At 47.6% G+C, this 64,052-nt stretch overlaps 3 protein-coding genes across 3 annotated transcripts; 2 read left to right on the top strand and 1 right to left on the bottom strand.

Moving 5' to 3' along the window:
- The first annotated feature begins 17,648 nt into the window (after positions 1-17,648).
- On the top strand, positions 17,649-35,819 carry PAK2 (p21 (RAC1) activated kinase 2). Its single transcript, XM_058031639.1, has 14 exons — positions 17,649-17,850; positions 22,915-23,015; positions 23,473-23,623; positions 24,189-24,220; positions 24,576-24,683; positions 25,941-26,073; positions 26,493-26,556; positions 27,009-27,057; positions 28,933-29,045; positions 29,201-29,318; positions 31,185-31,284; positions 33,766-33,962; positions 34,619-34,756; positions 35,664-35,819. The coding sequence occupies exons 1-14, from the start codon at positions 17,667-17,669 to the stop codon at positions 35,748-35,750; spliced, it is 1,575 nt and encodes a 524-aa protein (XP_057887622.1). The 5' UTR covers positions 17,649-17,666; the 3' UTR covers positions 35,751-35,819.
- A 7,752-nt stretch (positions 35,820-43,571) lies between these two features.
- LOC131087767 (aquaporin-12-like) lies at positions 43,572-46,469 on the top strand. The gene is given in 5 exon segments (XM_058031640.1): positions 43,572-43,625; positions 43,628-43,738; positions 43,740-44,502; positions 45,337-45,453; positions 46,288-46,469. Coding segments are annotated over 5 exon segments (1,227 nt in total).
- Positions 46,470-48,743: 2,274 nt separating this feature from the next.
- LOC131087284 (galactose-3-O-sulfotransferase 2-like) lies at positions 48,744-56,468 on the bottom strand. Its single transcript, XM_058030788.1, has 6 exons — positions 56,440-56,468; positions 52,222-52,332; positions 51,384-51,548; positions 51,098-51,209; positions 50,630-50,998; positions 48,744-49,646 (listed from the first exon to the last, which is right to left on the bottom strand). Exons 1-6 carry the CDS (start codon positions 56,466-56,468, stop codon positions 48,744-48,746), a joined length of 1,689 nt encoding a protein of 562 aa, XP_057886771.1.
- Positions 56,469-64,052: the final 7,584 nt, after the last annotated feature.

Below are 64,052 nucleotides of genomic sequence, written 5' to 3'. Positions count from 1 at the left end.
GACCCACAAGGTGTGAAGTGCAAATGGAGCTTAGTTCAAGCCTTATTTCACTGTTCAGGGTTTGTGAGAACTCAGAGCATAATTTTACCTAAAGCTGTTAAAGTTGTTTCCTTTAAAGGGCAAACACACATTTCAGTGTTTGTATTTTCACTGATGTAGTGGGCAGTGTCTGCCGCTGAGAGCTGGAAATGCAGGTTTTGGTCCTGGTTCTCTATCTGACTTGCTGGTTTTTTAAGTGGATCATTCTAAACGTTTTCTGAGCTTCTTTCTGTTTTCTCAGCTGGAAATGGGGATTAACCAGGCTTTGAAAATGTCTCACCTGGCAGGCAGGGATTTAAGTGTTAAGAAGATGATTTAAAACTGAGTTTCAGTTTTTCTGTTGAGATAAATTTTGATTAGATACCCTGTGAATTCATAGGAATTCCTCGTGCTCTCTAAAAGTTACAGTACATTGAAATGCTCCAAAAATTGGTGAGGCAGCTCTTTACCTTCAGGCAAAGCAAGTGGATTTTGAAATTCTCAGATGGACATATCTGATTTATATTTATGAATTTGAAAATGCTTTTAAAAATCTTCACTTCAGTCTCTAATAATGTATTTGTGCTTAAAATTGTTTGTATGAATACATTTTACTAGGGATATAGAATATTTTTAATACTCATGGAAGTACTGGGGGCTTTGTATAATTGATTGTTTCCCAAAAGATCTGAGCCCAGCACTGGTGTTGGTGTAGCCCAAAGCTGAGTGATATTTGCACCTTAGGTTGGGGCTGTTCTCTCAGCTAATTAGCAAAAGTTGTTTTATATCTTGAAAGGAATTATTTTGATAAGACAGGTTTAATTATTTTTAATCCTGTAGTTTGATTTAAGACAGAAAGAGCCAACATACTGGGGCAGTGGTGAGTGTGATTTAAGTGGTGCTCAGTGTTGTGAGAGGGATTTAACATCATGTGAGGGCAGCTGGCAGGTGTAGTAAGGAGTGGAAATACACTGAAAACTTTTTCCAGTTCAACTTCTACTTTTTTTTTTCCCCCCCTAAAGTTTTCTGCTTCCTGTTTTAGGTGCTGGACTTTTGACTCAGTGTGTACCCACTGTCAGCTTTCCCACAGCTTCTTTAATGAGTAAAATCAGAGTTATCTGATGGTGTGGGGTTTATTTTAGAAATGGGATGTTTTCTACTCTGCGTTGCATTAGTTTTTCATTTACAGTCATTTTAGAACTGCTTTAGCTAGCAGAGGTATCTCCTGGACAAAAGCAAGAAAAAACTGCTTCTGGAGGAGGATTTTTAAAGTCACCTTTGAATATTTAACCCATTTCCTTTTGAAGAGGTCTCCAGTAAAGTGAGAACCTGGAAGAATGACAGTATCTTTCCCCTAAGCCTGTCTGCAGCAAAAGGCTGTTTAAAGGGATCTGGGGATTTGGGCTCCAGGCAGGACCTGGCTGGGCAGATTTCTGTGGAAATAGCTCATTGGCAGGGGCTTCAGCTTGTGAGTTATCTGCTTTACCCTGAAAAATAACCAAAATAATAAAATAAACCCAAATAAAATCACCAAAATAATACAATAAAAGTATCTTAATGTTTGAAAGCGAGCAACTTCTAAAATTCAAAACCATTACTTAAAAGGTAAAATTGGTATTTTCTACTTGTATTAAATAAGCTGAATGCTTGGGATTTTACCAGGACATTAAATCCACCTGCTGGCATTAATGGAGACACAAATACGTGACCATGAATTTGTTACTTGGGGCCACCTGGGCAGGTGGCAGCAGGCACAGTTTGGGTTTTGCCCTCCTCTGGCCCCAAACCAGTTATTCCAGCCATCCCAAAGTCCCTCTGTGGGGATCCACATCAGGGAATTGACAGCTGGAAAAGGAATTCCTGATGTTAAACTGGGTTTGGGAATGTTGCTGAGTGATCTGACACTAATTCTCTGTAACAGCCTGGGAGTGTGTCTGGATTTCTGCTCCTCCTGCCTTTTTCAGGTGTTTGCTGAGCTTTTGGGAATGCTGCTTCAGATCAAACACACAAAAATGAGCAGGATCTCACAAAACACCACCATCGTTTTCTGTGGCATAGCAAATAGGTCCCTAATGTTGTTAAGTGATTTTTGGCTTTGAAACAGCCTTTTATTTCCAATGTGTGAAGTGCTAGCTGTCACTACTATAAAAATAAATTATGTGAAATCTTTGATTTGTCAGAGCTGGGGCATTATCACCAAGTGTGAAATATTTTCTGCTTTTACCCCTTCAGTGGAAAAAGCAAAGAGGAGAGTGAAGTTGGGGATTTTCAAAGCTCTTTAGCAGCAAGAACAGTTAATTTTCATCTGATGCCAACGTGCTAAGGTTCTTTGATACCAGTGCCCAAGCTTAGGAATTAATTCTTTGTGGTGAAGAGAGCCTTGACTGCTGCAGCCTGGAAGTTCAGGCAAGCATCTTCTGATTTTTGGGATGAAGCTGTTTTGCAGAAACCAAAGTATGTGTTAGCTGAGGGCTCATTGCTTTTTCTTTTCAGCCCTTTTGGGCCTATTTACAGGGATTTTATATTTTTATAGATATATTTTTAGAGGGAATTGGTGTTGAGATTTTTAGATGTAGATTATTTTCCCAGGTAGCTGCTGGAAATGAAAAATAAAAAATTCAGGATAGTTCAGTAGAGCTGGTTTGGGTGGTTTCTTCACAAGCAGGGCTCTGTGTTTTAATGTGTGGTTGTGATGCCTTTTATTTCCTTGTTCATTAATAATTATTCTATTGTAAAATATTTTACTTCTGAGAGGCATAATTCTCATTCTCCTTGGCTTGTTGTGTGCATGCTGGAAAGTCTTTTTGCAGCACAAGGAAATGTACTCAGTCTTGGTAAAACCTGGATGGAGTTTTGTTGTGGAAAGTTAAGAAGTTAAGATTTCTGGTCAACCTATACATCCACATCAATCTGACTGCAACTTGGAACATCTGATATAATAAAGTTTTAGTGTTTTAAAAGAATTAAATGAAGGGTTAGGGAATAAGCTGAAAGAATGAAGGATAAGTGAAAATACTGAGATGAAATGATTTTTAATTTGGTTTAATTTGTGGTAGTGATGACTGTTACTCCTGCAAAACAAAATTTTTATTAACACCGTCAGGATTTAAATGACTTTTTTTTTCATTCCCTCATTGCTGCTAAGAGATACTTGACAGACACATGGTTGGCACTGAGTTTTATCTTGTAACACTTTGGGCAGGGCTCCTTGGAGATCTCTCTTGCTCTGGGATTGAAGATCTTTGGCTGTAAATCTTTGGCAGCACCTTTGTGCCTGCTCGTGCTTGGCTGAGGGACTGATGGTGGATGCACTTCACTTCCTCAGCACTTCCAAAGCCCATGGACCAGAGTGAGATGCAGTTTCCTAAATTTAAACCCATCTGAACCGGAGAATTCTTTGTTTCCAGGATCTTGGTCAAGATTTGAAGTAGATGTGACTTTCATTCCACACACAAGTGACCATGTATCCTGCACTACTGAAGCAGCTTTTGCTGCCCAACTCTGAAGGTTTGGGCAAATAAAGTTATTTTGTCAAATAACTTGTCAATAATCCTCAGCACTTGGGGTCTTTATTTCCCTTTATCTTGGCCATGTTTTTAATTTCCTAAATGAGATGAGGATGCCGTCAGCGCTTTGTTTTGGTTTCTCACTCACCGCCTCTGCTCTCAAACCTGGCTGTGGAAACCCAGCATGGTTTGGGTTGGAAGGGACCTTACAGCCCACCCAGTCCCACCCCCTGCCAGGTGCAGGGACACTTCCCAGTGTCCCAGGGTGCTCCCAGCCCTGTCCAGCCTGGCCTGGGACATTTCCAGAGGGATGGGGCAGCCACAGCTGGTTGGCAGTGGATTATAGGCCATTCCCCAGTGGGACAGGCTGGTGGCAAGGGGCTGCTCAGACTGATGCTCTGTGGGTTTTATCTTTGCTGCCAAGTTTAATAGAGATCTTTATCTCTTGTTTTACTCTATTGAAATGGCTTACTGAAATTTGCTTCCTGTTTTCTTAACAATTGAAAGGACCTGAGAAGATTTTCCTTTAGATGACAAACTTTTGGAAAGCTGACCAGTTCTAAAGGTATGACCTTCTTCCCTAGTTACAATAAAATTTATGAGGAGAATAATTTTTTTTTAATTAAAAATATAAGCATGTGGATTTTCATCAACACAAAAAGTGTAAGCCTTCCATGTTCATTTGTTGCAGCAAAATTGTTTTATGCCCTTGTTTCTGTGTTCACCCCTGCTGGTGGCAGCTCCTGGTATTGTGAATTAAAAAGAGGAAGATTTGGAAGGCATCAAATTGTTGTGCTGGGTGATGTGAGTTGCCCCACATGGTGGCTGCAGTGTCATTGGGATGGTACCAACTTAGTGGGAGGACTCTGTTAAATGGATTTTTGGAGCTGGGACGTGGCCCAGGATTTGCTTGGGCTGCTGTTTGTATTCTTGTGGCTGAAGGAATGGATTATTGGTGCTGCCTCCCTCACCCTCCTGTGATCAGGGCTCAGTGTGTGTGTGATGTTTTTCCATAATTATCATCATGCATCCCTTGCAGTGGAATTAGACCCCTCAGATTAGTGCTGTCTCTGTTATTTCTATTAAAATAAACAGCTCTAATTTGGAATTGGGGTGGTGTCTGTGTGTGAGGACACCATGGACAGACACCTCAGTGTTGTCACCTCACTGAGTTTGTGTTCTGTGCCTGTCAGACATTGCTCTTGGAGATCTGTTTTATATTAATTCAGTCTCACTCTCACAGATACCTTCATCTGCTTTAGAATTGCACAGCTGTTATTGGGGCAAGATAATAAGGTGGAGCAAGGACTCAGAGCTGCATTCTTTTGGTGTGTAAATGCCTGGGCCTCATGAAAATGCATTTTCTGGAGCTTTACTCCTGCTCTGTCATATTTCACTCAAATCTTCTAATTCTGCCTATAGGAATGCCATTCATTGTTTAATGAACAGGCACAGTTACCTATGCTTATGTGTTAAACTCAGGATTTGTACAACAATATCAGTAGATTTTTTTCAAGTCTTTTGCAGCTTTCTAAGTGCAATATTATGTTTTGTCAACTGTTTCAATATTATTTTAACTTGACAGCTTCCTTTGGAAGCTCTTCAGATTCCCAGGGTGCTGGTTGTAGTTTTCACAGGCCTTCTGTCTATTCAGTTAATAACTGTGTTTTTCATTTTGTATTTTTATTTTTTAAAGATTATTTCATTCCTGAGCTGTAAAATTAGTTTTTGTGGCTGTGGTGCTGCTGCATCCTATATAAACAGCCATGGTTAGTAACTCCCTCAGTGTACTAATATTGGTGGGATGTATTAAATCACCTCGAAAATTCAATTTGTTTAACCACTCACAATTGGTGTTTAAAGCATTGTACATTTATTTAAATATCTATGTTTAGGGCATTTTTATAATACATTTGATTTTCGAATTGTACGTAGTGTATGGGATAGTCATATTATCACAAATGTTGGGGCTTTTCATATTTTTTCCCTACTAACTGACTCCTGTACTTGTCCTGTAGGCTTGGCAAAAATAAATTTCTACATCAGCATAAGAATTATTTAAATATTTTGAATTATTATATAGTTTCAGGCTTTTTCTGGCTATTTAATCTATTTTGATGTGTAGCATGTGTACAGTTTAGTTGGTTTGGATTTGTTTTCTTTGGCACTTCAGATAAAAACCTGTTTATGGGCAAGAAGATTGAGAGATGTAGTTTTACAAGGAATGACTTAAAAAAGAAAAATCAGAAAGTTAGTTTAAAAACTCATTCTGGCAGCCAGCATTTTCAGTGGAAATTGTTATTTCCAGTGTTCAGATGGTTGCTCTGGCTCCCTGAAAAGCATACAACAACATTATCCCAAATTTCAGGGAATTTGCTGCATTAAGCTGTAAGTGAATGTGTTGCTTTTATGTGTGCAAATAATTTTAAAGTAGAAAATCTGTAAGAGCACACAAGGAAAAGTCTGGTAGTGTCACAACAGGAGTGCTGGGGTGTGAACTGCAGTAAGTGATTTCCAGAACACCTCTGCCTTCCTCATTGCTTCCCTTTTTAAAGCAAAACATGATTACAGTATTTAGTTTTTCTATTGAGGAATCCAGGTCTAATGTTCAGAATTGTGTCTGAGCATTCAGGATAATTTGAATTTGTGGCTGTTGTGCTTTGTACTTTTTGTGCTGTTTATTTTGTCTTGAAATAATGGGGAAGGGGTTGCCTGGGCTGCAGAATTGGTTGTATACCTCATCTAGGTATTCCACTTCTCATGATAGACCTAAACATGCCAAGAAAAAACAAAATAAGGGGTTGTGTCCTTATATAAAATCTGTAAAACTTCAAACCTCAGCAGTGTAAGGAAGATGTGGCAGTCCTGAAACACTCAGGGCAAAAATGTGAGTGAGGTTTCACCACCAAGCTCTGAGAGTATTTTAGTAAGATCTGATTTCATCCTGAGCTGCTGTTGGCAGGGAGATATTGGGATGATCCTTCCTGTGTTGCATTCTCATTTAATGAGAAGATCCCACTGGGAATATCCAGCTCCAGAGTCCTCAGCAGAGGAGATGTGGACCTGTTCAAGTAAGTCCAGAGGAGACTGTGGAGATGCTCCAAGGGCTGGAGCTTCTCTGCCCTGGGCTGGGAGAGCAGAGAAGGCTTCAGGAAAGACCTTCCAGTGTCTAAAGGGGGGTTACAAAAAGGAGGGAGAGGCTTTTTACACAGTACAGTGAGGAGTGGTTTTAGGATAAAAGAGGAGAGATTTGAATGGGATAATATTGGGAAGAAGTTCTTCCTTCTTCCAAGGGTGCCCAGAGCAGCTGTGGCTGCCCCTGGATCCCTGGCAGTGCCCAAGGCCAGGCTGGACAGGGCTTGGAGCCACCTGGGACAGTGGAAGGTGTCCCTGGCCATCGTGGGGATGAAGTGAGCTGAGCTTTATGGTCCCTTCCACAAACAGCTGTCCCAGCTATCAGCAGTGAAATTCCTGGTGCAGAAGTGGGATGCTGCAGGAAACCCAAGTCCTGTAGAAGTTTCCATGTGTGAAGAAGCCAGTGTGGTCTGTTGTGACACAAATGGAATAAAGCTGTCCCAGGAGGAATGGTCTCTAATTTCTGTGTGGTGCTGCTGAATACACTGGAAATGAGCTATATCCACCAGAGCCATCTCTGGAAGGGGTTTGGTTTTGCCATGCTCAAGTGCTTTTGGTATTTTCAGCTCCTGCATTTGATCTCTTGAAGCCTTTGGCCTCTCTCTGCTGGATTTGTGTCCAGTGTGGGTTTGAGAAAGGAAGCACCTTGAGCTTGTGTCATGCAGGGGTTTCAGCAAACTGGTGAACCTTCCCCAGGGGCTGTGGCTAGCTGGTTGGCATCTGTGCTGGTGTCCCTTGGGATTGCCCCCTGTGGCATTTTGTGGCAGGTTGGCACTCCTGTAAGAAGAATCAAGGTTTGGCCTCAGGACTGCTGTGCCAAGCTGAAGTTCCCACTATCCTCTGGTTCCTGTGGTTGGAGCAGCCTTGGGCAGCCACTAGAGAGAAACAAAGAGCTCTATTCTGAGTGCCTGTGAAAAAGAGAGCTCTTCTGGAGGGAGATGTTTCATTTTCCCCTTTGTCTTCTCCCTTGTTACTCCTTTTTCCCTTAGCTGACATTTGACAGCTCTTCCAGTGTGATGGGGGAGTACCAGCTCCCGTAACCTTGGATTCTTTCTGGTTCTGCCGCCCTCATACACACTTCATGTTACCTCTGCTTTTTCCACTTCATGTTACCTCTGCTTTTTCCACTTGCCTCTAATCTGGATGAGAAAGCCATGGCCTTGTGTTACCATTGCCCAATAATATTTCTGGAGGTTAAAAGAAAAGCTTAAAAAGCACTTTCATTCTGTGTTGGCATTACTGGTGACCCTTCAGCACTTTGCCAGCAGTCTGAGGTTTTTAGAGCTCTGTTGCATGGTGAATCTCCAGGTTAAAGAGCTGGGAATGCTCTTATTAACACAAAAATGCACCAAACTGTACAGGTGCCTCATGTAGGGCAGCCTTTAGTCAAATAACTTTTGCTCTGGAATGTGTGGTCCCTCCCTGCCTGTAAATGTCAGCTTTAATTAAGAGAGAATCTCAACAATGAGATGCAAACTTTTTTTTTTTTTTTTAATTTTCATGTAAACTTTTCATACTTGCCCTTTTCCCTATTCTCCTTTGATCTTTAGAAAGCCTCAGCTATAAAAATAAAGACTAAGAAGTGTCTGCTAGGTGGTGAAATATGAGTAAGCACAAACACCCCGACTTGAGTCGTGGATTTGCATGCGCCGCCGGCTGCCTCGTCTGCCTTTAGTTGACTCAGGATTTTCAGCAGGCAGAAGAAGGATAATTTCCTTGTTCATTGCTGAACAGGCTGGTTCAAACACCTTGGAGCACGTGTTATCATGATGCATCTTTGCACAATGGTTCCTTGAAGGAAAACTCTGGCTGCGGGCTGGATAAAACAGAGCGTGGCCTGAATTTGGTGGGTAGGAGGCAGCTCCCCAGCCCTGGGGCACAGGCTGGGAATGGATCCCTTGGATCCCTCTGGTTTCATTCCTCCTCCACCAGGCTCCTCAGATCTCTGTATTCCTGCAAGGGCTGCCTCAGAGAAAGGTGAGATTGGTGTTTGTGTCCATCAGCACAGTCCCTCTGCCTTGTGTCTGTGTGCTGCTCTCATCAGCTGCCTTCCAAAGTGATTTTTCCTGCCACATTTAGGGGAAATCAGGGAAATCACTTCTGAGGGCCATCTGGTGCTGTCACCTGTGGTGTTTGAGGTCTTTCAGAGGCAGTAAAGCAGAGAAGAGGTTCCTGGTTTGCTGGTGGTGAAATGGCACCACAGTTCAGCAGAGCCACATTTGTTTCATGAAGCAGAAGTGATGACTCGGGTGGGCGTTGGGTGCTCTGCAGGGTTCAGGGGACAAGGTGAAGATGAATCACTGCTCACAGGTGGCCCCAGTTTTCAGTGACCCAAACATCATTAATTTGCTATTACTAATAGCTAATAACTTACTGGTTTTTACCAGGACTCTTGCACACCTGGGCCAACTCAGATTTTCCCTGTTTATTTTTTTTCAGCCGTGATCCTCCTCAAAAGACTGAGATCCCTTTTTGATTTCAAAAATGACATTTTTGCAGTCTGGTCACTCATTTTTGGTGCAGGACTTTGCATATCTGCTTTATGGAGTCAATAATTGCTTCAGGTTGTAATGGACTTCGGCAGTGGGTTTGAAGAATATTTTCCTTTAGGAAAGCTTAGGAACCCTTTCAAATACCCCATAATACACATTTGTCTTGTGTAACTCAGTTCATGATAAGCACATTTATTACAGTTTTGGCTATTCCTTTTTCTGTTCTAAAGATAATTTCCTCTCTGCTTTTTTTATTCCTTCCGCTCAACTATGATTTTTATCTTCTTTTTTCCCCTAAATCTCTTTATCACTTGGCAATTAACAGTTGTTTGTGCTGTGTTTTCCTTCTGTTTGTGTGACTCAGCAAAAATCCTAAGGAAATTAATGGGTTGGAAAAAGACAAATTGGAAAGAATTTAGCTGGGTATGTTCTGTGTGTCATCCAGTTGGATTTTGTCAGGCCAGGCTGAGGTTCTCCTGCACCCTTGTTAGGAGTGGGAATATTATGTGTTTCCTCTGTAGCAGTAAAGGGAAGAGGCAAGGAGGGACCTGATCTGATTATAAACTTCATATAGTTTATAATCAGGTTATACCATTGGTAGTTGGTTTGGTTACTGTGTTCCTTTGTAAATCTTAAAGATAAATTGGTTTGGCTCAGATATTTTTTATTTCTGGGCCTTTTTTCTGCCCAGAATGCAGTTCTCAATGATGCAGTTCTCTTAACTGCATCATTTGAAGAGTGAGTGTCTTGCTGAGGCAAGGAGGGACCTGACCTGTTTATAAACTTCATGGTAGTTGATTTGCTTGCTTTGTCCCTTTGTAAATCTTAATGACAAGTTGGTTTGGCTCAGATATTTTTTATTTCTGGGTTTTTTTCAGCTGTTCTCTTAGCTGCATCATTTGAAGAGTTAGTGTCTTGCCTGCTTGTGGTTGTAAATCTGAGCTTGGTCGGAGGGTTTTAGGTCAGCGTAGGTTCCTCTGCGCTCCCTATAAAGAAAACTAAATAAAAATAACTCGGTTTTCACGGATGTGTGGTTTGGCATTGACCAAATCCTCTTTTCTGAGACCCCCTAAAGCTGGAAGGAGAGGTTCCAGCACATGCCATGGAAGTGGGTACCTGCTTTTCCAGAGGGCTGGCTCTGAGCATCCGCGGCTGTTTCCAATAACCGTAGGTGGGACAGATGATCCCTCTGCCTCTTCCTGGCCACTCTCACAGTTACTCTTCTCCGTGCTTTTGCACGAGTCCTCTCTTGGCAGGCAGAAGATCTAGGATTATGTTTGCCAAGTCTGCAAGAAAGCAATTCTTTGTCTGCCTCTGCTGGGTTTTTTTTTTGCATGGTTTTCTCAGTTGAAATGATGAGATAAGTATTTTCAGTCTCTGAAGGTAGTCTCATTCTGTTCCAGAAAACTCCTTTTTGGAGCTGATTAAATAAATCTCGTGGATCCAAATGCTTCAAGTTGGAAAGCTAGACATCCCAAAAGACTTGTTTTGTTTTTCATGGAGAAGACAGTCCGAGATGTGCTGCTTTTGTGAATTTTTCTGCAGCAGTGAAATAATTTCAAGCTGCTGAGCTGCTGAACTAAGAGGCTGTTAGTGATGGGGCAGGAAGCTGTGGCTAGGTAGCACCATCTGAATAAAAACTTGTCAGAAAGCTGCTTTCTGCTAATCCCTGGGAGGAAGTGAGCTATAATCAGCACTAAGTGAGCTAATCACAGGAAATCTATTGCTCAACAGGAGCCTTTGAAAAAAAAGGAGGGGGGCAGGGAGAAAAGAAGAATACCCATGGAGATTTTTCATTTTGCCTTTGGACACCAAAATCTGTTTGATCTAAGAAAATCGAATACCTGATGAAGTAAGGATCCCTCCAGTCTCCACTTTAAAACTGCACCTCTTTTCCAGAATAATGAAGCATCAAGTCTCCTCTCTTCCAGTGTGGTGATTTTCAGGTATTAGGAGGCGGTGGTGTGGGTAGGCTGTGTTTAGACAAACTACCAAAACCACTGGAGGCCTGGGGGGGATGAGAATGAGTCTCTAGGCATTTTCAGCAAGGATTTTTATGATATAAAGCCAGAGTGGGACATGACTACCTTAAATCTGCTTTGCCACGCCAGTCTTCCCTTGGAGCATCACACACCAGCTCTTGTGTTGTTCTGTGCTCCTTTTCATGTGACGCCTTCTGCCCTGGAGATTTCTTTCCCGGACACCTCCTTTGCTCTTTTCCTCTGCTCTGGCTGTGGCTGTCCCTGATGCAGTGACAAGTGTGGCCAGTGGCCCCATGAGGCCCCCGGGGCAGTGGTGAAGGCTCTGCCTGGAGATCTGCAGTGGAACCCTGGTGTCCTCTGCAGGGACTGCACCCACCAGCAGCCCTTCCTTCATTTCTGTTCTCTTTTCTTCAGTTCCTTCTCTCAGGCCACAGGCAGTTTTGCTGTGTTGCCTTCAAAGCTGTGTGCATGGCCCAAGTGTTTCAGGTGTTGTCCCCAAAGTGTCCTGCAGCTGTAGTGGCACATTAAAAGCAAAGTGGTTGTTTCTTAATGCCTTACTAGCCTCAAACTTGTTACTCCTCCTTTTTGCCAAATGGACTTAAATGTGATGTTTGTGCTGCTCCTCCTGTGTTGTGCTGCCGATAGTGAATGAGCTGAGTAATATTTACCTGCAGTGAAGAGCTGAGTTCAGTTTGCAGCTCTCTGAGGCTCCTGTGACAGATTTATTTGATGTATTTCACTGATTCTGCTCAGAGGTCAGTGGCAGTGTGAAGCACAGTACTGTGTGCCAGCAGCAGGAATTTAGGGACATGTTATCACGCAGCTCTAATGTGGATCTGTTTTGTTTTGGTTTCTTTTTCCAAGCAGTAGCCTGGTGTAGTTCTGCATTGCATCCCAGGCAGTGAAATACAGGTGCAGCCTAGACTGCTCAAATACATTAGTTTGAACATTTTAAGAAGACAAATTCAGGTCATTGTGGTGTGAGAACTTCCTACACCGGCTGTTTGGTTTGGCACATGGTGCCATCTTCCTACCCCTGCTCAGGGCTTTGTAAAGCTCATGTGAGTGCACTGTAATCCAGATTTAAAACTGAATCTGCTCAAATACAACTGCTCCAGGGAAAATGTGAGTGTGCACTAATAGTAGAATGATTGATTTCTATTTTGTTTTATTTCCTTTCATCCTTTTATTCAATTTTCCTTTTATTTCCTTTCCTTGTCTGCAAGCCAAGTTGGAGAAGAAAAATGTTTGTTTTTTTCCAGAGTCAGGGGGGCTGAAGGGCAGCCCAGAGCTTCAGCTGGGATGGGAGTGCGTGTCAGGCTCCATCCCCATCACGAGGGAGCTGGGCTGGCACCAGAGCCGTGCTTAGGAAGTCCTTCAGGAAGCAGCCAGCTTTATGCTCACACAACGGGAACTGGGGGGGACAAACAACAAAAAAGGGCAAGTCAAAGCCAAAGCATTCATGACATGCTGCAGCAGTGTGTGTTTGTCAGCTTTGTGAGAGCACTGCCCAAGCCTCACTTCGGCTTTTACTCACTGGCAGGGTTACGTTTCTCTGGGTGTTTTCCCACCAGGGACAGGAGTGGCTGTCTCTCTCCTGTGACCTGTCCTTGACCTTGGGTTTTGGGGCCCTTTCCATCCCCAAAAGAGGAAAGACAGCGAGCAGCAGGATGTAGATTGTAAAAATGAAACTTGGAGCATGTGAACGTGGTGGGCAGGTCCCTGCAGGGGCTGGGAGGGGACCAGAGGTGGGTTCAGCCACACCAGGAGCTCCCTGTGCTTGTCTTGCCTCAGCCTCTCTGGGCAAGGGTGGGGAGGTTAATGGTGCTGAGTTAACTGTTGGACTCAATGATCTGATGGGAGAGAGGAGTTGCAGTTGTGAGGAACTTCTCCAGCTTCTCCAAGTGTTGGTGGTGAGGGATTCAGGACACCCAGACCCTTCTGGACCCTCTCTGCTGCCTCTGCAGAAGAGCACATTTGTTCTTTGGCTGTGTAGGATGGAGAGAGCACTTCATTTTCACTGCCCCAGTGCAGGGCAAGAAACTTTTGTCCAAAGGAGGAAGGAGTGTCCTGTACTGGGGATGAGGACTGATAATCAGAGCCCTGTGGTCACCAGCACTGGCACCTGTGACTGTGTTTGTGGGTTAAGCAGCAGAACTGTGGGGAGAAAAGCTTTTAGCTTTTTTTGTCTGTCATTTTGGGCTGCAGTTGTGTCCTGTGGTGGGACTGAACCTGTCTGAAGGCTGTAGTTAAGTGTTATTTGCAGCTTCTCAGCTTGTCTCTGTGGTTCAATCCATTGCTTTCTAGTTTTTGTACTAAATGTAGTGTGAGTAGTGGTTGTGGGGGAGCTGCTGATGTGCTTGAATACATTATTTTTACTGGCATTTCCTTCACTGGCAAAGATGAAAGTGAATCCCTCTTCCTTGTGTTACCTTTAGCATATTTTTGTAGGGCTGCTCAAATTCAGGTTAACTATTTGAGTAAACGTCTTTCAGCCAAGCTAAAAAACCCATCATTACTTGTGTTGTCTGATTGTGTCAGAGAAATATGAGCCTGACATCCCCTTTGCTGGGTTACAGATTCCTGGCAGGCACTGGAAAAAAATTCCCCATGTCTTTGCAATTCCCTGCAGATCAGCAGGGCAGGCAGTGGGTGATGGTGCAGGAGTGATTCTGTCTGGCTGCTGCTCTGAGCAGGCTCCTTCTCTTTTGGAGAGAGCAGAAACAAAGCTTTGGGGGTGTTTACACTCTTCTTTTAATTTTTTCCCATTTTTCAATCCCTGCTCCAGTCATTGTCTATAATGCCAAACCTCTGTAGCCATTTCCAAGAGCTTCCTGACACTGTGGAAACTTTCCTTGCATGATAAAGGCAGGATAAGGATAAAGGAGATGGGAACTGCTCTCCTCTTCAGCTGAGTGCAGAAGAAAGAGGGCTCTTTGGATTTGAACCTGGACAAAATGATTGATTTTTCACTTCCCATGATGACTGAAGAATCAGAACTGTGCTTCATGATGTTCTTGGCCTGAGTGGATCTGTTGTCATTTATTTAAATGATTAATTGAAAGCTTTGAAATGGACCTTTGTGCAAACTGTTTGAATTCAGCACTTAATTTTATTAATGATCTTTGAAATAGCCACTCAGAAATTCTACCATGTCTTGTTAAATAAATCACAGTTTAAATTGTTCCTTGCAGCTGAGGCTTTCCTAGACCACAGATTGAGTGAGCTGGAAGGGTTTTGGTGCTGGAGGCAGTCCTTGAGGTGGGAAGCTGATGCCTGAGCTCTTTGTGTCACTGCAGTTTGCTCTACCAGCCCCACAGGTTGTTTTTCTGCTTTCCCTGAGCTCCTGGGCTGTACTTTGGGCAAGGTCAAGGATCTCTGTGAGCACTTGGGCAGTCAGCAGCTGATCAGAGCTGCAGCTCTCAGGGTTCTGCTCAGATGCTCTACACCAGTTCCTTGGAGCGCTGATTTCCTCCTGTAATAAATTTGGATTTCCATATCCTTCCTTCCAACTTGTTATTTCTCTTGAGCACACAAGATACTAAGGAATAATTTGTTTTGGCTCAAGACTGAGTATGTGATGAGCTGCTTGTCACTGAAAAGGAAGGATTTTTACTAGAGTGAGAATTTGATTTTAAAATTACAACAGCAGAAGTGCAGTTGGTTGATTTTTTTGGCGTGTTTCTTTTTTGCTTTTTAAATTTGTAGTCTGAATATCGCATGGCAGTGTTGTTAGTTTAGTGACTGGCCTCTCTAAGGGAGTGTGTGGGGAACTGCTGTGGGTTTGGAGTGCCAAGTCTGTTCTTGTCCAGTTTCAGGTGCAGGTGAGTTGTTTATCCTTACATCCTGCTCTTGCCCTTATCAGACACCTCAGAAACACTGCTCAGATTAGGGAAATAATAGGGTTTGCTTTAGAAAAATACAAAAGGCCACTCTTGATGTTGTTTTCTTTGCCCGGTATACCATTTGGGCATACAAGTTATGTGATGCACTTATTTACCTGCTATGGTTTATTTGGCTGTCTGACTGCATTTGCTGCAAAGAAGACATTTTTTGTTTTACCTGTCCCCATTTGGATACCTAATGATCCTATATCCACCTTTTTTCTGAGTTTTGATTCACAGAAGGGACATAGATTATGGTTCCCTGTATTACCATCACTCCAAACTCAACTTGAATATATATCTATATATACAAATATATATATTAATATATATATTAATATATAAAAATACATATACGAATATATAAAAATACACATATGCATATATATGTATAGGAATATATACATATATATGAATATATCAGTTTGATTTGGTGGCTCTATTATATGTTAATAAAGCAAATTCCTTATTTGATTTATACATCTCAAATGGGTGGCATGTCCTTGCTGCAGTGTCTTGTAAGGGAAGCATTTGCAATTAAAATCCCTGTGGGTTGGCTGCTCAGGCCTGCTGTTGGATTGCAGGATACTTAATTTTTGTACCCCATATTATGCTGGAAAACAAGAAAATCTTGCAGATAGCTTGCAACACCTGAAATAGCAATCAGTAAGTTGATTTGGAAGAGTGGTGGTGTTACTGTTAGGTTGGATGTGCCACACACACGTGGTCAGGGTTTAAGAAGAAAAAGGTTTTTTATTCTGTGTGTTCTTTAGCTTATATACTCTTAATAAAGTGTGATCTTAAGTCATTAACTACATCACAATAACTTATTATATTCATTGGTGCAAAGCAATTTGCATCAATATAATTGGCAAAAGTTTGACAGAAATTTAATAAGACACCTGTACACATCTACTTAGGCACGTAGTCTAGCTTACAAAATTTTTCATGTATTTTTTCTAATCTGTTTCCATGCTGACAGCCTTGTCTTCTTCTTTGCTGTGGATACACTTGAAAATCATTAATTGTTATTTCTTGTATTAACTCAGCTTTGCTTGCAGGCCAGCTGTGCCTGGTTCACAGGTGCATCCCTGCAGCCACGTTCAGGTGGCAGGTCTGTTTGTAATCCATCAGCAGAGAAGGCTCCAAGGCAGGGCTCTGCAGGTGGGTGCTGCACAGCTTGGAGTGCTCTTCCTCCTGCCCTCCAAGCCATGGAGCAACCAGCACACGTCCAGTTTCTGCTGTTCTGCCAGAACATTGTGCTGCTTGTGCCTCTGATGATATATTACAGAAATTACATTCTTTCATGGTCATTTATGGGAATAATTATCGTTAATCTCCTTGAGCTTCACAACATAAACCAGAGTGCTGCTCCAGTCCAGGCTGCTGGCCTGACTTGTGTGTCTCTGTTGGGGTTTGGCAGCATTCAGGCAGCCTGTGAGATGGCAGGGAATGACAGCCCACGTTGTTGTAGCTGTGCTGCTGGGCAGGATGCAGGTGTTGTGCTGTTTGGAGCACAGTAACTGACAGGGGATGGCACTGCCTTGCTGTGGCTCTCCTCAATGGCACTGATCATGTGAGTCATGCCTTGAGATGTGATGGGGAAGCTGGTGGGCACCAGGAGGCCATTCATTTCCCAATGAAATTCCCATTTCCCTCTCCAACTGTTGTGAGAGGAGAAGGAAGTCAACACAAAGATGTGTTGGCTCCTGTCCCAAAGAGGTAGCTTGTCATTTGAGGGAACAGAGGAACTGAGGGTACATTTGTTACTGTTTGTTACCTGTCATTGAGAAGTATTTTCTGTACATCTTTCTTTGTGCTCTTTACTCTGTAGCACACAGGCTGCCTGTTTCCTGGTGATCAGAACAAAAATCCCTGAAATACTCCAAGGAGGGAGGAAATGTTAGCAGAGATCTTTCTGAATGGGGAATGTGTCACGTAGATGTTTTATTGTGCTGTGGTTGCAGCTCCAGCAGCTGTTTGTCCGTGTTCTCACTCATGTTTTTGTTGAGGATTCAGGGGATTGTGGTGATACTATGTGTTATTTTCTGCAAGTGGAGAAAGTTTGGCACCGAGTGGGGAAGCAAAGCAAGCCTCATTCAGAAGTGGGTCCTGTGGATCTCAGTGCTGAGCTCTTTAATGTAGGCTGTGTGACTTGGGTAGAGATGTTTTGAGTGCCACTTAATGTGGATGGATAGTGACCTGAATTATGACTTACAAACATAATCTGTTCCTTTGTCTGATAAATGACAAGAAGGGAAGGCTTTCAAATCTGTTTGGTACTAGAGGATGAAGCTTTTTGGACTAGAGCTACCCCCAAAGGATGCTGTACTTTGTGTGAACAGAACCAGATTTGGAGTTGTTCATTTGGTCTGGGTTACTTTTATCACTGGAAATGTTTGTGGCTCCATCCCAGAAATGCTGCTGCTGCTGCTGGCACAAATGAATGGGTGGCCCAGAAGTGGGAATGAGGAAGGGATTTGCTTCCTTTGGTGGAGGCGGCAGCGTCTGCGTTCCTCAGAGTTGAATTCACGCCTCCTTCCCCTGTGCCAGCAGAAGGAATGGTATATTCGTGTACTCCATGCTCTTTTCCTGTGTTCAAATCACATTTTTTTTCTCTTCCAGGGCTTCCCCTAGCTATTGAGAACCATGTCTGACAACGGAGAGCTGGAAGACAAGCCCCCTGCCCCTCCTGTCCGCATGAGCAGCGCTATCTTCAGTGCAGGGGGCAAAGACCAGTTACCAACCAACAACAGCTTTAAACCCCTGCCCTCTGTCCCAGAAGAGAGGAAACCCAGGCATAAAATCATCTCCATATTCTATAATGAAAAAGGTAAGATGCCTCCTTTTCCCACTCCTATTTTTATTCTTTACTCTCCTTGTAAGTTTTGGTGGTGCTTTAGATGTCAGAGTCCAGCCTGTCCAAGGGGATTGGAAGAACAGCCCTTGTTAGTAATGCATTTCCAAACAGCCCTAATCAATGTTTGGCATTCTTGGGGATCATGTTACTTAGATGCAGAATTCTGATTCAAGCTGAGCACCCAGCTGGTTTGGAAGTTAATTCATGTTGCTGGTCATTTATGTGGCACCTTGACATGGAAAAAAAGTCAGTAAAGAAATAGTGGTGAAGGTGCAGTTGCATGAAAGAAAACTCAGGGAAATTACATATTTTTGTCTGTGGAACTGCGCTGTTAGGATTGATTACTAGTGGAGATAAACCTGGATTGTTATAATAAAGATTATTTCTGAGAAAAAAAGTTGCTATAGTGAATACTAGACTGTATTTGTGCGTTATTTGTCCTCTTTTCTGTATGGGAAGTGCATGTAGAGGTCTTTATCCTGGCTCTCCAGAATGTGTGTCCGTGTACAATAAAACAGTGCATAGATAGAAACACTTCTAACTGAGATGATAAAACTGCACAGAGACTTAAGCCTGACCTAAATCTGCTAAGCATTTTATTAATCTGCTGGTTAACATGACTTTTAATATGCACCTTGGAGAGGACCCTGCTGCTCTTGATGCCTTGTGTGCTTTTGGCTCCCTGTGCCTCGCTGCTGGTGTGCTGGGCAGGACTGGTTCAGTCATGCTGACACAGGTTTGGTTGTTTGAAGAGATTCTGCTCCTCTGGTTGATTATTCTCTTGGCTGAGTGTTTTCCCCAGGGCTGGTTTTCACTCTCTCTCAGCTGTGTGAGCAGCTCTGCAGCCTGCCTCTCCCTGGAGATCAAACCCAGAGAGACAGGTTTCCCTCTGTTCCCAAGACCTGGCTTTCTGCTCTCAGCAGTAGAAGGTGTGTTTCCTTTTTTGGAGGATGGAAGGATTTGGCCAGTGTAGCTTCTGGAGGGAGAATATTTATTTCATTTATTGTGAAATAGCCTGTCTGTGGCTGTGGCAGTGGTGGTCTTTCTACTGACATGGGTGAGCCCCAAAGTACAAAGTCCGCAAGGAGAACATGAGAAGCTACCACAGGTTGGTGGCAGCACCCCAAGAGAGACTGCAGCCCTTGGGATGCTGAATTTGGGTGCTGAAGGTGGCAGGTCTGGGTCTTGTCAGGGCAGTGCAGTGCTCTGTGTCTGGAGCAGGTTCTGCCTTAGCCCTTCAGTCCTGCAGAAATGGGTGTTTGGCCATGTTCTTGTTGGTCCCACAAGGAAATACTGCAAGGAAATCTCATGAAAGGATCAAATCTGTCCATCTTCAGGCAAGATTAGGAGTTTAGGAGCTGGAATGGCACTTGTCTTTCTTTATGCTGTTGCATTGGTGGCTCATCAGAGCATTTGAGCCCTTTTACAGACAGGGATGAAGCAGAACATAATGAAGTAGAACATAAATCCCACGTTAAGGAAGGTTTTCCTTGCTCTGAATTAGTAACAAATGAATTATGAATGCAAGTGAGAGCTTTTTGTCATTCCATGGCACCTTTTTTCTCTTTTCATTTAGATGGTGGGTTTGTTCATTGCTGGAATGGGGAAGTGATTGAAGAATTATCTAAAGTTGTATTGGCTCATCTAAAGTTGCTTTGGAGTCCTTTGATGATTATTCAGACCACTCCAGATATTGACAAGTACCAAGTTTAGGCACATTAATTTGCATATTTATTTAGCATCTACCTTCTGATACTTTGTGTTGCAAACTGAAAGTTGGAGAAAAGATTTCTGCAGAGAAAACTACATTTTAGAGGAAATGAGTGTCAGTTTGTGTTTTCTGGATGTTAAAAAGTAATTCAGCTAATGTCCTCCTGAAAGAAAAGCAGGCTTTCCTGCATGGCAAGATATTAGGAAAAATGAAAATTGAATTACCCAAATTAGAGAAACTATCTGGAAGTTGTATCTTTTTAATTTGGAAGAAACTTGTCTATTGCATGACCTGCAGCAAGGCTAAGATAAATATCCAAAGAAGGATTTTGGCCCTCAAGTCTGCAAAACTGGCTGTTGAGTGTGAGCAGCACAGAAGTGGGCACAGTGTCTTTCTGGCACTCACACAATGGTCAGATGTTAGTTGTTTTGTTCATTAGCATGGCTGGGACACACCCTCCCCAGAAATGCCCATTTAAATCCTTCTTTTCTTTAAATTCAGCTGCTGGGAAGCCTTGCAGAAATATTAACTTTCTGCTCAGATTTAAAAAATACATTGGGACTGGATGCAAAATAATCTGTCAACCTGGGGTAGAAATTTTGTCATGGGAAAAATGTCTCCAGGCACTGTCAAAGTTTAACAAATCTCTCCAGAAATGTTCAGTTTTCCTTTTCAGAAAATGAAAAAATCCTTGCCATTATCCAGGAATGTTGTTTGGCTTTGTCTGCACATCTCTGTCCATATGATTTTGCAAGGTCCCTCCTGGCCAGCCTCATCTGCTCCTGGATCCTCTCTTGGGAGGTTCTTGTGCTTTGGGGGACTTGCAGATGAAGAGATTTAGCAATTACACAGTTTCTGTCCCAAGTCTGAGCTAGTTCTGTGCTGAAATAATCCTAAGGGTTTGAAGGGATTATTTAATCACCAGTCATGGAAGATTTTTTTTCCCCCCCTGGTTCCATTGTTTAGGATAAATGAAGTGATAGTCATCTTCTTACTAGAGCACTTTATTGCCATGAATTTTCTTGGCCCAACTTCTGAAGTGAAAGGAGCCTCTGTGTGGTTTTGGAAAGCTTTAAAATAGTCCCCTAAAACCAGAAATGATTGTCTTTGAGCAGAAAGCACTGAAGGAGGTGCTGAGGGCATCACCCAGATCCTGCACATCACGTGTTTGGGGGCACATTTCGGTGTGGTTTCAGCTGGAGCTCAGCAGCTCCAGGTGCACATCTGGAATCAGCTGCCTGCTGCCTCCAGCTGTTGGGAAACAGCTGTGCTTCTTGAATTCTGTATGGAATTTGGTTGGTGGGAAGCAAGGGCAGCCTGAGGAAGGTTTTGCCCTGGGAAGTACCGAGGCTGACACCTTGCTGAGTGCCTGTGGCTTCACTGGGGGAAGAGTCTGCTTGTATTTGGGGCACCTTCTTAATCAGACAGAGCCTTTTTCCAGCTCACCAAATCCTTCCAAAGGACCTGTGTGTGTCTGCAGGGCCAAGGGCCAAATTTGAAGCCTGTGGCTTCACTTGGGGAAGAGTCTGCTCGTATTTGGGGCACTTTCTTAATCAGACAGAGCCTTTTTCCAGCTCACCAAATCCTTCCAAAGGACCTGTGTGTCTGCACAGGGCCAAATTCTGGGTGCCATGACCAATAACAAAATGATCAAACACCCATTTCTGCAGGATTGAAGGGCTAAGGCAGAACTTCTGCACTGCACAGCGCCCAGACCCGCCACATTCAGCACCCTCAGTGGGCTGGAGTCTCTTTTGGGGTGCAGCCACCAACCTGTGGTAGCTTCTCATGTTCTGCTTACAGACTTTGCTCTTTGTGCCTCACCCTGTGCAGCTGGGAAGGAGCATTGCCCTGCACTGGAGGGATTCCTGTTTCCATCCCAGGGCTGGGAGGCAGCGTGGCCTCACCATGGCCTTGTTCTCAGAGCTGAGGATGTCCTGCCAGCACATGACTCACCGGGCTTGCCTCTGGCTGGGGCTGTTTGTTTGAAGTGCTGCTCTGCTGTTCCTGTGGGCAGAGCAATGGCTTTCAGTCTCCTTGCCTTGCCTACTCATGGGATCTGTGTATTTTTGGAAGGAGTGGGTTTATTTACCCAGCACATGCTGAAGGGTTTGAGCACCAGCTCCTGTTCACTGCATGTCAAGTGCTCCCAAACAGGAGCCTTCCTGAGAAATACAACTTTATATATATATATTTATATTTATATTATTCTTCTTTGCTTCCACATAAAAACCTGCAAGAAATAGATCAGAAATTGTGCTTCCCTTGCTTCTCACAGCAGTGAGTTTCTCCTGTGTGTTAATGAAACATCTGACAGCCTGTTTGCTTTTTGGCTCTGCCCTGTGCAGCCATATTAAAGATATCCTGTTTATAACAGCCGTGTCTTTCCACGGCATTGTTCAGCTCCAGCAGCCCACATGGCTTTTCATTCTGAGTATTGTCCTCACTCCCCGTGCTTCCCTTCCCAGCAGGAGGGGATTTCACATGGATTCCTGCCTCTGAGCAGCACCAGCTTTGCTTGCTGTCTAGTAACCAAGAGAGTGCTGCTTTACCTGCTTTTTCTATACTCAAACAACAGGACTTTTAAGGTGAATTTAGAAACAAAGCAGAAAAATTAAATTAAAATAAACCCCCCTCCCTCCTGAGCCACACCCTGAAAACTCCCAAAACAAACAAACAAAAATCCAAAGCCTGAGGTGTTAGAAAATATCTTATAAATTCAATTGACTCTAGGTTGGATTGTGCATGTGGTCCTTCTAATTATTTGTTCCTGCTTCTGGTACTTATTATGCTTCCCCCACCTTTAATTTAAATTAGGTAATTGCTCTGAGGCTATAAACTCTTATCTTCATCACAGGAAGTCTTAGTTTGCATTAATTACCTTGAATTGAAGTAGTGAGGCAACTGAGTTTTAAGTGTCTTTAGGGTGAACTTGAGGTTGAACTGAAGTTGTCTTTTCTGCTGTTCTTAATCTATATTAAAATGCCCTTTTTTGCATTGTAAACATTTAATATGTTTAGATTTCATGTGCTCAACTGAGCACTCAGGTGCTCTTAATCTCTTATTTTCTTACTGCCAGAGTATACATTATTTGAATGGAACAAGGAATTACAGAATCCTAGCACAGTTTGGGTTGGAAGGGAATGAAAACTCATCCAGTTCCACCGCTGTCATGGGCAGGGACACCTTCCACCATCTCAGGTGGCATCAAGCCCTGTCCAGTTTGGCCTTGGACACTTCCAGGGATCCACAGCTATGCCAGGGCCTCCTCATCCTCGCAGGGAAGAGTTTTTTCTAACATTGAGATCTTTGAATGTCTTTTTCAGGAAGCAAGAAGAAGGAAAAGGAAAGGCCAGAAATCTCCCCACCATCAGATTTTGAGCACACCATCCATGTTGGCTTTGATGCTGTCACTGGAGAGTTCACTGTGAGTATTCCTGCCTTGGAGCAGCTCAGGGAACACCATGGGTCAGTGCTGCAGTGAGGCCAAGGCAGAGCTTTAGAATAAAGTGCAATTTAGTCTTTGTTTTTACCAAGGAGCTGTTTTTCCTTTGTGCTTGCACAGCACACTGTGACCTGTTAGTGCTTCTGCAATGCCAGTGGCACCTGGGAGAGCCCTGCCTGACAAACCCTCTTCAGTTTGCTTTATTTACTGGGTAACACTGGATCTGCTGAGTGTTTCTGTGTTCCCACTCCTCACATCTGGCCCAGCATACCTGGAGGAATTGTGTCCTGTGATCTGTATTTCCACCTTTGGCTCCCCATCCTACTCATGTGCTTAAGGCTGTGCATGTTATGCTTTTATAGAGGGAAGAAATTGGTTTTGCTTTCAAAAAACCTTTAAAATACAAAAAAGGATGCCTTAAATCCCCTATATTTTTCAGGGAATGCCAGAACAATGGGCTAGGCTGCTGCAGACCTCAAATATCACCAAGCTAGAACAGAAGAAAAACCCCCAGGCGGTACTAGATGTGCTGAAATTCTACGACTCCAAAGACACAGCAAAACAGAAATATCTGAGTTTTTCTGCTCCAGGTGAGAGCCTAGTGTGCAAGACACTGGAGTTGGGAATTTGGAGCACTGTCTTCCTCTATGTCAGAGTGATAAATCAGGTTCAAGTGCTAAAATCAAGGTGCATTTCAATGAGGCACAGATATACGAAGATGGATTTAAAACTGACTGGAAACTGGCGTTGTCCAGTTAATTTCCTGTTTTAAGTGGAGAGGGGAAGAAAGGGAACTGCATCATTCAGAAGAGCAGCCAAAATGAGTTTGAATGGGCTGTGTTTATCAAGCTGGGGCTCTGGGACTGGGATGAACTGGTTTTGTGCTGGAGGCCTTGCTCCTCACAGCTGGCTCTGAACTTGATGTCACCAGCTGGTGACATCAGCAGTGCAGAATAATTTGTGACTCCTACATGGGGGGGCTGAGAGAAGGACTGTCCCATAAACAGGTGCAGTTTCACAACCTTTCTTCCAAATTCTTTCCAAAAGTAGCTTAGTAATAAAGCTTTGTAATATTCTTACCCTGTACTTGACAAAGTTCACTTTTTATTCTTCTTTTCTGATGATTTTATGTATTCTGCTATTTGTCCTGTTTAGAAAAAGATGGTTTCCCTTCAGGAGCACCAACGGTGAGTGTGTTTACTATTATTTGGATATTTTGTGGTGCATACAAGTTCAGGTTTTCTGTACTTGTAATATCCTGAATCTTGAAGTATTAAACTGTGTAAAGATTAAAAGTATAAAAATTAAGAATTTTTTTTGTGGAATAGAAACATAAATTTGGGTGGTCAGTCACATATTTTACTGCAGCAAGTGTTTGAGTCAGATAATAAAATGTAATAACTGAAGGGTAGACTGAGTGGTTTAAGTTATTTTCTTTTGACATAGGTAAGAATTATTTTAATGTGAAGAAAAAAAAGTAAAATATTTAATACTGTGGGAGAGAATTCATTTATCTTTTTTTAAACTTTGGTAAAAATGTAGACCAATGCCAAAGGTTCAGAACCATCAACAGCTGTGGCAGATGATGATGAGGATGATGAAGAGGCTCCTCCTCCTGTGATTGCTCCACGGCCAGACCACACAAAATCGGTGAGCAGCTGTAAAACTGACAGACTTGCATTTCTCAGCATTGCAGAACTTCTGCTTTTTAGGAAAGTGTTTTATTTGGGCAGTAAGGTGCTGTTAGTTTTTAAGGGAAAGTTCTGTTTTTTGAATTTGCTAAGAAAATACCTAATTTCTGAGTATCAGTTGGATTAGAAGTCCTGTAGTTAATAGAATCATAGGATCATTTAGGTTGGAAAAAACCTCTCAGATCATTGAAATTTGTCAATTTGTTTGTTAGCTTGTGTTGAAGACATCCAGTTATGCTTATCCTTCAACTCAAGATGTGAGGAGGAGGAGGAGGAGGATTCTTATTCCTAAATAAAACCTGTAGGCTATTTGTGTAACTTTCTGCAGCACAGTGATACAGGTGTAATGTATTTGCTTTCCTTTATTTGATTGGGTTGCAGCTTGGTAGCCCCTCCAGGTACACCACCTAAACCCCAACCAATGCAAATTTTATATTTGAAAGCTTATTTCACTCCCAAAGCCATCAGCACTACAGGAACAGTGAAATGCTAGAGAAGATGTTAATTAAGTTTTAGGGCAGCCCTCATCTGCACACCTTGGTAATGGTGTCCCAGGGGTCCCACTTAGTCCAGCTCCTTCTTTTGGCTGTGGGAGCTGTTCATTTTGCTGCCCACTTTTTCCAGGAGTGCAAATGTGAATTATGTTTATTTCTCTAGGGAATATTGCTTTATAATTTCCTACTCTTGGGATTTAGACATATAAAAGGTGAGAGATCCAGAGCTGGATATTTCTGGAGTAGCTGTGTATATCTGTGTACAGCTCAGGAGGAAGTTAAATAAAGCTCCAAGAAATTAAATCCCTTAAAAAAACCTTAAATTGGGGACAATTGGGAAATATTTGAGAATCTTATCCTTCTTTTCATCGCAATCAAGTATCTTTTTCCTTCAGATCTTAGTAGAAGTTGATCTCGCTATTAAATAGTGATTTCTGCTTTGTTAACTGGTATGGGTTATAAAGAATAAGCAGATAAAAATCTGAGGAACCCACTGTGGAATCTCCTGGCATCCTCTCTGTTCAGGAGATGCCTGGATCTCTTTGAGGGGTCAGTAATGTTGCCAGCATCTTGTTTTATGGAGCTTTAATGTGTCTCAGCTCTAATTTCTGCCTCCTCCCTGTTATAAAATGTTGCTTGGGGATCTTTGAGGGCTGTGGTGGGTTTCAGCTGCAGGTGAGTGGTGGCAGAGCAGCTGTTCAGGTCTCTGGTGTCCCTTGCAGATTTACACCCGCTCTGTCATCGACCCCATCCCTGCCCCGGCCGGTGACACCTGCGCCGACAGCGCCTCCAAAGCAGGGGACAAACAGAAAAAGAAAACCAAGATGTCAGATGAAGATATCATGGAAAAACTACGTAGGTGCCTTCATTTCAGATAAGCAGGGGAGCAGTGGGAGAGTTTTGGCCTCAGCCTTGCTTTGTGTGCAGTGCTTGGGTGGCTTTGTGTGCAGCAGCGCTGGCTTGGAGGGTTTGTAATGCTTGGAGCCCTGGGGGGTGGAAATTAGGGACAGAACAGGTTTGGGATTGTGTCATACATGCACATCACAGTGTCACAACAATCAAACCATAGTAACAAAATAGTTTCTGCTGTTGCTTGTTCCATAATCATCTTGGTGATGATTTTTCTCTGTATTAATGCTCCCCTGAAGCTTTGGCTGTTGATGCAGCAGCTTTGCTACTTGAGCTGAGCCACTCTTGTGTGTATCTTGGTCAGGCCAGCCCTGCTGTTGAGGGGCAATGAGATTGGACTGAATTTTAATTGTTTTTTTCTTCAGGCACTATTGTAAGCATAGGAGATCCCAAGAAAAAATACACCAGATATGAAAAAATCGGGCAGGGGTAAGTATTGACCCCAACTTTTATCCCCAGTGAGCCAGTGTTAGCAGCAGGGTGCTGTTCTCTGCCTCACACCACTGCCTGTGCAGGCAGAGATGTTGGCTGCATTCGGCAGTGATAAATCTCAGAATCCCACTCTGGTTAGGGTGGGAAGAGACCTTAGAGCCCATCCCTTAAAGTTCCACTCCCTGCCATGGGCAGGGACACCTTCCAGTATCCCAGGTTGCTCCAAACCCTGTCCAGCCTGGCCTTGGACACTTCCAGGGATGAGGCAGCTGTGACCTCTCTGGGCAGCAAAAGTAAAGTAAAGAAACAGTGAAGGCATCACTGGAAAAGTGGTGGAAATTTTGAATTGAAAACTGAAACAATTTTGTGTTTTTGACTTGGCTGTTCACGTGTGAGTTTGTTACACAGGGACATGCAACTTGCTGTAACATTTTTCTTTCTCTTCACAGGGCTTCAGGTACAGTTTTCACAGCTATTGATGTGGCAACAGGGCAGGAGGTAAGATTGACGTGTTCATTTTTTGTTTAAATGTTCTTCTGTAGGTGGCCAGAATGATTTGAGTGATTTCCTTCAGTGGCTCCCATTGTTGCTATCACCTCTCAGATCTGTTTGTCATAGTCAGTTTTAACAATGTGCCTTGTTCTATAGTAATCAGATGGTGAAAGCTAAAAACAGAGATTTGTCTTTCCAATGAAAAGCAGAGAGAGTGAGATGTTCCAGAAGTGAGTTTGTAAAATGGTTTATCCTTCAAGAATTGCATGCATTGTTGTGTTATGTTTTCAGAAATAAAATTTTGTTTAGTCTTTGCACACTTGGCTGTGGCTGTCTCTAGGGAAGCAGCTTGTCTCATGTGATGCCCTCAGAATGTCTTCTCCATATCCTGCTCTTTGCTTTTATCCCTTGGTTTCTCCAGTGGAATTGGTGGCATCAGGAATACTCTGCATGTTTGTCACCCACTGGCCATACCTTGGGAGACAGAGGGCTTTTGGGACTCAGAATTTAGGAATTATTTGGCTTTGTTTAACTTCAGATTTCCTTCATTTTCTTTCAGTGTTTTTATTTAAATTCTTTCCTAAATTTTCCTTTAAATATCCCCAAGCAGGCATTCTTTAGGTCACTGATAAGTAAATGTCCTTTCAGCAGTAACCACATTCAGCAGTCCTGCAGTGGAGGAATACATCTTGATGCAACATGAGCCTTGCCATCACCTCAGTGTCTCTTAATTTGCTCTCTACACACTGCAGTATTTCATGTCCTCTTACTGATTGTAGAGTGAATTTTGGGGTCCAGGGCCTTTCTTTGCCCTGCTCTGCACTTTTCCAGGCAGTTGATGGCTTGCAGCCTTCATGCAGTGCTCAGATTTCCTCTGCTTAATGCCTGAGGACAGAGTTAGGTTTGTTCAGTAAGAGGAACACTCCTCTTAGAGCTACACAGTGACAGGACAGGAGGGAACAGACAAAAATTGCCATAAGGGAAATTCTAGTTAGATATTAGAATTATTTCCCTCTCAGACAGAATGATTTGGCATGGCACAGGAGCTCAAGAGAGGTTGTGGAATATCTGCTATTGAGGTCTCCATTCCAAAATCCCACAAGACCCTGCTCCACCTCCTGTCATGGTTATTTTGTCACTCTGTGCTGCAGAATGATGAGAATTTCTTCCTTTAATGTCCTTGGCAATATAATAACAATCATTTTTGCAGGGTTATGTTGGTTCTTATGTTTGGTTTTGGAGTCAGCCCAGGTTGTCTTGCAGAACTCCAAACTGCCTCCTCAGAGTGTTGGAGTTAACAGAGCTGGGATGATTCTTCTCCATTGTAAACTCTCTAGTACTTGTCCTTGTTATTTATTTCCTGGACGAGGTGGGCCTTTATCTTCCCTTTTCTGTCTTGGGTAGTTCATTAATGGCTTTGAGAGGAATTTCCTCTGCCTCCCAGCATTCCTTATACCCAAACACCAGTTTGGTCAGAATAAAGAACAACAAATTGCTTCACCTTGCATTGGTGGGCTCAAATTTTCTCTTTGAGTGCTACAGGATTCTCTTCTGCTACAGGCCTGTTGATATGGAATTGAGTGAATATCCTTCTGTCTTCTGAATGCCCTTTGCTGTTTGGTCTGGCCTTTCTCACTGTTTGTGGATCCTTTCAGCTGCAAGAGGATGATGTTGGCCATGGGTGCAAGTTGTGTGCTGATCAAGCTGAATTCTTTTAAGTTATATGCTGATAAATTAACAACTTGCCAGCCACAAACTGTTCTAAATTCCTTTAATCCAGTTACAGGATTCCTTCTGCCTTTTCACTGTATTAAGTGTGACTGAAAGGTTTGAGTACAGAGGTTTGAGATTGCTGTTTTATTTTTATTTTGCCCTATTCAGGTGGCTATTAAACAGATCAATTTGCAGAAACAGCCCAAGAAGGAGCTGATAATTAATGAGATCTTGGTAATGAAGGAGCTAAAGAACCCCAACATAGTCAACTTCCTGGACAGGTAAATGCAGCCAGCTGGCTGATTCCTCATCCCAAGGGGGTTATCCCTGCTCAGACCTGCTCTTCCTCTACCTGAGGGTCTTGGAAGCAGATGAGGCTCTCTGTAGAGTGTCACCCTGATGGCACAGGGACATGCTTTTGGTTTTCTCTTTGTAGTTACCTCGTAGGGGATGAATTGTTTGTGGTGATGGAGTACCTGGCTGGAGGCTCTCTAACAGATGTGGTCACAGAGACATGTATGGATGAAGCACAGATTGCTGCTGTGTGCAGAGAGGTGAGTGTGAGGGGCTGGGTTTGAGGAATCAAGGTGCTCCCTATTCCCCTGATTTTTATGGCATGCCCAGGTTAGCACTAATTGCCACAATTGCTGCTGAAGTGAAGAACGTTGAGTAAAGAACGTTCATTCGTTACTGTTGAGTAAAGAATGAATGGTACCATGAGCAGAAATCAAAATTGCAGAAAATAACAAAATTAGGTTAACTCAGAAAACTGGGGCTTTTCAAGTTGTGAGACAAAAGAGCTACAGTGGTTTTTGAGAATGTTTGGTGATGGAGCAAATAAAGTCTGTGGGTTTGGTACCTGGGGTGCCTCGTCCTGCTGACAGTGTTAACAAAAAGATATGAATAATGTGGACTATTATTACCAGAATAATATGAATAAAGTTCAGGGAGGAGCAATAGAGAAGTTTAGCAGCTGGAAGGAATGGCTTTTTTAATTTGGACTAACAAAGAACATTCAGAGACACTAAGGAAAAATCTGCATATTCATGTGTGGGTAATGTAGAAAGGAGAAAAGAGAAAGAAAAATAAAAACTCCTGAAAGCTTTGAAGTGTTTTCCAGAAGGAAGAAGGGGAATGGTATCTGCTCACAGTTTGAAAGTGGATCTGCTGAAACAGGAGTATGTTGAACATACACTAAAATAAAGATGAACTGAGTGCAGACTATCCCTTTCTCACTTTAGTCATTCCCATAGTGTGTGGCATCTATAGTTCTGTGCCAGCTAAGCTTTATGGATTTCTCAGGAAAATAATGCTCCAGAAGACTGTAGAGGGAATAACTTGGTGGTTGCAGTAAGATTTCAAATGGAAGTGTTAAAAGCAGCTGATACCACATCTTATCAGTGGTTTCTGCCCTGAGCAAGTGCCAGTATCCAGCTCAGGCTTGATTTTATCATGGCAGGAGGAGAATTGTGTTATCTGCTGTGCAGGAGAAACTGGAGGCTTTTAAAAAGCCCGTCTGACTCCATCAGCATGACGAGAGGTTTTGTGACTCACCCCAAGGGAGGGGAGGGAAAGCAAACTTGCACAGTAACGTGTATGGACAGGGAATGGTTTCCAGAGAAACCAGAGCTGGAAGCAGAGAACCAAAAGAGTAACTATTTACTGTGACACTAATCAGCTTTTCTGAGGAAGAGATCAAATACTGAACTATTGTACTTCATCAAAACTCTGCTGCTCAGTGTTTTAGATACATTTAGTTTTGCAAATCAGTGTCACTTTGCTAAAGCAAACCAAGATTTTAAAAAAACTCAGTGGGGACATCTGTGCCAAGCTGCAAATGGCAAATATTCTGCTTAGATGGAAAGAGAAAAATCTGGCTTTTGTTCTTTCGCCTTTTATTCTCAAATAACAAAAGTAAATTTCATTATGGTTTTGGGCAGCAACTTAGTGTGAAAGGTTTTCATCTGAAAACAATGCAAACCAGTATTAGAGCCTTTCAGAATGAAGATGTTTTACAGCCTTCACTGTAGAAGCTGTGTGGATGTTGGACATGAAGCCTCACCAATTCCTCTTGGTGAGATGAGACCTCAGCCTGAAAAGCTCTCACTTAATCCTTTATGAATCTGTGGAATGTGCCAAAATTAACATCAGGGATTTCTGAGAGCATCCTGGGAGATGAGGAGTTTAAAGGATTCATTTGTTAAAATAGAGAAACTCCACTGTGAAATAATTTTTGAGCTCCTGAAATCCACAGTGTATTTTTTTAGCCCAAGAGCTTCCTCTGCTGGTTATTTTCAATAATACCTTTCTATTCTTGCACTCAGAGCTGGCTGAGGGTGTGAACTTGGCTTTGAATTTGTGCTCAAGTGCAGCAGTTCTGTTCCTGGATGCTGAGTGGTGTTTTGTTCTCTCCTATCCAGTGCTTGCAAGCGCTTGAGTTCCTCCATGCCAACCAGGTGATCCACAGGGACATAAAGAGTGACAATGTGCTCTTAGGAATGGATGGATCAGTTAAATTAAGTGAGTAGCCAACAATTGTTTCATGTTCTGTTTCCCTTTTCCAGGAATCTCTGCCTCAGAGTGTGTAAATTGGTAGAAGAAGAATTAGCAGGGAAATTTAAGGTGGTTTTTATTGACTATGAGTAATAGAAACCAATTCTGTTATAAAATATGTGTCAGACAGCAGGTGCTGATACTCTGAGGGCCCTCAGACTGGGGCTGTGAATGTGTTGGCCCAGAAGGATGATGAAGCAAACCTGTGGCCTCATGAATTCATTGGTAAATAGGAAGTAACTGGCACAGACAGTGAAGCAAAATGGGAATGATTGCAAGAGCAAAGTTGCAGCAAACTGCAGTGACTTTGTTAGGATGTCAGGAGTTGATATTAATGATTTGCCCCATTCATGAACAAGAAAATTGGGCATTATTGGTCATTTATTGCAATCTAGTCTAACCCTGTACCTTTTCTTGGACTGGAAGTGTAACACTTTTATGAATATAATAATGACAAAACAAACTGCTTGCTTTTCAGGTAATGGTTATGCATGCATGGGCTTGGACAGTAAATCCTTTCTGGTGTGTGTAAATAAAAATTATGTGGAAGCACTGGTAGCTGTCAGGACTGTTGAGAAAGAGGTGCATTATCTGCTTTTCTTGTATGTAGGAATGTACAAAGCATATAACAATCAAAGAGTTAAGGCAAAAAGATGTGAAGCAAAAAGTGTTTTCAGTAGGAATTTGAAGTGCCATGAAAATGTGTCTTAGCAATATTCTTATTCTAGATGGTTTGCAGTCTCATTTTATTTATGAAATGGAGTGTGAAGAAAGATTACCAGCAACCTGATTTGCATGCCAGCATTGTTGGATGCACTGCTTGCTTGCATAGGGAATTTTTATTTTAAGGATGTGATGTGTCTGTGCACAAGCTATGGATTCAGAGGCTGAAGAGAAGTGAACAGTTACAGCAGAGGATGTGGCTGAGAAGAGTTAGCTGGAGAAGGATCAAAATTGCAAAAGAGGTGTCAAAGCAAAGTGGCCAAAGGACAGAGTTAGTAGCTGAGTCAAAATCATCATGCCAGCACATTGGGGGAGGATGAGGAGGAAGGAGACACAGGAGGAGTCAGGAGTCAGCTGTAAAAATTCCCTGTATGAAGGGGAGGTGGTGTAATCAGTGCTGAACAAGCTATTCTGGGCTGTGTGGTTATGGTGCTTTAGCAGAAGTTTAGGGTGGGAGAAGCTGCACCTTCTTTTTGAACTCTTGCTCTTCTCTGAGGGAGTCTGGTGGCAGGACAGGTGTCACCACTGCAGCTACACATGCTGCTAGTGGGTGAAGCTGCTCCTGCCTTTCTTCTTCCTCTGTGCTGGTGGCTGGTGCTGCAGGCCTGGCTGGAAGGTCAGGAGAACACAATGCTGCTGCTTCCCTGGGCTGGTCACAGAAATGGGCCATGCTGGGAGGTGGCTGTGACACCTTGATAAGGCCAAAAAGTGTAGGAGGACCTTGGTGACTCCTATAGGGTTGGTTTTTGTTTAGTTTTGTTGTTTGGTTTTTTTTAAGGCATCATTTTGACTGTCAGGGTGGGTTAGTTCTGTGTTAAATGGTCTTGGCACAACTTGACACTTCCATGACTTGGCTCTTTCCTTAGCACTGCTTGGCATAACACTTCCAAAATCGCCCTGGAATTTAAATTTCTCTCTCTCTTCTCTCCCTCTCTCTTTCTCTCTCTTTCTTTTTCTAACTTAGTGTCAATGATAAGGTAATATCTGTCTCCTGCCTTAACTGTGTTCTTATTGATGCTTTACATGCCTGGGAAGTGGGAGTGCTGCAGCTGGATAAAGTAACATGATGGGACATGCATTGCTGCTGCACCTGAAGCTATAGGAATAGGTGACTTTTCTCCTTTTCTTGAGTGTGGTTGTTCTCTTTGGTAGTTACCTTGTGGAAAGGTTTGTTTGTCCAGGTTCCTGCTGCTGAGTGGGGTAGCACTGCACTTCCCTGGAGCCTTGTTTCCATGTCTGTCAGCTGTAGTACCTGTATAGATGGCCAAAGTGCTGTGAAATGTTGACCTCAGTAGCTGCACAAGTACAATCTGTTTAGCAGGGCAGAGGCCATGTAGTGTGGAAGGATTTCTTCTAATTCAGGCTGTGTAACACACCAGATGCAGAACACTCTGCCTGTGTTCTGCCTGATTGCTTATTTTGGCTGTTACCATTCTAGAACTCTTGACTGGGCAAAACACCATTCTTCTGCAGGGTATTTCTTGTTTCCAGAGGACAAAAGCCTTGTCTTCACTCCATGGAATTCTGCCCTGCTTAAGCACCTTCAGGTTTTGTATTTTCATTGCACGTTGGCTTTTTAAATATGGAGAATGTAGTGGGGGAGGAAAGAAGAAACCGCTCCCAAAACCCCTCTCAATGAAATGTATGTGTAGCAGTAGGAAAGTCTTGTAGAAAAACTTCTTGGTGTGCACCAGTTTGACCTGTTAAACTTGTGTTGTCCTGCAGCTGACTTTGGGTTCTGTGCCCAGATCACCCCTGAGCAGAGCAAGCGCAGCACCATGGTGGGGACTCCGTACTGGATGGCTCCCGAGGTGGTGACACGGAAAGCCTACGGCCCCAAAGTGGACATCTGGTCCCTGGGCATCATGGCTATTGAGATGGTGGAAGGAGAGCCCCCATACCTCAACGAGAACCCCCTGAGGGTAAGAAGCTCCTGGTCTTGCTGGAACTGGGTGTTCACCACTTGTTCGTTAATTGCATCTGCATTAAAAAGAAAATTAAATGAAAAAGCCAACAAGCTTCGGCAGTACGAGAAAATTCCTCCAAAGGAAGACAGCTCTCTTGAATTTGCAGTCAGCCTTACCCTGACTCCCCATCCCTGGAAGTGTCCAAGGCCAGGTTGGACAGGGCTTGGAATAACCTGGCATAGTGGAAGGTGTCCCTGCCCCAGGCAGGGAGTGGAGCAAGTTGGGCTTTAAGGTCCATTTCAACCTAAACCAGTCTGGGATTCTGTGATGATACTTAGAAGATTTGCCTGCCTGTAAATAAAACACAGGACTTTGACCTCAGGCCTCTGTGATAGTCTGGGGAAAGTAAACCCAAGATATTGTTGAAAGTGCTGCTGTGTCACAAACTGATGTTTTCTTTGCTAAGATTGCCAAAAGATCTTGAACATTATTTTGCTACTAGCAAGAAGAGGTCATGAGTGCCTACATTTGTGGCATTTTTTCATTTCTAATCTCTGAAGTTGAGGAGAAGTAGCTGCAGGGCCCTCTCATCTGAGGGCTTGCCACAAGGCAGGTCACTTTGGCATCTTTTAAAGCTTGGTTTTGCCTACATCTTATTCTTCATTTTACAGGCTTTATATTTGATAGCAACTAATGGCACACCAGAACTCCAGAACCCTGAGAAACTGTCCCCAATATTCCGGGATTTCCTGAACCGATGTTTGGAGATGGATGTGGAGAAAAGAGGATCAGCCAAAGAATTGCTACAGGTGAGGCTCTGCTGCTTCTCACAGTGAGGTCCAGAAGGCAGAGTCAGGTCAGCCTGTGATGAACCACACCCATAGACTGGCATCCTTTCTTCTTTTTTTTGTGTTTTCTCCTGGGAACTGTAGTGAGAGCAGTTGGCAGAAAAGATTTATAATATCCTCCAAAGTTATTCCATCATAATCTGTGATTTTACTCTGCCACTGCCAAAATGCCCAGGAGTTTAGGAACTCTTTTCAGAGGGTGGCCATTGATAGCATTTGCATTGCTTTTCATACTTCCACTTGCAAATGTGCCCCTCAGAGCTCCTGATGAAATAATCTGCTGGTTTGACATCAGTGTTCAAGCCTTGAAAAGAAAAGTTTCCTTTCTACCCGCTGGGTTCTGCCTTACGAACTGAGCACCTGGAGCAGTGACACCTTTTAGTTTTAATTTTAAATACTTTCTGTGCACTGGGAAAAGGCTGGTTTGTTACATGAGATCTGCTTGTAGGCAGCATTGTGTGAAGGGGTGAGGGAATTGCTGATGCCATTCGTGAGGAGATCAAGGAGTAGCTCTGAGGCAGATGGTGTTGAGGCCTTCCCAGTAAAGCCAGCTGCTGCTTCTTACCTTTCTCTGATTATTTCTTGTTTAGATCTTTGTTTTGCTCATTGCAAGTGTAGTTTCAATACTCACCTTTTCCAAAACCAGTGAGATATTCTAGGAGAAACTCCACTGGGCAAGGCAGTGGGATCCCAGCCAGCTTGGGATCGTGCTGTCCTTGTAACCATCAGGAGAAACACATGACACAATTGAACAGTTAAAATGCAGAGTCATTGCTGCCTAGCTCCATGGAAACATGAATCCTGCTGGAAATCAAACTTTTAAAAGTGTGTCTTTCACTGATTCCTCATGTTTCTGTCTTCCTGGCAGCATCCCTTCTTGAAACTGGCCAAACCTCTGTCCAGCTTGACGCCACTGATCCTGGCAGCCAAAGAAGCAATGAAGAGTAACCGCTAACATCCTGCCACAGCCTTCTTCCTTTTTTGTTGTTTGTATTTTACAAATCTTTATAATATATGAAATTGTTACACCTTGGGGGGGGAGGGAAGGGGTTTTTGTGGGGGTGGGAAACATCTGCAAAAGGGAAGAAAACTCTCATCCAGAAGACACCCAAGTACATTGTGGCGACTCTAGAGATCCCTGTCTGGGGTCCAGAAGGAATTGAGGGCTGAATTATTGGCCTTTGTGGGGTTTTTTTATTCTGAATTTTTGTTTCCCAGACAGCCCAGAAATACCACTTGCTGTGCCTGGGGCTTTAAGGGGTTTTAACGACTTCGCTGTAACAGCTCCCGTTGTACCCTCTGGGTACTTTCAATACTTGAATGACAGATTCAAGCTTTCAGAGAGCAGTACTAATTTTACCTGCTGATCTCTTTGACTCTCCTCTTCCTCCCCTCTACCTGCAATCCCTGTGGGAAGCTCCCAGTGACCAGATTCACAGCAGGTGTGGCGAATGTGAAGGTACATCTTGCCCCTCGTTTCTTTTTTGGATTAGCTGTCGCTGTACTGTAGAATCAGCAACTCGGTTACTTAAGGAATCACAATGTATGGAGATTCTTTTCACTTTTTATGATGAAAAAGGAGAGAGAGAGAGAGAGAGAGGGGGAAGAGAAGTATTCAGCTGTTTCTCATACCTGTGCTCTGTGGACATTTTTTTAAATCAAAAATGTGGCCTCTTTGTAGAACCTTAATGATCGGTCAAGTCTTTGGATGTGGGTTATGGATGTGTAGGTTGGGGTCAGATACTTTATTTATGATCAAATGATCAGTTCTAGTCAGGGCAAGAAAAAATTCCAGCTGTCTTCCTGTCTGCTCTTTTTTTCCCTGTTAGACTTGCTGGCCAGAAGCTTGAGGGATAACGTGCTTGGTGCAATGGGTGGTTCACAAACTTGTATCTGTGCTCTGACTTGGGCTTTGGAAGTTATGCTGGTGCCTTTGACTTTTTTTATTTTACATTTCCCTTCTTTGTATCAAATACATTTTTGTATATGTTGTAATTTCCCCCCTCCTCCCCCCGCCAAGCAAATAATGCATCAACCTATGGAATTGTCAGAGTTTAAAGTATTAGAGCTATTTTTTTCCAGTTTTGTATGTGCTCCATTTGTACTAATGAAACCAGAAGAACAAATAACCAGATCTGAGGACACTGATGATACAGGATTTTGGAAACATGATGTGAACAGATGATGATGAACACCTGGAGATGCCAAAGTTGTGAGATGAAGCAGTGCTGTCAGACCATCGTGGGGCCTGTTGGACTGGCTGGTGTCACTCTGATCTTGTCATTGAGGATTCTGTGCTAGCCAGGATGGCTGCAGCCAACCCTTCAACACAACAAAAAGTGCCTTCTTCTGAAGGACAGCGACAGCCTGAGCAGTTGAGTTCTTGGGGTGTTGCCAGGGTTGAGTTTAGCAGAGCCTGTGCCCCTTCTAATGCTACAGTCTATGCATTTCAACCTCCCCAAGTGTTTAAGGAAGAGCCAAGTAGTACCAATGTGCCAAATGAGTCTGTGAAAGAATAACCATGACTTTAGTGGGATTGTATTGCATTCCCAGTGGGGCAGGGCCTGGGACAGACAGAGCTACCGTTGGGTGTGGACAGAGGACCCTGAATAAAAATTTTTGCACACTGTTCCAAACATTGCTGGCAGGGGATAGAAATCATTTTCAGAGAATTTCAGTATCTCTATAGATAGAATGACATTTTGGGGACTGGTAGCCAAGGTATGACAAAACAAACTTCCAGGTGAGAGTGGCTGGGCAGGGTGGCAGAGGCAGTTTGGGGGGGATGGTGGAAAGGAGCAGGGCTGGGGTCTCACAGCACCTGGGGGTCCTGTGGGGCCTTGTTGGGCAGGTTCAGCTTGTGTTCTGCTCCTGTGTGGCAGTTAAAATCCATGTTGGGTTAATTATCTTAACTGTTCCTCACAGGGATAAATCTCTCTTGCTCTAAGTGTGAGAACAGTTATGGCTTCAAATTTTAAATTCAAGGAAGTGTCTCATGCCAGGTAAGGTAATCCAAGTGCATTTGCCTGGAAAAAAGTTTATTATGAGCCATGGGCACTGTAATCACCCTGTTTTGAGTGTGTCCTGGCTCCCTGGTCAAATGGAGCAGCGAGGAGGCTTGGCTGAGGAAAAAACCTGTTGTACCAGTGGTTCCCTCTTTGTCCATTGCTGGCAATGGACTTGGTGAAACTCCTTGTGCCAGAGTTAAAATGGGAGCTTTTCTTTCTTTCATCTTTTTTTTTTTTAATGGCACAATCTAGATAAATTTAGCTTTTTTAAATAGAAAACAAGAAATCATTAAGTAATTTTAACTTATTAGTTCACTTTTACTGGTGAATGAGAACGGTTTAAAACATATGTTGCAAAATTTGTCCAATTTAGCCTGCTTAGGAGACAATTTCTGAAGATTCAGCCATCCTGATGCACAAAACTTGGCCCAGTCCCAAGTTCCCAAACTGTGTGTGTGTGACCTAGGATGATGTTCAGCTCCAAGGCTGGAAGTGCCAGCATCTGCCTGGCCCCACGCAGCAGCTGTTGTGTGGTGAGGTTTCCATGGGGAGCAGAGGTGGGGCTGGCAGGAGAGGAGAAGGAGAAGGATTTTGTGCTGTGCTTTGTGTCTGGAGGGTCAGGCATCGCTTTTCTGAGGGTGCCTGCAGGGTGAGGAGCTCCAGGGTGTGGGTTTTCCCTGCTGGGAGCAGAGCAGAGTCCTGGGGTGGGTGCAGAGCTGAGAGCTCTGCCGTGGCACTGGGGGCCAGCCAGAGCTGGAGGAGATGATGGGGAGGGATGAGTTGCATCCAAATGTGGGGATTCCTGTGCATCCCTCTTGGGTGCCCACCCAAGATCTGAGTGGGGATCAGGTGTGCACACAATCCCTGGGAAGTGTCATTTGGGCAGCTTGTGGCTGAGGTGCAAGTGTGCAGGGAGTGTGAGATTCCTGGGGTGTTGTTATCATAGAACAAACCGGAGTTCTTAATAAAAATAACCATGGGAATGAGCACTTTGCCCTGCCTTAGGTGTTAATGAGATTAATTGGAGCCTTCCCCCCCGGCTCTCTGTGCAGGGAGATGCAAAGTTTTGGCTACAGCAGATGGGTCCCCTTGTCAGAGGGGCTGGGGAGGGAGCAAAAATGTGATTAAGGGTCTCTCCAGCTGGAATTGAGTCAATAAATCTCTCTGGTCTGTTTTTCCCTCTGTTCCTTATGCTGTTGATGGGAATGGAAGTAGGTGCAAGCTTTCTTTTTATTTTTTTAACTGTCTTCAGATGTTAATGTTGCCTTTTGTGTAATTTAATCCCATTATGTTATTTAATTGTTACTGCAATATTAACTACTGTATTTGTTGACTTTGTTTAATAACTGTTCTTTCAGGGCTAGAAATAAACCTTTAAAAAACCTTTGGGGTTTTTTCTCCCCTTTTCCCTGTCATGAGTTTATGCCTTTGATAACAAGAGTATCTGAAAGGGTTCACGTGTCAGTGTTTTACTGAGATTAACAGAATGTATTTGTAATTAAGCTCCTTATGAATGCTTTAATAATGGTGGATATAATTTTATGCTATACCAGCCTATTTCTTTAAAGTTTTATTACTCATCAGTGTCAGTACCAGCCTTGGGATCCCCACAAGCTTTCCTGGATGGCTGATGGGAGGAGAGCAGCTCCATAACACCCTTTTCACCCACTGTGGAAGAGATCCATGTGAAGGGAGCAGAGCAAGCACCAGCCTGGCCCGTCCCAGCTGCACATTCCCCCTCCTTGGCCAGTGCTGGCGTGGGACCGATGGGCTCAGTGACCTCTGGAGATGTGGTGGTGATTGAGGAGCTGCTCCCCAGAGCTCTGCTTTGTTGTACCATGGGCACCACGCACCATCCTGCGTATCATGGCACAGGATCCATGGGAATGGAGCTGTCCTGCTGGCTGCTGGGAAGGTTTGGGTTTGCTCCGTCGGCGCTGATCGGTGCTGGACCATGGGAGTGAGGGCACCGGGTGCCGACAGCTCTTCGAGGATTTGGGATGAGATCCACGGTGCCTCTTGGCCTCCAAGGCTGCAGAGAGGCACTTCTGTTTTCCACTGGACCTACAGAAAGGCTGTGGGATGTTGGCCTGCCAGTCCAGCCAAGGACAAGGAGGGATTTGCTTTGGGGTTGAGGCCGGGTCAGTTGGCTCCGGATGAAGTTCCTGCCTCAGTTGTGAATGGTGAGGACTTGGCACGTCCTGTGTTCCCTGTGTGCTGCTGGGAAATGGGCTCTTCCCCTTTCTTGCGTGTTGTACAAGCTTTGCTGCCACACTGCCAAAGGGAAATGAAGAAACCACTCATCTCCAGCAGCTGCTTCACCCACACATGAGAATGTTGGTTTGCTCAGAGCCTGTCTCTTCAGGGTTATAATTTGTTGTAGTATCTTTGTCTTCCTATATGATTCACTCTTTGTGCATTTAAACTGGTGTTCTTTAACCCTGCATTTAAGTGATTTGGCATTTAATTTCTGGGGGAAAAGTGGACAGGAGAAGGTGCTTAGTGGAACTCAGGACTGTTGGGATTTTGATACTTGAAGGAGAGTAGAGCTTTGGCTGATTTTGGCTTGCACAGCTGAAAGTTGCAAGTGTTTGGTAAATCCTCCTAAGTCTTGTGTGAATTTGCTCATCCCTTGCATTGAGCCTGAGACTAAACCCAAGAGCAACCCCATTTTTAGAGATCAGCTTATTCAAAATTGGGTTTTTAAAACACAGTTCTTGAAGGCAGTAAATTTGGGGGCAGCAGTTTTTCCCTTTCTGGGCTGCTGTTTGGCTGCAATGAGTTACTGCAGAGCTGAGCAAAACTGTTTGGACTGCACCAGGGTGGGTGAAAAGTGAGGATCCTCGTTAGCAGCGTTTTCATGGTGGTGCCTGAGGAGCATTGTTGGGTTTCAGTGCAGTTCCTGTGGTGGAGCACTGTGCTGCCCATAGATCCCTGCTCCCAGGGATTTGTACAGCTGCATTTTTCCCCCCTTTTTAAATATAACTTGTATTTTGCTCTCAAGATTATTTTAATAAAAACAGCTGTCCTCAGTCATGTGAGAAAACAGCATGCAAATTTGCTGAGCTCAGCCAAACTGGCTGTTGCTCTCCAGATGTGTGGAGGAAGCAGGTTCTCCAAGAGCTCTTTTCCCTGCTGTGAATCCAGCCTAAGGAAGGATTTCTTTTCCTTGAGGGAGGGAAATACCAGCAATGAGAACAATGACTTTGTGACTTCTCAACCTGCAGCCTGTTGGAGGGAGCAGGGCAGCACCAACACAGCTTGTCTTGCTTTTCCCAGCTGGTGTCTGCAGTGGGAATGTCCTCCAGCACATCATCACTTCAAATCACAGAATCATCAAGTCAAATCCATCAAGATTTCAAATCCCTGTTGACCTGAGTGTTAAAACAGCCCTTAGGGACCAGTGGTTGGGGTTTTCTAATGGGATTTTCCCAGTGGGAAGTTAGGAGTTGCTCATTCTCTTTCAGAATGCTCATGCTCATTCTACTTTGGAGCTGTGTTGAGTCAGTGCAGAGGAGGGGAGGCAGTGTCAAGGCATGGATGTGTCTCAATGCACAGGCTCCACGTCCTGGTGTTCCTGGAGGGCTCTGGACAGTGAATCCAGCTTGGTACAAGTGTGGATCAACTCTGGGGACACTGATGGGACTCAGGACAGCTCCTCAGAATGGTCTGGAGGGGAGATGTATCCACACCATGTGCAGGGCTGACCTTCCTCAGGACTGATGTCCTCTGGAATTCCTTGAGGTTTCTAGAGCCAAGGATGGCCCATATTTGTTATTTTTTCCTCTCAGTGAATGCTTATTCTAAGGATTCAGGTCCTTTCACAAAGCACAGTTAACTCTTGGATCCCCTGGAGCCCTTTTCCTGCCTGACCATGAAGGGAAACCTGCCCCAGGTTCCTGGTGCCTTGTCACAGCAGCTGGGAACATGTGGCTGCTCCTGGAAAGGTCTAATCCACCCCCTGCCCAGTGAAACTTCCCTTAAATAACCTCATAACTCTTTTTTCCTGTAGCTGTTGCCTCTTTGAGAGTGCAAACAGCGAGGGAGCCAGGGTGGGTCTGCTCAGCTCTTGTGACTGTTCGGTGTTTTTGGGGAGTGTTTATTTTGCTGAAATCTGCAAGTGCCAGCTTGTTCCTGTCCAGTGGCTAAACTTAAATATCTGCATTTTAAGCCCTGAAAGCATGTTTAGTTTAGAAGGACATTGATGTTCCAGCTACAGAAAAGGGTTTTTTTGGTGGGAATATTGGAATTTTTAGATAGTTTTGTTCCTAGAAGAGCAGCCCTGCAAAGCTGCATGGAGTCTGCTGTCAGCACTAACATAAATGAGGGAATGAGCCCCTGGCCTTGTTTAATCCCATAGTTATCCTTGGAATCAACAGCTCCCAGCTCCTCTCTCCAGCCTGGGTTAAATGTCCCACAACTGTGCCATGGGCAGAATTGCGAGGAATGGGTGGGAAATAGTTTTTAAACCTTGGAATGTTCATTTCCTAAGGCCCAACTCTTACCATGGTTGAGAAGAAGGGGAAATTTATTTCTGGGGGAAGGAAAAGATGTTGGAATTTCTTTCCCATTTTTACCAGTCTGTGTCCTGTGATCTGGTGGTTCTTTTCCAGGGACTGGATTCAGGCTGTGTTGCTGAGTCCTTGGGAGGTTTTGTTGCTAAACAGGAAACTTTACTGGTTTCTCTACTCCTGAGGAACCCAGGAGGAGGGAGGGGAGGTGGAAAGAATTGAGTTGGATTGTGATGTTGGGTATTTTATGGTTGGTTTTGCAGTAGCTTTGACCAGCACTTTGTTGCTGCCAGAGGTCAGTTTTCTTGAGGACAAAATTACTAATTTATGAGACTCCTAAAGAATATTTTATCTTCTGTTATTCAAGCTAAGTCATTTATTCATTTGCGGTGGAAGATGGGTGCTTTTCTTGCCATCTGGAGGGCGAATTTGGGTTAAAAGGGTTTTAAACTGGGAGAAGTTCTGAGGCAGGCTGGCCAAAAGGTTTGTGGGGGACGAGAGGAGGGCTTGGATGGTGGGTGGCTGGCAGCTGCTCCCTCTCCTTGCCCAGACCTCCCATGGTTCCCAAAGCCAGGGCTGTGAGCAGTGATACCTTCCCAAAACCTCTGCAGGGTGGGCACTGGGGCATGGAAAGGAGTGGGGAGGGATGAGAGGAGGAGGGTGGTGCAGGGGGATGTGCTGAGCTGGGGCCTTCACAAGCACCCCCACAATGTCCTGTTTCTTCTCTGCTGCCAAAGACTGTTGAGGGAGAGGCTCCAATGCACTTGAGGCATCTGCTCCTGCTTTTCATGGCTTGGGCTGCTCTGCTGGAGCCACCTTGAACTGTATGAAGAGCCTCATCCCTGCCCCAGTGTGCTTCAAACCTGGGTTTCCTGAAATTTGTTTTCTAAATGACTTGGAGGGAAATAAAATGGCCCAAATCAAAGTTGTTGGCTCTGTGTGTGTGTGACAGGGCAGTGAGAGGAGCTGGGTTACCTGCCAGCACTGCCTGCCCTGTAGGGATGGCAAATGTGGGCTTAGAGTGGTGACACTACTGCTGCAGCTCAGGGAAATGACCCAGAAGATGCATTGTGTGTTGTTTACCATGGAATCCCAGAATGGTTTGGGTTGGAAGGGGCCTTAACCCAATTTCTTTCCACCCCTTCCAGGGGCAGGGACACCTTCCACTATCCCAGGTGCTCCAAGCCCTGTCCAGCCTGGCCTTGGACACTCCCAGGGATGGGGCAGCCACAGGCATTGGAGCCAAGCAGAAAGCAAATGAAGTTTTTTGTTCCTTCTGGAAGAGCTGTCAGCTCTGGGGAGCTGCTGTGGCCTCTCAGGTGTGAATGCCAGGGCTGAGGGCTCAGTGCCTGCTGGAGATAACACCAGGATTTGCTGGGACAAACAGCTTGGTGGCTGCTCCAGCTGCTGTGAGCCCAGCAGCTCCCTGTGGCACTGGCATTGTCCCATGGGGGCCACACGTGTGGGCCTTCCCAGGCCTGTCGGGCTGTGCCACGTTTGCTTTTGCTTGGCTTTATAAAGAGGAGGTGCAGGAGCCTCCTCTGCTCCTTGCCAGACTCTGCCCCCAGCACAGCCTTTGCTATGGATGGCTTGAATGTCTCCATTGCTTTTTTCTTCCTGGCTTTTGGGCTGTGCCAGGTGCTCAGGTGGCTCTCCAAGAGGCTGCTGTCCCCTGGGACACATGGCTGCCTTGCCAGGGAATTTGCTGGCTCCTTCCAGCTATGCATGAGCTGCCTGGAGCTGAGGATGCTGATAGACATCGGCCCCTGGGGTGGTGGCTTTGGCCTGGACGTGGTCCTGACCCTCCTCTTCCTCCTCTCCGCTGTCCACGGCGCCTCTTTGGATGGAGCATCTGCCAACCCAACGGTGTCCCTGCAGGAGTTCCTGCTCCTGGAGTCCAGCCTGGCAGCCACGGGGGCCAAGCTGCTGGCCCAGGGTGTGGGTGCAGGGACGGGCTGGGCTCTCACCCGGCTCTACTGGTCCTGGGAGCTGACACAGCTGCACTTCATCCAGAACCTCATTGCTCCCGAGTGCAGCTCCTCCATCCACACCTCCCTGCCCCACGCTGCCTTCCTGGAGGGCTCCTGCTCCTTCCTGCTCCACCTCATCCTCCTCAAGCTGCGACAGAGCCACGCCCTGTACCGGGTCCCTGCGCTGGCAGCCACTGTCACTTTCCTGACCTACGCAGGTGAGCAGCGCTGGCGTTTCCTGTCCCCAGTCATTTGGAAAAATGCCTCATTTTGGGGGAAAACAGTCCCCTGTTTTTCATCTTCCAGGACTGGAGAGGTAGGGGTTAACAAGGTAATGACTATTAAGGTGTTTGTTTTCTGTTATTTTGGGGAGTGTTCATTTTGGGATGAAGATGGCGCTTTGGGCAATCTGGGCTGCTCTTGTATTAGTGGGGTTCCCATTCCAAGGAGGAATAATGAATCTGACTCCATGTTCTTAGAAGGCTAATTTATTATTTTATAATACTATATTATATTGAAGAATGCTATACTAAACTATACTAGAGAATACAGAAAGGATACTTACAGAAGGCTAAAAGATAATAATGAAAACTCGCGACTCTTTCCAGAGTCCTGACACAGCTTGGCCCCAGTTGGCCAATGAGTGAAAACAACTCACAGCAGAATCCAATGAAACAATCTCCAAACACATTCCAAAGGGGCAAAACACAGGAGAAGCAAATGAGATAAGAATTGTTTTCCTTTTCTCTGAGGCTTCTCAGCTACCCAGGAGAAGAATCCTGGGCAAGGGGATTTTTCAGAAAATGTGATGGTGACAGGCTGCAGGTGAATTTTGGCTCACAGCCGTAGCTCAAGACTGGGATCCTTTCCCTGGAACCTCCTCTCCTGCAATCCTCCAGTCTTTCACTGAGCTTTCCTGCTTCCCTCAAAGCTCAGGGCCACAAGGGTGGGATTTCCCCAGCCTGAGAAGGCAGGCAGGAAGGGTCTCAGCCCTTTGTCAGTGTTCCAGAGGATGCAGTGGGACTGTTGGCCGTGTTTCTCTTCCCACACAGCCGGACCGTACACGGGGGCCTTCTTCAACCCTGCCCTGGCCACAGCCGTCACCTTCCACTGCTCGGGGAGCAGCTTCTGGGCCTACATCCAGGTCTACTGGCTGGGGCCCCTCGCAGGTGAGAACTTCCCAGGGGCAGGAGCTGGCATGGGGACAAGGCAGAAATGCTCAGTGTAACGTGGACTGTTCAGGCAAAGGGCTGAAATTAGAGTTGCCAGTGGCAAGTGTCACTTTTCACCCAGCCTCGTTGACTCTGGGGTTATCCCTTTGCTATTCAATTTTTAAAATCCAACTTCTGCGTGGTACAAGGGCGGGAATCTCCTGAAGCCCAAGTCTGGGTGAGGTTTAGCAAAGGTGTTTTAGGGCAGTGCCAGGCTGAGCTGTGCTTTGAGGCTGTCCCCAGCTCCAGCATGGTCATGGGGAGCTGGATGGGTGCTGAGAGTGGAGCCGGGTTCAGGTTGGGCTCTGCTCCCAGATGGACAAGAGGAAATGGCCTCAAGCTGCCCCAGGGGAAGTTTAGGTTGAGTATTGAGAAAATTTCTTCCCTGAAGGGTGGTCAGGCACTGGCACCCTGCTGAAGGCAGTGGTGCAGACACTATCCTTGCAGAGATTCAAAAGCCTGGATGTGGCACTGGGGTCATGACCAACTGAGGGAATGGTTGGGCTTGATGGGCTCAGAGGACTTTTCCAACCTTAATGATTCTCTGCCAGAAAACCGGGGTGGTTTGTGGGTCGAAACAAGCATTGTTTGTTATGTTAAGGACAGAGTGGTAAATTCTCCTTAAAGCAGAACAGCGAGGGTCCCTCAGCTCTCGGTGGGGACTTCAGTGGTGCTCAGCTGCCTTTTGGCCATGGTGAAGATTGTGACAAGGACCCAAAGCCGCTGCTGAGCTGTGGGGAGGGTGGAGATGCTCCCCACAGTGCCTGGAAGGGGTCTGTGCTCTCATTGCAGGGATGCTCGCTGCTCTCCTGCTGTTCCAGGGCAACATCCCACGCCTCTTCCAGAGAAACCTCCTCTACAGCCAGAAAAGCAAATACAAGGTGCCCAAGGCAAAGGTGACAGTGCAGGCGGAGGGTGACAAACCACAGAAGAAGAGGAAAGGAGGGAAGAGCAACGCGGAGCCCCGTGCCTGAGCCCCTCCTGGCCCTTTTCCTGGGAAAGGTTTTCCCGATGTGGAGGATTTTGCAGCTCGTTCGGTCCTTAAAGCACCACAAAGGAATCCTGCAGGATGCCCCTGAGCTCCTTTGGGAATTGCTTTGAAAGCCTCCCTGGAGAGCCCGAAATGTTTCAAGCTCGCTCTGCTGGCTCAGAAGGAAAACACGGAACACTTTTGCATCAATTGCTGGTTGTCTTGTTCTGCCAGGAATCTTACAGAGAGCTGGGACCGTTCCATGGGCAGGCTTGAGCAACCCGGCTTACTGCACCGTGCAGGGCCTGCAATAACCCCAGTGGGTCTCTTGCGGCCCTAAAAACAAAGTATAAGCCAGTAACTACCTTGCACACTTGGGATGGGGAGGAAACAGGCTCTGATCTTTTGAGTTATTAATGGATACTGGTTAAAAATTGGTGGGGTTTGAGTCAAACTTGGCCTGAAGTCCTTGAGTTGCACAGGCTGAACCTGGCAAGTCTTGGAAAGGAATAAAAAATGCTCCCAAGGCAAGAGAGTTCACTGGCCACGGGAGAACCTGCTCCTCTGGGGATGTGCTTGGCTTGGGTTTTGGTGCTGTAAAGCATCAAGAAATGGTGTGCAAAGGAAAAAAAACAAACCAGAAGAGACCCAGGCAGCTGCTGTGCATCCCCGTGCTCTGCTCCATCTCTAGGTGAAATATTCCTAACTATAAAATTACAGTTTGTGGGGGAAAAAATTGCTGTGGTTGGCATTTGGGTGAGTGGTGTCATTCCTGGGAGACATCCCTGAAAATGGGAGTCACTGTGATGCCCAAACCACCTCTGCCCTGCCTGCTGCCTGCTCTGGAAAGGGGGAAACACCTGCTGGAAATGGGGATCCCTCCGGGCTGTGCTGGGGCCAGGGCACCCCATGGGAGCTGCACCCTGGGTGACAGCACAGGGACATTGGGATGCTCTGGCTGGCCCAGTATCTCTGCCCTGATCAGAGCTCCTGACAGGAATCACCTGCTCCCATTTCCTGAGGTGCAAACAGGGAATAAGCAAGTGGCACCCACTGAAAACCTGGAGTGGAGGTGTCAGATGCAGGTTTGGTACCCAGTGTCCAGCCCTGCTCCTCCCACCCCTCTGCTGTGCCCATGGGGAGACATCCCCAGGGTGCTGCTGGGCCTCTGGGCTGCCCATCCCAGGTGATTTCCTCTGGGATTGCCCTCTGGAGGTACCTGCAGGAACCCCAGACCTCTGACACCACATCCCAACAGGAGAAATGAGGGAAGGGACCAACACAGCCATGCACAGATGTGCCCCAGAGGTGAAACTTCACGGAGCAAAATCCCCAAACTGTGCCCTCTCCTTGTGCCATCTCCATCCAGTGCCTGGCTGGATGCTTGGCACTGCCCCAGGAAGGGCTCTGGGAGCACAGTCTGGCTTTTTTTCCTGGTTAAACTGAGCAGGAGACCTTTGGGTGGAAGCTGAAACCTTTTAGACTCTTTGTACCTGCCCCAGGGACACCCTGGGATGCTCAGATCCCCCTGGGCAATTTTTTCAGAACTTTTTTTTTTTTTTTTGGCTTTGTTTTTTGGTTTTTCCCCCCCACTTTTCAGGACATATTAGGACACACTCAAATGTTTGGGATGTGCTTCTGGGGCTTTTGGGGAGGTCATCTACTGAGCAGACTGATGTAATTAAGAGGAATTTAAGGAGTGACAGTGACTGTTGTTATCTTTAATTAAGAAGCTGCTTTTCCAGCATGGTAATACCAACGGAGCAGGGACGAGGTGCAGCTGCACAGACAGACAGACTCATTCCCATGCTGTAAATCAAACCTTTTGGGATTTTTTGGGAGAGTCAATCCTGCTGGGATTTTTTTGAGAGAATAAATCCTGCTGGGATTTTTTGGGAGAGTCAGTCTCACTGGGATCTTTTGCCCACAGCTCTGATTTACAGCTTGGCCCTGTTCTGTCGCACCCCACTGCGGGGCTGATGATTTGGGCTGCCCTCCTGGACCTGCTCCTCGCTGCTGGAGCTGGTGCTGTCCTGAGGCTCCAGCTGCTGTCTGAGGGGATTTCCCTGTGGAAAAGTCCTGTCCATCCCCCGAGACCCCCTCTGCGGCCTGTCCGGAGCTTGTGCCCAGCAGCGGGGCACGGACAGAGGGCGCGGGCAGGGCAGCCCCGGCCTGAGGGCCGAGCCCCGGCGTCCTCAGGAAATTGAGAAGGATGCCCGAGGGCCGAGCCTCGCTGTCCGGAGCAGATGGGGAAGGACGCCCCAGGATCCAGCAGGGCTCAGTTTCGGGCGGGCTCCGGCCGCTGCGGAGGATGGAGCTGGGGAGGCAGCGGGCCGGGGGCTCTCAGTTTCGGGTGGGCTCCGGCCGGTGAGGCAGCGGGCCGGGGGCTCTCGGGGGCCGGCGGCGGGGGGAACTGCTTCTTGTAGAGCAGGCTGCTGTACTGCAGCTCCGGCGTGACCAGCCGCCGGCAGGTCCGCTCCAGCTCCCGAGGCAAGCCCTGCTTGAGGTTATAGCCCAGGATCCGCGCCCCGCCGTGCTGCAGCGGCCGCAGGGAGCTGTCCTTGATGTCCTTGGGGCCCACGCTGCCCGTGCCCTGCAGGCAGGCCCGGGCCAGCTCCGCCTGCCGCTGCCGCAGCGCCCTCACCTCCCGCCGCAGCCGCTCCCGGCCGATGAGGCGGTCGAGCCTTTCCCAGAAGGTCCTGTTAAAGTGCGTGTAGATCTCCCAGTCCAGCCTGTTCCAGGCTTTCAGCTTCTCCACGACGGAGTCCGGGAGCGGGGACTTGGTGCTGCTGTCCCTGCTGTTGAGCGGGAAGGAGACTACGCTGTCCAGGTCCCAGCACAGCATCTCCTTCAGCAGCACCATGGACTCGTCAAAGTACTCGGAGATGAGCAGGAAGTCGAAGGACGCCTCGATGGCCTTCAGCATGAGCTGCACCCGCTCGGGGGACGCGTCCCCGTCGGGGTTGAAGCCGAAGTCGAAGGTCATGAGGTTCCTGGCGTAGTGGCGGTCGCCGCTGGCGGGGTCGTAGTAGTGCCAGGGCTGGCTGAGGAACTCCTCCAGGCTGCGGACGCGCGAGAAGGCCGAGGCGCCCTTGTAGTACACGAAGGAGGACTCCATCAGCTGCACGGGGTTCCTCAGGATGGAGAAGTAGATGGCGGAGTTGGGCACCACTTTCTGCACCTGCAGAGGAGGAGAAGGAGGGTTTGAAGGTGGGGCAGGGAGAGGGGACCCGCTCGCCCACAGTGCTGGTGAGCAGAGGCACCTGCTGGGGCTGGAGGTGGGGGATGCTGGGGAGGATTTCAGGGTGCAGCTCATCAAAAGAGCTGTGGGGATGTAGGGGATAGAATATAAGGAAATAAAGATAGTGTGGAAAGTAATCTTACCCCTAAGGAGTTGCAGCTGGGCCAGCTATCAAGGATTAGGAACAGGCCTGGCTTTAACAGGCCACAGCTGCAAGCAATGAGAAGAAGAGTGCTATAAAAGAGTGGGGTGGCTGGGTGAGAAGGGAACTGGAGTCAGTGGCTGCTTTGTGGAGAAGAAAGAGTGAGTGCTTGGAGGAGCAGCCCATGAGAAATACCAAGAAGGTATGAAACTTTTGAGATAAGGTGACAACAGTATGGAACCCCTGCCATAAGATGACAACATGGAGAGCTCCAGAAGAGTCACACGGGGAGAGCAGTGAGCAAAGCTCCCCACAGTGGGCTGCCACAGCTGTGTGGCCGGGCTGGGATGGAGATACTAGCCATCTCCTTCCCTTTGCCCATGTCCACCTGTCCTCAGGTGGCACCAGAGGGGTGAATGCTGGGCATGGCTGACCTGAGCTGATGCACTCTGGTTGTTCTCTTGCAGCTGGTCCCCTCTGGGCCTGTCCAGGGAGCAGGACATGTCCCAGGGCCCACCAGACAAGAAAGAGATGAGAGCTGCTGGCTGCTGCAAATGCTGTCTCCCACTTTGCCATGGCTGACAGCACCGGGCTTCAGCAAACCTGCTCACAGAATCTCTTGGGAGGTGCCAACAACATACCAGGTAACCGTGGGCCATCCTAACTCTCTTTAGCTCATCCCTGCAGAGTTTATGTGCTCGACAGGTGCCTCTCCTTGTGCCCCCTGAGCCCCTGTCCCCGTTCCCTGCCCGTGCCCCCAGGGTGGCAGCGTTGCCCGTACCTCTGGCTGCAGGAAGCGCATGTGGTGGCAGAGGATGTTGAAGCGCCGGGGGCTCAGAGGGGAGAAGCCCTGCACGAACTTGGCCAGGAAGTGGTGGGGGTAGTAGAGCTGGAAGCCCCCGCCCTTGGGGAAGGCGAAGGTGAGGTTGTGTGTCTCCCCAAAGCGGAACAGGATGTTCATGACCGTGCTGCTGGCGCTCTTGTGGACCTTCAGGAAAACAATGTCAGTCTTGGGCTTGCACGTCTTCCCTTGAGAGGTGACTCCTCTGGCCTGCCGGACTTCTCCAGCTGTTACCTCCTGGATCTTAAAGGCTTCTGTCCAGCCTGGGAGAAATCCTGTCTGCAGGGCTGTTTTGTAAGAATCCTCTGCCTGCAGAGGTTGAGCTGAGTTTGGGATGGGCTGTGTAAATGAGGTGCCCCACTCAGGGTGAAGAGAAGTCACAGCTTGAGGCTGAGTCTGGCTCTGTACCTCCACCTGCACCATTCCAGGTGGGGACATTCCCCTCTGCTCCTCTGTGCTCAGCCTGTTTGCAAAGATGATGAACTTGCTGGTGACAGCTTCTGCCAAATCTGCAGTGACCCTCCCGGGAGGGCCTGGAGAAGGACGTTCTCTGGCTGCATTTTCCAGGCCAGGAAGCTGGGGTTTCAGCTCTGTGGGTGACAGATGGGCTCTCACCTTCTCACTGCTCTCCCCAGGCTGCTGCATCCAGCTCTCCTCCTGGCTGCTGCCCGGAGGGGTCTCCTGTCTGGGGTACAGGTGCATCCTGAAAACATCCTCGGTCGAGGCAGGGGCTGGCTCAGTTTCCCCTTGCCCCTGAGGGGAGTCATCCTCCCACAGCAGGTCAGGGCTGAGCAGGGCAGAGCTGAGCTCATGGCCCGTGGTCTGCGGCAGGTCCCGCTCCAGCTCACACTGGCAGCTCCTGTGGTGGGGAGGACACAATGCTCAGCTGCAGGAGGTGGGAGGACAATGCAGAGGCAGCTTCTCTGCAGCCCAATGAACCTCCTGACTCCCTAAAGTCACCCCAAAACACATTCCCTCCTTTTCGTGGGGTGGGTGCCCTTGCGGATGGGCTTCACTGCTGCCCTCAGGGGTGGGGCGTGGGGGTGCAAGAACTTCGGGCTTGATCATCTTGGAGGTCCTTTACAACCTTAATGATTCCATGAAGAGGAGAAGGACAGGCCAGCAGCGATGTGGCAGTGTCTCTGTCTTGCTGGAGCATGACAGGACAGTGGAAGGGGCACACACAGCAGGAGAAGGCAAGGAGAGAGAAGAGCTGGTGGTCTGGAGAAGCTGGAGGAACGATTGCAGATAACCCCAGACTGGGAGGGCTGGGCTTAAGGGCTGTAGGGTTTTGTGGTGAGCCAGGACAAAGCCCAGAGCAGCCTTGTCTGACCCAGGGTGGGCTCAGCTCTGGCCAGGGCACAGGGGTGAGCTGTGAGACCCTCAGAGGGCCCTCTCTCACCTGGATTTTCCTCCCTGTCTAAGGAGGACCCTGCTGGGTGTTTTTCAGGAGGGCAGTTCTGAGCCCACCTCAGTGGCCAGCAGAAGGCTGGAGAAGGAGGTGCAGGTGCATAATTGTGCTCAGGACCTACCCAAGAGGCTGCAGCTTCTCCACAACCTGAAGTGTGACCAGGAGGAGGACGAGGAGGCTGAAGGAGATCCAGAGCCGACCTGCTTGGCACCTGTAGATTGCACTCAGCTTCCTGCAAGGAAACAGACATTTGAGCCCATTTGTGGGGAGGAAATGCCAAGACCAGGCAGGAGAGGTGCCTCGAGGCTTTTTTATTTTTATCTTTATTTAAGGTAGGTCCCGTTTTCAGGGGCGGAAATGATGCAGAGGCAGCGATAACTGGGGAACCTCCAAGGCTGTGCCCCAGCAGTGCAGCCTCATGGAAATTTCCAGATGGGCCACAGGCATTGTGCTGAAAAGCAAACAGTGATAACCACTGAGTCCCTTGGCTGCTCAGGGACGCCTTCCTGGAGCAGCCTGGGCTCCCCCCAGGCAGCAGGAACAGGGCACTGCCTCTGTGCTCCCTGCCCTGCCTGCCCAAGAAGGATCAGGATCTTGTCTTTATCAACAGGGACAATAAAACTCTTTTTTCCCTGCTCTCCCCACTCTCTGCTGTTGGACTGCCATCTGCACAGGCTCCAGCTGTTGCTGCAGATGTGGTGCCACCATGAGGGCCCCAGCAGTGCCTGGATTTTGGTCTGATTTTAGCCATGTCTACAACAGCAGTGTCATTTCTTCAGGCCATCAGAATTGTGCTGTTGTGTATGGTGACATTAAAGCCATGGAAATGCTGCCACAGGGCTCCTTCTCTTTGTGAGGCTTGCTGCAAACCCTGGTGGAGCTTGATTGTAGCTTTAATCTTCAGTGGAAGAATTGAGGGGCTGAATTTCCTGGAAAAAAAGGATTTATTTGTATTTTCCTCTTCACAGAAAGGTTGTCCAGTCCCAGGAGATGTGACACTTGGAATCATGGGTTAGTGGTGGCCTTGGCAGCGTTGGGGGAAAGATTGGACTCGATGATCTTTGAGGGCTTTTGCAACCTGAATGATGCCATTATTCTGCTGGGTTTTCCCCTGGGAGCTCATTGTGGCACAACAGGAGATGATTTGTCCTGAGGATCTGGTTAAACCCTCTGGGATTGGGCTCTGATGTGGGGGAAGTCCAGCCAGTCAGCCTCAGGTGGCTGCTCTCCCCTCTCAGGGAGGGAGAATCACAGGCAGCAGGGATCTAAATGGGAGGAATTAATGACAGCAGAAATGTGGGCAGAGCCTGCTTGGAAGCCACATTTCAGCCAACCTGGGTTTGTTGGCATTTCTGCCTTCCTGCAGTGGTCAGCTTTGGACCAGGACAGTGGGACTGCACAGAGCTGCTTGTCCTCACCTCCGTGGTGCATTACCTCCTGCTCTGGGCAGTGCTGTGACATTGGGAGCAGAGTTCTCTTGGTGAGGCAGCAGTGACACAAACTTGGGCTGTCCAAAGGGGTCACGTGCATCCCAGGGTACAGGTCAGAAATTCAGGTTTGCTACTCAGAATGGCTTTGTTCCAGGAAAATCATCAGCTGTCAGGATTAAGTAGTGGCTTGATAATGGCAGCACTGCTTGCAGTGGTTGGATACTCATGGACACAGTTCTGCCCTGCTCCCAAAAATGCCCCTTCACTGAGCTGAAAGTCCCAGCTGCTCCCAGGAGGATTTCAGTGTCTGAAGTACTCTGGGCTGAAAAGGCTGGGAGCTTTTAGGCCATGGCAGTGGTGCTGAGGATTCAGAAGGTGTCATCACTGCATGGGATTGATTACTGCCCATCACAGCATCCCCAATCCCCACAGCAACCTGGAGGTATCCATGCTCTTTGCCACTCCAGGAGCAGGCTGCCAAGCTCAGACGAGACAGGAGGTGGCACATGCACGTGTGGGTCACTGCCTGGCCATGCCAGTGGCACAAGGAGACCCTTGTGAGGTCAGAGATAAGCAGATGTGACAAATAACAGAGCAGGAAAATGCTTAAACAGAGCTTAAAATGCCAAGAGGTGTTAAAGAGGGAGGGTTGAAGCAGAGACCAGGGCTGGTGTGAGGAAAGGTTTGTTGAAATAACTCCATGTGGAAGATCAGAGACCACAGAGGGAGGAGATGCTCCACAATGAAGTGATGGTTGGAGACTCGATCCACCTTTCCCATCACTCCAGGCAAGGCTGATCATCATGTTGTCTGGCTGATCATGGTAAGACAAGCAGCAATGAGGGAATGAAGAGCTGCACCACTGTGATATTTAGTGATACACACAAACTCTCAGCAGAACCTGCAGGAGCACCCAGTAATGCAGGCAGAACAATGGAACACTTTCCCCCAGACAGGGCTGGGAGCAGCACCCTCTGCCACTCCCTTATCTGTATCTGGTGCAGGTATAACCCTGGCCTTGCTTCCACAGAGGTCCTAAACTTTCAACCTGTGAGAATCTGTGAAAGATCGAGGTCCTTTGGCTCTTTTTTGGTGGCTGGTGTGTTGGTGGAACACCCAGCTGAGAACACACAACACGTGCTGGGCTGACATGTGTTGGGGTGGCCAGGCTGGCACAAAACCACAGCCTTTCCTTCCTCCTCTGGGCTGGCTCTGTGAGATACAGGGACATCAAGGAGGGTGTGCTGAGAAAGTGGCAGTGCTCAAATTGCCAAGAAGTTGCACTGAAGGCAGCAAAACACCCATTAAATGGCACATGGTGCATGAGCAGCCCTTGTCTTGGAGGCTGGAGCAGGTTGGTAAGAAGTACCTGAACAGCAAACCTTCAAAAGGCTCAGCTGCCCTCTGTGCTGCACAGCTCTCCATTTACACTCTGGGATGGGATCAGGGATGTGGGGCAGAGTTAAACACCTGAGACCAGAGCACCAGGAAGGGCTCCAGGCTGCACTTGGAGCCCTGCAGGGCAGATTGGGCTGCAAGAGCCCAGCTCCTGCAGAGTCTTTGGAGATGCCTCCATCTGTGGGCAGGCTACGGCTGAAGAGCCCGCTCAGACCAGAGCCTGGGTGCTGTCACCTCCAGAAGTGACAAGCAGAGTGCAGAGCTGGATGCAGCACCCCAAAGAGCCCCCTCAGACCAGAGCCTGGGTGCTGTCACCTCCAGGAGTGACAAGCAGAGTGCAGAGCTGGATGCAACACCCCAAAGATGCCTTTGGCTGCAAGGTCCCAGTGGAAGAGCCAGAGCAGCTGGATCTCCCCATGCTGGCTCAAGGAATTGAATCTAAACCTGAACTGATGGTGAAATCTTTGTAAAGGATGCTGCTCCAGCTGTCTCAGTGCCAGACCCAGCAGGACAGAGGGTGCCACTTGTTCTCAGCAGGGCTGCAGATTTCCCCTCTGTTATTCTCCCCCCTTCTCCAAGCAAATCTTCCCTCCAACCCTGTCCCTTTCCCTGTCCAACCCAGAGACAAAAGCTCCAGCCAGGATGGGGCTGGCTGGAAGCTTCAGGGCCCTCAGGGTCTCAGCAAGCTGCAGGAGGTGCTGAGGCTGAGCTCACCAGGCAGGTGAGTGGCAGAAAAAGATTTTACTGTTTTGCTGTGCCCAGATATTCTCCAGGCAGTGAGCAAAGTTGCACAAGGAATTAATGTACACAGTATGTACACCAGCCACAGCCTGCTCCCTCTGACCAGTTACCGGAGCCAGTTTTTTGGCAGTAAATGAGAAATTGGGCAGAATGGTCAGCAGGATGCTCAGGTGGCACAGCAAGGGCACAATGGCACTGTCTGCATCAGTGCCCACCCTGCACTTGACAGCTGGGTTGGGAATAACCCTGAGCCCTCTCACCCTGCAGCTCTCCCCCAGCCAAAGGACTCTGCTGCAGAGTCAAGCCTTGCCCTTCCCTCATCCCTCCTGTCCAAACCAGAGCCTGTGCGAGGGAGCACCTCACCCTAGGGGCTGCCATGTGAAAAACTTGCCCAGAGACACCTTTCTGCTCCACATCTACTCCTCTGGTGATCCCTCACCTGGGATGCTGCAGGAGGGACCAGCATCACAGTGCCCTGCTAAGGTCTGTGCCATTCTCCTTTCTTTGTGGCAACAGCCTCACAAAAGATGCTGTTTTCCAGCTGCCTTTGGAGCATCACCAGAAGGGAAAATCCCCATCACCCCGGACTGCCCTGCAGTGATGAGGAGCAGAAACATCTCCCTGCCCATTCCATCACCACTTAAACTGTTTCCCAACACGAAAGGATCTGCAAGGACATCAGGACATCACCTCCAGGTAGGACAGAAAGAGAATTTTACTTAGGGAAATAGTATTTTACCTAAATAAATACATAAAAATCTTCCACTTACGTGATCAAATACCTCTTGAATTTCAGCATGGTGAGCTGGAGCCCTGGCTGGGAGCGGGTGGTTATCACCCGCCCGGGAGACTGGAAAGCAAACACCTGGAGCCTGCCTTGTGTGCTGTGGCCAGAGGCTCCTCCCCAGGGGGGGCACTGGGACACAGATCCTGTCAGACCTTCCCACCCGTGCCCTGTGCCTGCCCCAGGGAGTGCCCAGCCTCTGGCAGGGTGAGTGGCACCTTCACCCCTGCCACATCACACACAGCGTTGGGCGCGCTGTCCGCCCAGGCCAGTGTCCCTGCCTCACTCCTTGGTTTCACCCATGGCTGCTGGTGTTCCACTCTGACCCTCTCTTTTCCTTTCTCATGTCCTGATTTTGCTTCTTGACAAAGCTGAGGGCGGAGCTGGTTGTGACTGCTGAGCTCTTGGCAATCCTGATGTCTCCAGGTCGGTGCTGCTGAGGCTCTGTGGTGGCTGGGTCACCCCTGCGTGGCAGGGACCTTGTCCTCTCCAGTGCACCATGGCTCCACCATGCTGGGATGGGAGTGTGGCTGTCCCCAGCTCCCTCCTTTGCTGGCTTGGGTGGCACAGGGGCCAGTCTGAGCATGGCACATGGAAGACATTGATGTGAAGTGGTGTCTGGAGAGGTGACTGGGATGAGGGAAAGCAAAGTTGTCAACCCCCCGTGCTGGGACTGTGCTGTGCCAGGATGACCAGCTGGCTTCCAGGACCACTGGGAAAGTGGTCACTGGCTCTGCTTCTTGCTGGCTGGTGGGCAATGTAAGACAGCTCAAAGGAGGACAGGAGGCTGCCCTCCACCATGGAGGTCCTTTGGCCACATCCTTCCCCTTCAAGGCTCATCCCAGCATCCTGCACAGCATCAGCCTGTGACTGGGCCCAGGCAGCTTGGCAGGGACTGTGTGCTTCTCCTGTTTGGGCACAGACTCCCATGGTGGTGTGGACATGGAGAGGGTGGCTGGGATGTGGGACACGAGTGGCTCCAGCTGTGTCACACACTGTCTGCAGGTGCCCCATGTGCCTGCTGGCCCTGGAGGAGATGACCTGGCCATGTGGGCTTTCCCTTGACCTGTTCCTAAGGGCTCAAGAAGTGCATAAAGGGTGGGTAAGTCACTTCCAGGCTGGACCCTGGCTCTCTGGAGGGACAGAAGGGCTCCCTCCTCCCCTTTGCCAGCAGGGAGGCAGCTGCTCCCCTCACTCACCCTGGCACAGGCAGGCACTGCCTCTCCCTGTCCACCTCATCAAAACCACAAGCTTCCTGTGGGGCTCTTGTGTTCTCCACCCATCCTGGGCTCCAGCTCTGTGCCAGGGCTGCCAGCTTCCCTGGGAGCCTGGGGCTGCCTGAAAGCCATACAAGAGCTTGCAGGGATCAGATCCTCTCTGGTGCAGGGGCTGAGGGTCAGGTCCTCCCCTCTGCCTCCCTCTGCACAGCCATGCTCTGGGCACTCCAAGCTGGATAAGCCTGCTTGGGGTGGATGGCTGAGGGCTCTGTGAGCATCCTCCATGCAGGATCTCCAGGGAACATCCTATTGCTGCAGGGCAGGGAGCATCCAGAGGCTCAGCAGCATGAGGGTGTCCAGACAGGCTTGGTCTTGCTCCTCTTTGGTTGTTTCCTCTTGCTTGATGGTCACTGGTGGGATTTGCCACTGCTCAGCTCACTTGTTTCCATAAGGACAAACCTTTTAGTCCATGGTGACCTCATGAAATTCCAGATTCCACATGTAATCCTGCTCAAGATATGCCCTATTCCTGTCTCCAGCCTCTTCTTGGGCACAACTGGAGGCACCTGTGGAGGAAAAGCTCAAGAGGCAAAGCTGTCTGTTCCTGCAGGAATGTGGTGATGGAAATCATGATGTGTGGTCTCCAGTGCCTGTGTGCTTCCTGTGCCAGAGCTGCATCCCAGGCACCTCTGCAGCTCTCTGGGGATCCTTCTGCTGCCTCACATCTGCATCCTACAGAGCCTGTGCTGGACTGGCCTGGGCAGCACCAGTGTCCAAGGGCCTCTGTGGGGGTGTCATTCCTCTGAGGCTGCACCTGGTGGTCTCCTCTCTCCCACAGGTGCTGCAGTGGGGTCAGGACACTGCCAGGTAAATGCACCTCCTGCAGTTGTGTCTCTTGAGAAGAAAAGGTGCCCTGGAAGGAGGGACTGGGCACCTCCTCAGGTGCTGACCTCAGCAAAAGGCAGTTCAGAGACCCCAAAGGCTCCTGTCCCTTCCTGTCCCCTGTGTAAGATGATGAGCCAGGACATGGCCTCAGGACCCTCAGGACCTTGTCACTCTCAGGCAATGGCTTTCCTGCTTGGCCAGCCCATGGCCCAGAGGGACTGCTGGTGGGATTCTCCCAGGATTGCTGGATAAGCTGCACCTGGAGAGCAGCCATCCCTGGTGCATTTGTACCTGGGGTGGAGGTGAAGGGGAGCACATGGGAAGGTGCCTCTCTGGTGAAGAGGAAAGGAAAGCTGGGAATGTGATTGCCCCTCCAGTGAGGAAGAGAGCAGACCTGTGATTTCCAACCCTGGGCTGGACCAAATGCCAGAGCACTGGGTGGTGCAAAGGAGAGCCCTGGGGTTTGCAAGGGCTTGAGCCTGGCTGTAACCTCAGCCAGACATCTGCCTCCCTTCATCTTCCTCACCTTATTCCTTCTTCTGCTGGATGTGGAGCACTCCAGCATGAGAAGAACCCAGCAGAGAGCTGTGTGTGGGTTTCTGTTTGGGCTTGCTGAGGGCAGATTCTCTTTGCCACCAACAGCACTGAGCCCTGCTGAGCCCCGAGGTGTGAGCAGCCACCTGCAGGTGGGCAGCACGACAGGGCTCCTGGCAAGGGTGACAGCCAGCAAGGACCTTCCAGGCAGGAGCAGGGGAGCTTGGTTCTCCTGAGAAAGCTTCCTTGTTCTCCTGAGAGAGCTTGGATGGCAGGAAAGTGCTGCAGAGGTGAGGAACAGGAGAAAAGCCACTGTTGGTACCAGGGACAATTCCTTGGTTAAGGAGGAGTCTGACATCCTCCTGTGTGTTGGCAAAGGGAGGCAGCTGAGCCTGGAGGGTGCAGGCAGCCAGGGAGGAGCCTTTGTTAGCAGCAGAGTCTGGGATCCTGGGCAAGATGGAACTGCTGTAGGGCTTTGCCAACTGGAGCAATATTTGGGAATTTCCTCAGTCTGGAATGGGCTGCAGAGGTTTCCTTACTGGGAAGTGGAGAGTGATGGAGCTCCTGCTGGAGATGGCTCCTTGCTTTGAACATCTGCAAAATAAACAAAAACCTCAGGAAGAAGGAGTCCATGTTGCTTAAGTGAACCCATTAGCTGGAGAGGTACAGAAAAGTCATATCCAGGGTTAAAATTATCCTGGGAAGGTCCAAGATTTAGAGTGCTACTCATGAGCTCATGGCAGAGGGGCCTGGAAGATCCCTTAGCGGTGCTGTGATGGTGGGGCAGACTCCAAAGACGCCTGGCTGGTACAAGGGGACAAGGAGCCATCCCACAGGGCAGTACCAGGGTGGCACTGGCTGCAATCACAGTGGCAGCCCAGTGCCTGAGCCCAGAGTCCCCTGGCTCCACACCTGTCCCTTTGTCTCCTGCAGGTAGCCACAGTCTGAGGACCTGGAAGGAGGTGTTGCCACTGGGATAAGACAGGGAATTAATGCCTGATGTGGGACTGGGTTCCATTCCTCCCTGCAGATGACCACAAGGACCCTGCTCACATTGCTTGTGTTTTCCCCCTGTATTTAATTCTTTAATTTTTCTTTTTTGTATTTATATTGTGTTTATATGTGCACTTTGCTTAAAGAAGAATTTATCTCCATCGTTTTCTGCCAGCCTGTGCTCACTTTGTCATTTGTACCCTGGCAGCCTGGAGCTTGTTGAAAAGACATGAGGACTGTGTGTGCCATCCCAGCAGGAGTCAGCTGGCAGTTCCAGATGCAGGGACAGATGGGGGAAGCGGAGTTCTGGGACACTCTGGTTTCCTGGGTCCCACAAAACTCCCAATGGAGAGAAACTTGAGAAAGGTCCCCTTGCTGCCAGCGAACCATTTTTCTGTTTGCTTTTCAGACCTTTTCCAGACAGACCTGTTCCTGGACTGCCCCATGATAATTTCTGGATGACTCTCCCAGGGGTATCCAGCACTCTGCTTTATCAGCCAGGTGCAGTTTGCTCTCCCAGTCGTTCTCCAATCTATCAGCCCCTGGGCCTCCCCTTCCGCCGCCGGGCACCGTGCTCCAGCAGCACCCACCTAAATTGATCTCTAGTTAATTTTACACCCAGCAGAGAGAGCAAGGCAGGCCCATTTCCCATTAACTCCAACAACTCTCCTGGACCCTGAAGGGAACCTGGCCTGCAGTGGCCATGCCCATGGATACCAGCTCTCTGAAAGGATGCTCAGGGAGAAAATGCATCCAGCTGGGAGTTTGGGAGCAAAGCGTGGTGGGAGCTGAGTGCAGGAGCAGTGCTGTGGCTGCTGGGCAGTGTGGGACATCACTGTCCTGGGCACCTTGTCCCAGAGACAAGGCAGAGCCTGTGCCAGCCCTGGGCAGAGCTCCTCTTGGCTGGGAAGGCTGGGGAGCAGCTGGATAAGTGTGGCTTTAGGCAAGGAGTGCATTGTTGCTGTGGCTGTGTGGTTTTGGCTGGAGTTGGGACTTTGGCCCTAATCGTTCTTTTATTTGTTCTTTAATCTCAGTCACCTTATCAGAAGCCTTTGAACAACCAAACACATCTCTGCTCAGCTGGAGAACAGGCTTTGCTGTTTCTTTTCTGTTGGTTTTGTTTGCTTGTCAGAGACCTCCAGGAGATTAAGTGATCCCTCACAAACCTGGGCTTTGCCTTGAAGCCTCTGGAGGCTGCAGCACTCGGGCGCTGAAAGACATCTGTGTTTTAGGGTGGCTGGCATTTGACCAGATCCCTCAGGGCCTTGTAGGATCCAGGTCTGAACCATTCCTGAGACTACCCATGATTCTTCATCAAAGACATCAAGTTACTGGGAGGACTTGCTGGTCTGTCAGCAGAAGAAATGAAAGTGGGCATCCCAAAATGGGGTGCCATGGGCTCTCCTCAGCAGAGGTGGGATGAGCCTCCCCTTGCCATTATATTTTGTCCAGTTTTGGGCTGTTCAGAACAAGAGAGACCTGGAGCACCTGAAATGGGTCCAGTGGAGGATGAAAAAATGCGGAAGGGCCTGGAGCATCTGGGTGGCCAGGAAAGGCTGAGGGAGCCGGGGCTGCAGAGGCTGTGGAGATGCTGAAGGGCCTGGAGCGTGTGGGTGCCCAGGCAAGGCTGAGGGAGCCGGGGCTGCCCAGCCTGGAGAGGAGCCCCAGCTGAGAGGGGCCCTCAGCCCTGGCTGGCCCTGGCTGCAGGGAGGGGCAGAGCAGGGCCGGGCTCTGCTCCAGGCCCAGCAATGGCACCGGAGCCATGGGCAGGGACTGAGCCCAGGCAGCTCCACCTGCACATGAGCAAGAACTTTCCTGGGCAGTGCCAGAGCCCTGAACAGAGCCCAGAGAGGGTGTGAAGTCTCCTCACTGGGGATATCCCAGAGCTGTCTGGACACAGTGTGTGCCGTGGGCTCTGGCATGGCCCTGCTGGAGCATGGAGGTGGCACAGGGTGACCCCACTGTGGTCCCATTCTGGGATTCTGTGGGACAGCTCCATGGGTGAATTTCATGCAGTTTAGTTTGCTCCCATTGCTTCCTGTCCTGTCACAGGGCACTGTTGACAACAGCCTGGTTTCCTGCCTTCATTCCCTCCCATCAGATGTTTATACACATCTACAAAGTCCCTCCAAGACTACTTTGCTCTGGGGTGAGCAGCTCCAGCTCTCTCAGCTGCTCCTCATATGAATGATGCTTCACACCTTCATGGCCTTGCACTGGACTGGCTCCAGTCACTGCATCTCTCTTGTACTGGGGAGCCCAGAGCTGGCCCCAGCAGTGCAGGTGTGGCCTCACAAGCACTGAACAGAGTGGGAAGGGAGGCTGCTGGGGCCAGGAAAGCTGTGTTTGACCAAGGGATGGCCAAGGATGTCCTTAGGACTTTCCATGGCCAGCAGGAGCTGTGTGCTGTGTCTGACCCTGAGGAGTGGGAAGTGGTAAGGACTTTGTCTCAGCCAGAGCTTGGTGCCCACAGGAAAAGAGTGGACATGGTTTTCAGGGGAAACCTGGAGAGAAAAGCTGTATTGATCAAGGGAAACTGGGTGGAGCAGGTGTTTACAGAGCAAATGCCTTTTGAAACGTATCAGCAGGCAAACAGGGTGGGGACCTCACGAGCTGATGCCACCTCCTCCTATTTATGGAAAGTGTGACAGGATGTCCAGATAAATGTGATGCCTCACCTGGCGGAAAAAACAACAAAACAGTGAAATCTAGGAGAGATTTTATGGTTTCTAGGAAAGTTCAGCATCTCCATGTGTGTACAGAACAGTTGCTCCCGTCACTGCAAGACAGACAGTGAAGGGCTGGGGTGTGTCCAGGGAAGGGAATGGAGCTGCTGAAGGGCACATGCAGGACCCCTGTCAGCACTTTCCCTTCCCTTTACTGGGCTCCACAGTTCATCCTCCATGCCCAGGGGGATTCCAGCCAAACGGGGATCTCTTTGGATCATCACCTCCCACTCCTGGCTCCTGCCGGGTAGCACCAAGTGCAGCCCCTGCCCAGACACAGGGTGGGAGAGCAGCCAGCAGAGAGCCTGGCAGGGCCAGTCCCTTTGTTCCTCCCACCCAAGCCTCTTCTGGCATAGCCAGGGACAGTCTGGATCAAAAGTCATTCACAAGTCCTGCCCTTGGGTGTGCTGGCAGCAGCCAGGGCTCCCGGCCCTTCAGCTCCCAGCTCAGCTGGAGCAGCTCTGCTGAGCTCCACAAACATTCAGAGGGAGAGTTTGATCCCAGCCAGGGCTCCTTCAGCTCCCAGCTCAGCTGGAGCAGCTCTGCTGAGCTCCACAATTCCAGCCCTGCACAGGGAGAGTTTTACCCCAGCCCATGGCAGTCCCCCCCAGGCAGGAGGCCACGGGCAGCTTTCCCCAGCCCAGACTCTCCCATCCTGCCCAGCCTCACACGGGGCTGTGGGTGCTGCATGGGCAGCCCTGGGCAGCTCCATCCTCCTCCCCAGCCCAGCTCCCTTGCACTGCTGGGGCTGCAGGCTGAGCCCCCAGGCTCCCCCATGTACACAGGGGCTCTCTACTGGAGATGCCAGGGACAAAAGGCCAAACTCTTGCCAGAACACCCAGCTCCTTCCTCAGAGAGCAGCCTTCCCACAGTGCTTCCATCCCCAGCTCTTCCTAACACCTGAACATCTCTGGGAACTGACTCCTCCTTTCAAGCCCAGCAAGAGCCCGAGGCAGTGCCCATGACCACACCACGCACTTCCAGGTAAGGAAGGAATTAAAACTCAAGACCATTACTGCTTGTCCCTGCAGGGGTCATCAAAGCAGCGTGGAAATCCAGGTATCTGCCCAGGGAACAGGCACAATGAACCAGTTCTTGCTCAGAGTTACTTTTTGTAGGAAAAAAAGCCCTTGAGATTTGTGTTTTCTATGCTCATTTGCAATGGAGGAATCTTGACATATTTTAAGGGCAAGAAAATTAATCTTTGGGCCTTAGAAACCTGCAAAGGGGATAAAGTTCGCAGA

Source organism: Melospiza georgiana, chromosome 10, assembly GCF_028018845.1.
Source record: "Melospiza georgiana isolate bMelGeo1 chromosome 10, bMelGeo1.pri, whole genome shotgun sequence".
In the NCBI taxonomy this organism is placed as follows: domain Eukaryota; kingdom Metazoa; phylum Chordata; class Aves; order Passeriformes; family Passerellidae; genus Melospiza; species Melospiza georgiana.
The sequence above is the reverse complement of the archived record's forward strand: the minus strand, read 5'-3'. Positions and strand labels throughout refer to the sequence as shown.

Excerpts from the sequence above, each read along its gene's own strand:
- PAK2 (XM_058031639.1), top strand. The coding sequence starts at position 17,667 with ATGTCTGACAACGGAGAGCTGGAAGACAAGCCCCCTGCCCCTCCTGTC. Across the intron at positions 26,557-27,008 it reads TATGAAAAAATCGGGCAGGG|GGCTTCAGGTACAGTTTTCA; the intron begins GTAAGTATTGAC and ends TTCTCTTCACAG. Across the intron at positions 33,963-34,618 it reads TCAACGAGAACCCCCTGAGG|GCTTTATATTTGATAGCAAC; the intron begins GTAAGAAGCTCC and ends TTCATTTTACAG.
- LOC131087284 (XM_058030788.1), bottom strand. The coding sequence starts at position 56,468 with ATGCTGAAATTCAAGAGGTATTTGATCAC. Across the intron at positions 52,333-56,439 it reads TTCAAGAGGTATTTGATCAC|GAAGCTGAGTGCAATCTACA; the intron begins GTAAGTGGAAGA and ends GTTTCCTTGCAG. Across the intron at positions 50,999-51,097 it reads CTGGAATGGTGCAGGTGGAG|GCAGAGGATTCTTACAAAAC; the intron begins GTACAGAGCCAG and ends CAACCTCTGCAG.